At 45.3% G+C, this 66,427-nt stretch overlaps 3 protein-coding genes across 5 annotated transcripts; all 3 read right to left on the reverse strand.

Moving 5' to 3' along the window:
* Positions 1 to 2,378: 2,378 nt before the first annotated feature.
* On the reverse strand, positions 2,379 to 11,546 carry SF3B6 (splicing factor 3b subunit 6). Of its 2 annotated transcripts, none has more exons than XM_025353806.1 (4): positions 10,948 to 11,546; positions 8,860 to 8,978; positions 2,812 to 2,950; positions 2,379 to 2,648 (listed from the first exon to the last, which is right to left on the reverse strand). In XM_025353806.1, exons 1-4 carry the CDS (start codon positions 10,975 to 10,977, stop codon positions 2,559 to 2,561), a joined length of 378 nt encoding a protein of 125 aa, XP_025209591.1. In that variant the 5' UTR covers positions 10,978 to 11,546; the 3' UTR covers positions 2,379 to 2,558. The 2 variants fall into 2 exon arrangements, with proteins under 2 accessions (XP_025209591.1, XP_025209592.1); XM_025353807.1 differs by having other exon boundaries at positions 2,380 to 2,648; positions 8,905 to 8,978; positions 10,948 to 11,222.
* A 490-nt stretch (positions 11,547 to 12,036) lies between these two features.
* Positions 12,037 to 20,740, reverse strand: TP53I3 (tumor protein p53 inducible protein 3). 2 transcript variants are annotated; one of them, XM_025353800.1, is made up of 6 exons: positions 20,209 to 20,688; positions 19,708 to 19,850; positions 18,139 to 18,406; positions 16,096 to 16,308; positions 14,383 to 14,579; positions 12,037 to 12,364 (listed from the first exon to the last, which is right to left on the reverse strand). In XM_025353800.1, exons 2-6 carry the CDS (start codon positions 19,843 to 19,845, stop codon positions 12,182 to 12,184), a joined length of 999 nt encoding a protein of 332 aa, XP_025209585.1. In that variant the 5' UTR covers positions 19,846 to 19,850; positions 20,209 to 20,688; the 3' UTR covers positions 12,037 to 12,181. The 2 variants fall into 2 exon arrangements, with proteins under 2 accessions (XP_025209585.1, XP_025209586.1); XM_025353801.1 differs by having other exon boundaries at positions 19,708 to 20,740.
* A 14,680-nt stretch (positions 20,741 to 35,420) lies between these two features.
* On the reverse strand, positions 35,421 to 42,407 carry LOC112604625 (quinone oxidoreductase PIG3-like). The gene is given in 5 exon segments (XM_025353802.1): positions 35,421 to 35,600; positions 36,091 to 36,281; positions 38,483 to 38,710; positions 40,203 to 40,463; positions 42,263 to 42,407. Coding segments are annotated over 5 exon segments (1,005 nt in total).
* Between the last annotated feature and the right edge of the window lie 24,020 nt (positions 42,408 to 66,427).

The raw sequence follows: 66,427 nt of genomic DNA on the forward strand, positions 1-66,427 counted from the left end.
TCCGTCTCAAAAAAAAAAAAAAAAAAAAAAAAAAAAGATGATGCAGAAAATTATGATGCAGCATACTAATGAGTTTGGACATTGGCCTGTGAAAGCCACTAAAGTTGTTAAACAGAAGAGCAATAATAAGATCAAGGTCGCCGGGCGCGGTGGCTCAAGCCTGTAATCCCAGCACTTTGGGAGGCCGAGACGGGCGGATCACGAGGTCAGGAGATCGAGACCATCCTGGCTAAGAGGGTGAAACCCTGTCTCTACTAAAAAATACAAAAAACTAGTCGGGTGAGGTGGCGGGCGCCTGTAGTCCCAGCTACTCAGGAGGCTGAGGCAGGAGAGTGGCGTAAACCCGAGAGGCGGAGCTTGCAGTGAGCTGAGATCCGGCCACTGCACTCCAGCCTGGGGGACAGAGCGAGACTCCGTCTCCAAAAATAAAAAAAAAATAAAAAAATAAGATCAAGGTCACGTCAGTTGTTTTCAAACTTTCAGTCAATGAATTCTCTATTCATACAAATTTTTTCTTAGAAACTCAAAAATTTAACCTAGATGAAAGTCAAGGGCCGGGCGCGGTGGCTCAAGCCTGTAATCCCAGCACTTTGGGAGGCCGAGGCGGGTGGATCACGAGGTCAGGAGATCGAGACCATCCTGGCTAACATGGTGAAACCCTGTCTCTACTAAAAATACAAAAAACTAGCCGGGCGTGGTGGCGGGCGCCTGTAGTCCCAGCTACTCGGAGGCTGAGGCGGGAGAATGGCGTGAACCCGGGAGGTGGAGCTTGCAGTGAGCCGAGATCGCGCCACTGCACTCCAGCCTGGGCGACAGAGCGGGACTCCGTCTCAAAAAAAAAAAAAAAAAAGAAAGTCAAGCAGCTCTGGCACACATGTGTGCACATATAAACACAGTCATCTGTTGCACTCTTAAAAGCATTTGAAAAACTGAGCTTTGGATGCCTTGTGCAAAGGACTGATCGTAATTATATCCTCAGCATCTTGGTGCAGTACTGTGTGCAGAGTGGGGGGTCAGTGTTTGTCCACTGAGTGCAAGTTCTTGTAACTTAATTGGGACAGGATATGGAATTTCCAAATTAGAGGGAAGTTTTAAAAGTCTTAACTTTAGGTCACGAAATTCAGCTAACATATATCAATCCAAATGATGGACTGGTCATGATTGCTAATAGAAGGACTTTCTCCTTGTTATTAAAACAACTACACCAGAGGCAAGCTAGCCTGCCACTTAGACAAATCACACTCTAAGTTTTAAAGTCTAATTTCAGTTTTTCTCTTACAAGAAAGTCTTTTAGAAAATTCTTTTTACATTACCTAAAGGCACAACATGCATTACAAAAACCAATAATGCACTCATAAAAGCATTCAAAAGAAAATTACAGCTCTGGCTCCTTTCTTATCTGCCCACCCTTAGAAATGACTCTACTCTCTTACACTGCTTTCAAAAAACACTCAGATACAATTAAAAGCAGAATTGATGCTCTTTGTCCATTGAAATGATTCAGTGTATGTACCCTTCAAATTGATTTTAGGTTCCAATTACACACAAAACAATTAGTCCATGTTTTCCCATTTGGTCCATGCCTAAGCAATAAAAAGCAAATCATTGCTATATTCTCCTAAGCTGCCATGATGATGAATGGGGTAATAACCATACTATTTCCATGTCATGGGAACTTATGATAATAAGAATGAGCATTAAGTATTTTATTTATGGTAAAGATATATTATGAACTAAGGTCCAAAATATATACAGATGCTTAATAACTAAAGGAAAAGGCTACATAAATATAATCTTAGACATATAACAACCAACACCACTACCCAAGCAGCTTGCTCTCAAATTTCTACCAATGTGACAACCATTATGTACCCATAATAATTTTTTAAAAAATTTAAAGAGGCAAATCTAAGTTTCTAACAATGTACTATCATCTAAGTGACCATTTCTATAACAGACCTCTGTTCTAAAGACAAGGGTACCCATATTGACAAAGGTGTTTTGTTAACTATAAAGCAAGCATTATTCACATGTAAAGGCTTGGTTAATAACTGGTTGTTATCACACCAGCTTTGTATGTTAGCATTTTATTCATTCAACCAACATCATGAGCTTTGGTTTCCTCACCTGCAAAATGCAAATACCTATCTTCACTGAGTTGTTATGAAGGTTTAATTATTAATAGACATTCAATAAACAGCAAGTTCCTTTGATGGCTAAGCATTGCACTGGGCCCTGGAGGCATTAAGAATTTACATTAAGAGGTCCTGTTCTCAAGAAGCACAGAATCCCTAGGAGCACCTACAATTGTTGATAAGCTTCGACTGTTTTTTCCTGGTATCAAACAGGAAGGGAAAGTTCAAGAGAAAAGATTGAGGTGTTTCACAAAAAGCTGTAAGTTTATTAACACAATGTATTCTAATATGTATCAAAGTTTCAAGTAGATCATGATGAACCTCAAATTAGAAATCACAATATTTAGTATTAATTAAAAAGGAAAAAGAAGTGGAAAATTGTCATTCATGGGATTTAGTCCAAAATGAAAATGTAGAAAACATTTATTTTGGTGGATCTGTGTTGATGCCATATTTCTCCTTGAGAAGCTTCAACTGTTCCTCCTTTTTCTTTGTGTCCATCTTCTGAAATGCCTGGAAATGTGGTAAGCACCAAAATTAAATTACCAATCTATAGCCAAATGAATTTCATCAATAGCATTAGCCAAAAAACAAAGTCATAGTAGACATATATCATCACAGTACAGTTCTACACTAATTCTCAAATGAGATCACTACACAATGAGAACTTACTTACCCTGTTGGCATTATAGTACAAAACCACAAGGTATCTGTTACAAACATTGAATCCCGATAGGTGATCACAAGCATTCTTGGCATCAAAGATGTCCTCATAGACCACATAAGCTGTTCCTCTAGTTTCAGGTGTGTTCCCCCTGGAGAGTTAAATCAAATTTAATTAAGATATACATTTACCGAGCATTGATAGTTGACTTACAGAACTGTCTTTTAAAAACAGTAAATTGAAATATGTTTTTAGTTAAGTATTTTGAAATCAACCTGAAACCATTAGAGGAAATAAACACAGATAGATATACTGGATAAACCTGTAATTTCTTGAATTAGGTAATTTTGCTTTTCGCTTTTATCTTAAGTAAAATATCTATGGGTCAAGCTGACTGTCACATCAGGAATACTAAGAACACAGCTACTACACAGAACAGCCTCGCGAGTTGTGGGGACTACAAGTGCTCTTGCCACCCTGACTGGCTCTACGATGTCTTTGTTTTGTTTTGTTTTTGTTTTGTTTTAGATAGAATCTCACTCTGTTGCCTAGGCTAGAGTGCAAGTGGCACGATCTCAGCTCATTGCAACCTCTGCCTCTCAAGTGATTCTTGTGCCTCAGCCTCCCAAGTAGCTGGGACTGCAGGCATGTGCCACCAAGCCCAGCTAATTTTTGTATTTTTAGTAGAGACAGGGTTTTGTCATGTTCCCCAGGCTGGTCTCAAACTCCTGACCTCAAGTGATCCGCCTGCCTCACCCTCCCAAGGTGTTGGAATTACAGGTATGGGCCAACACAAACGGTCTACATTCATTTTTAATACAACTCAAATGCTAATGCATGATACAGCTGTGTGGCTAAGGAGAAGGGCTAGGCTTCTGCGAAGATGGGAGTGAAAGTGTGCTTGTGGATAGGGTTATCTGTGAGCCAGGGCAGAATGCTGGACAGTGGCCGGAAGTGGAAGCTGACCTTACTCATGGATATAGGGTTGCTGTTAGTGTAGGTATTCCTGGCTACTTCCTTCCTCCACCTCACCAACTTCCTCTGGGAGAGGTAGAGAGGTCTGAGGAGCAATGGAACACTAAACTGCAGGCAGCAGATGGCCATGTGACTGTTAGTGGAGACAACGGGTAGAGGTCTCACTCAGTTCAGGCTCTGGGTGACAAGATGGCCCCCTTGCCTCCATCTGTGTTCCAACTACCCAGTGCAACTGTGGAATGAGGTTTAAGACTGTGGGCTGACTCTCCATCTGCCACAGTCCCTACATAGGGTTGAGTAAAAGCAGTGGAGCCATGGGAAGAGGAGGTAGCTGCCTAGACTTGATCTAGGACAGGACTATAGTCTGGGCCCTGCTCAAGCTTGTGCTTCCTATAAAATTGAAAAGGTATAGGGTACTGCGGGTGATTGGAGGGTGCCACTGTCAATGACTGTGCTCACTTTGTCAGGTTGTGTGAGCCTGACAAGGGGTTTTAGAATGTTCTTTAGGCTCTGGGAAGTCTTAACAACTTTCAGACTTTTGACTTTTAAAAACTTAACAAGATTTTCAGTTCCTTAAGAGCAAAGGTGATCTTATGCGTACTTCATTCACTCCTTTAGTGCCATGCATAAGGCAGATGCTAATATGCCTTTGAAAAGTGGAGATCTACTTTCTCCTATCAATTCTCTCACACACACTTTGTCCAGGAAGCTCAAAACAAAACAAAGCAACTCTCTTTCTTCCTCTTATATCTTCTTAGGAACTAGAATAGGGATAGACACTAACCCCACTTTAAAGACTCTCCATCTTAAGTTTCCCAGCCCTAATTATCAACCTCACACCTTGAGAGCCATACTATAATTTGAACTTTTAAAGGCATGTATTTGTACCTACCACGTATTGGACACTGAGCTAACATTATTTTCTTATTTTTTTGAGACAGAGTCAAGCAATTCTCGTGCAGGCGTGCGCCACCATGCCCGACTAATTTTTGTATTTTTAGTAGAGATGGGGTTTTGCCATGTTGGCCAGGCAGGTCTCGAACTCCTGGCCTCAAGTGATCCACCCGCCTCAGCCTCCCAAAGTGCTGCAATTTTCTTGACTGGCATTAAAATCTTAGAGTAGGAATAAGAACACCTAAGCATGTAACTTAGCCTCTCTGAGCTTCGGCTGCTTCACCTGTCCAGTGCCATCAGGCTCTATCACGTGCCCTACCTTCCATGTGGGTTTAATAATCAACAGGTAAGAAGTATGAAAAAGTTTTAAAAAATACAAAGTACCAAGTGTCTGCTACATGCCAGGTAGAGTCAAACCAAATCATCCTGATTTGATTGGGACTGTCCAGGTTTTAGCACTGAAAAGTCCAGTGTCCCAGAAAATCTCTCAGTACTGGGAAAACTGGGAAGGCTGGTCACCCTAGTGCCAGGTGCCAGGTATACAATAAAGCATGATCATAGTAATGGAACAGAAAAACAGCTGTTTCTCAATCTATAATTTAGACCTAAGCTCCTGTACCCTAAACTTCTATTAACCTATTCAACACATATAGACTATGTTCTTTCTGTGACAGGCACTAGAAATACAATAGTGAAAAAGACAAGCATCATCCCTTCCTTCCTTCAAACTTATATTCAGGCAGTAGAAAGATATTACATAAATATGAAATCATTATAAATCTTTTTTGTTTGTTTGTTTTTGAGACAGAATCTCACTCTGTCACCCAGGCTGGAGTGCAGTGGCGCAATCTTGGCTCACTGCAACCTCCACCTCCTGGGTTCAAGCGATTCTCCTGCCTCAGCCTCCTGAGTAGCTGGGATTACAGACGCGCGCCACCATACCCAGCTAATTTTTGTGTTTTTAGTAGAGACGAGGTTTCACCATGTTGGTCAGGCTGGTCTCAAACTCCTGACCTTGTGATCTGCCCACTTTGGCCTCCCAAAGTGCTGGGATTACACATGTGAACCACCGCGCCCGGCCCTGAAATAATTATAAATCTTAGGAAATGTTTCGGCTTGGCACAGTGGCTCATGCTTGTAATCCCAGCACTTTAGGAAGCCGAGGTGGGAGGATCACCTGAGGTCAGGAGTTCAAGACCAGCCTGGCCAACATGGTGAAACCCCATCTCTACTAAAAGTACAAAAATTAGCCAGAAATGGTGGTGGGTACCTGTAATCCCAGTAACTCGGGAGGCTGAGGCTGGAGAACCACTTGAACCTGGGAGGCAGAGTTTGTAGTGAGCCAAGATAGTGCCATTGTACTCCAGCCTGGGCAACAAGAGCGAAACTCCATCTCAAAAAAAAAAAAAAAAAAAAAAAAAAAGAAGTGTTTCATAAAAGAAGTAGAAAGCTCTGTAACAGATAGGGAAACAGGGAGCTACTTCAGCTAGGGTGGTCAGGGAAAACCTCTCTGAAAAGGTGACATTGAAGCTGAGACCCGAAGAATAAGAAGGAGCCAGGCATGAGATGAGCTGGTGAAAACCATTCCAGAGACAAGGAAAATAGAAGCACAAACGTTCTGAGCTGCTCTGCACTCTTCTTAAGATGCCCCTGCTTTATTCCCTGTCCTTTCATTTTGGCTTTCTGAAACATTCTCTAACTTCACTGATTTAAGCATCCCTTAATTGAGTACTATCAATAAACTTTATAATGCCTTTATAAACCAATCACAACCACTTTTTATATTATTATTCTATTTTCTTTTCTTTTTTTTGAAACAGGGTCTCACTCTGTCACCCAGAATGGAGTGCAGTGGTGTGATCTCAGCTCACTCACTGCAGCCTCAGCCTCCCAGGTTTAAGCGATTCTCCCACTTGAGCCTCCTGAGTAACTGCATTACAGGCACGTGCCACCATGCCCAGCTAATTTTTGTATTTTTTTGGTAGAGATGGGGTTTTGCCATGTTGGCCAGGGTGGTTTTGAACTCCTAACCTCTGGTGATCTGCCTGTCTTGGCCTCCCAAAGTGCTGGGACTACAGGTGTGAGTCACCGCATCTGGCCTCTTCTACTATTTTCTATATTATTCATTTAGTATACATTGGGTGCTTACCATGTCTCGCACAAGGGCTATCAACACAAAACCAAAAATAATATATGATATGAGCCCTGGAGGAACTCACAGTCTGCCCAGGGTGACAGATGAGTATAGAGACAACAGCAAAACCACGTGTTAACCTAGGAGAGACACATGGAAATGCTACAGGAGCAGAGGAGTGGCTAATGTACACTGGGAAGGAAAACTGATAAAGTACCTTCACAGACACTGTCTAATTTCATCCAAACTAAAATTCTTTTAAGACAGTAGGTTAGGAAGACTATTTCATAGATAACTGAAGCCCAGATAAGGTTAAATATTTTCTCCAGTTTCACAAGAGTAGGCAAGCTAGTATTTTAACCCAGGCCTTAAAACCAATCCATGCTGTTTCCACATTAAAAGCTAAAAGGCCACCACCCAGATTATCTCATACATGAACAGAAAACCAAAAAATCTAGGCAACTAGTCACACACACGGCTAGTAACAAGGCCTGAAGTAGAATCTTGTCTCCTGATCCCCAAGTCAGGGATTCGCCATGTTGGCCAGGCAGGTCTTGAACTCCTGACCTTGTATACTATTCTTTATATATCTAGAGCAGGGTTTCTAAACCTAGAGTCCGTGTATCCCCTGAAATATATGCAACATGTGTGCGTTCTTCTGTGGAGTGGTCTAAAGCTTTTATCAGATGCTCAAAGGACTGAGACCTCCTAAAAAGGACAGCTGGTCTATAACACGTTCACTTTCATCCCCATCTGAGAACCAATGATCATGTATTTCCAGCTCTTGGTTTACTCTCTGGAGGGACCGTGTCATTCAAAAGGAGGGCCCTCAAGACCTAATAGTCCTAAAGCCAGGAAGGAGCTCTTAAGTCATACAACACAGATTCTGACTAGAAATAAAAACTTTATATGTAGTCATTACCGGGGTAAAATAATACTTTTTTAAAAATAAAAGCTTTAGAAATCCTTTCAGACGGACTCTTAAGTCACTAGCCTTTTCATATGAGTTAGGGTATCAGGGGCTATATATGGTACTGTGTTATGTAGAGGTTCAATTTAGAGTCAGAAGAATTTATCACTAAGCACTGTAAGACTAGAAAGGTACTTTATTCTCAGGGCTATAGTTTTGTTGATCCAAATAAAAGCACTTATTTTTTTTTTTGAGACGGAGTCTCGCTCTGTCGCCCAGGCTGGAGTGCTGTGGCCGGATCTCAGCTCACTGCAAGCTCCGCCTCCCGGGTTCCCGCCATTCTCCTGCCTCAGCCTCCCGAGTAGTTGGGACTACAGGCGCCCGCCACCTTGCCCGGCTAGTTTTTTGTATTTTTTTAGTAGAGACAGGGTTTCATCGTGTTAGCCAGGATGGTCTCGATCTCCTGACCTCGTGATCCGCCCGTCTCGGCCTCCCAAAGTGCTGGGATTACAGGCTTGAGCCACCGCGCCTGGCCCAATAAAAGCACTTATTATGGTTAATAGTATTCAGTAGATGTCCAGTAAATGTCACTTGAAGGTATGAGCCCCAATCTTTATATTAAAACATGAATGCTTGCAATTAGATGTTTTCCTCTATACTTTCAAATCTTCAATTGAAAGAGCCGTAGTTGAAAATATCATTTTTTTCTGTTACTTTTATACTTTTTTACTTATTCAGAAATTCTGGAGTTATTTAAAGAGACAGTGATGATTGTTGAGAAAATTACAGAGCTACTGCATACAAAAAACACAGTGTAACAGCTAGCTTTACAAATAATGGGTAGGCAATAAATGTTAGTTCTTTCCCTTCTCAACCAGTCTCCTCAAAGCATTCATTGCTACTTCAACGAATGCTTTGAGGAAACTCAAATCCTCTTCTTGGCTCTCACTGAGCTGGATCATTAGGGTCTCAGTAGGTTTTTACCCTCCTTCAAAAAGATCTCATCTCTTTGATCTCAATCTGTTAGTCTCTAGGCTCTTGGTAAGGGTTGCTGCATCGCACACAACACAGGGTGGCCTCATCGTCAGCTAAAATTCTGATTACAGATTATGCTATCATTTTCTTTAAATGACTCAGTAAGACTCACACTCTGATTTGACGAATAGGTCCATATTTCCCAAATATATCATACATTTCTTCAGCTGTGATTTTGTATGGCAAATTTCTTATATACAATATCCGATTTACTTCAGGTGGAAGTCGAATCTAAAATGAGAAATATGTATTGTTATTATAATTAGGGGCAGAAGTGCTACCATTTAAAAAAATTCTTAATGATACATAATAATAAGCCAAGAATAAGAGGTATAATTTGATGTTTCTGAAAATGGGAAGATCTTTGAAAAAGCAACAAGAGACTGGGTGCAGTGGCTCATGCCTATAATCCCAGCACTTTGGGAGGCCAAAGTGGGAGGATCACTTGAGCCCAGGAGTTTGAGACCAGCCTGGACAACATAGTGAGACCCCCATCTCTATAAAAAATTTTAAAAATTAGCCAGGCACAGTGGTAGGTACCTGTAGGCCTTCGCAAACCTTACCACCATCACTCCTGCTAACACCTGAGTTGGGCTGTAGCCTCTTCCCTGCCCATCCCAGGAGATGACCCTGATTCTTGCTTCCTGGAGAAAATAGACATGACCAATTGGTAAATACTTTTCATCTATATCCAACCCAACTACTTTTCCTCTATTACTACGCCAACCTTCATCTGCTAAAAACCTCCACTTCTGGACTTAACCTATCTTTCTTCCATATCATGTTTCTTACACCCTGCTGGATTGCTCCCATTGGCATAAAAACACGCCTATATCACACATCTTTTAAAAAGTCAACTATCTGGCTGGGTGCGGTGGCTCATGCCTGTAATCCCAGCATTTTGGGAGGCCAAGGCAGGTGGATCACTTGAGGTCAGGAGTTCGAGACCAGCCCGTCCAACATGGAGAAATCCTGTCTCTACTAAAAATACAAAAATTAGCCGGGTGTGGCAGTGGGTACCTGTAATCCCAGCTACTCAGGAGGCTGAGGCAGGAGAATTGCTTGAACTCAGGAGACAGGTTGCAGTGAGCCAAGACTGCGCCACTGCACTCCAGCCTGGGCGACAGAGTGAGAGTCTCTCTCTCAAAAAAAAAAGTCAACTATCATCCAATTTCCCTACTTCCTATTTACATGAGAACTCACAGACAGTGTCTTTGCTGTTTCCATTTTCTCAACTTTCACCATCTTTTCACCCCACTGCAATCAAGCTTTCATCCACTGAAATGATTCCTATCATCAAGGTCACCAAAAGTCTCCATTTACATATCCAATGGTCAACTGTCTGTCTTTTCTTTTTTCTTTTTTTTAAATTTTTTTTTTTGAGTCAGGGTCTTGTTCTGTCTCTTGGGCTGAAGTGCTGTGCAATGGTACAATCATGGCTCAAGGCAGCCTTGAATTCCTGGGCTCAAGCAATCCTCCCACCTCAGCCTCCCAAAGTGCAAGGATTACAGGCATGAGCCACCTCACATGGCCTACCTTCATCTTATACCTCTAAGCGTTTTACAGTTGACTAATCTCTCTTTTGAGTTTTTTTTTAAAGTTTCCATAACACTGCACTCTCAAACACTAGAATGTAAGCAGAAGGACTTGTTTTATTCACGACTGTATTCCCAATACGTAAGACTAGTGTCTGGCACATAGTAGCTGTTCAATAAATATAACTGATAAATTATGTCCCACATGGCAAGCAGAATACATAGTAGGTGCTCAAAAAATATTGTTTTAATTAATATATTAATGAAGGATCCGAAAAGCTCCATGATCTGAGGGGAATCCCAGGCCCCAATTGTTGGTGAACCATTAAGTTAGTTGAGAACTCTTCTGCGCTATCGAGTTTAAGCCAAGGAGATAATCCTAACGCCAGGTCCTGAGGTGCAGGTCAAGCAAAGAGGCTACAGGGGTAACACTATGACTGACACTAGGTTAGAGACTGAGGAACTCTCAAAAGGGGTGGGGGCGGAAATGTCGCTCAAGGAGCATATCTCCGAGGATGGGGCCAGGATAGTGTCTTCGCTGACAGGATAGGAATTCTGGAGTTCTCCGCTCTGGGGACGGAGGAGGGGCAAGAATGCTCCGATCCACGCGCTAATAAAGTCAAACCCGAAGTTCTCCCAACCTCTGCAGAACACCCGGTACTCACGTTGGCCCTCTTGGCCGCTTGCATCGCCATCTTGGCGGGCTGATAAGGTTACCGTAGCAGATACTGAAATTCCTCCGGACCCCTCCGGAGCTCGCTCGATTTCAGGCGTTACACCGCGTTAGACGCAGGACATCAACATCCAGGACCCGCGGGAAGCTGTTACAGCGGAATAGCGCTGTCTCACGCCGAGACGCGCTGACGTAGCAGCCCCCTTCGAATACACTCCCGGGTAAAACCGAGCCTGAGAGAGACGCGAGGCCGGAAGATGGAAACGCGAGTTCAAGACACTTCCGGGCTCCGTAGCGTAAAGGGCGGGGCGTAGCCTACAAAAGGCGGGATGTTCCGGTAGGGGAGGCCTTCCCTGAGCAAAGGGAGCAGGGTGGAGGGGGCGGGGCCTGAGGAGGGCGGTGAGCTGGGGCGGGGCCCAGGTGAGTAATTGGGGAGCGGAGGAGGCGGGGGTTGAGGAGGGTTATGACAAATAGGGAGGGGCCCAAGTGAGTAGCGGGAGGGGCGAGGCCTGAGGAGGGTGCTGAGAACTGGAGCTGGGCCGAAGTGAGTATCGGGGAGGAAGCGGGGCCTGAGGAGGGAGGTGAGCTGGGGCGGGACCCAAGTGAATAGCGGGAGGGGGCGGGGCCTGAGGAGGGCGGTGAGAGGTGGGGTGCGGCCCAGGTGAGTAGCGGCCCAGGTGAGTAGCGGAAGTGGTCGGGGCCTGAGGAGGGTGGTGGAGGTGCGGCGGGGCCCGGATGTGTAGCGGGAGGTGGTGGGGGCTGAGGAGGGCGGCAAGAGGTGGGGTGGGGGCCAGGTGAGTAGCCGGTAGGGCCGGGGCCTGCTGTGGTGCCCGTGCTGGGCGCGCGGGCAGGTGCGGGAGACGCGATGGTGGGCCTGAGCCTCTAGCCGTGCTCAAGGCGGAGTCTGCGGGGTTCTGGCGGCTTGTGTCACGGCTGACGCTGTAACTATACCCAGAACCTCCGACCCTGGAGGGGCGCTCAGGTCGAGCCTCAGCTGATCGGGCCTCTGAAATCCCCGCTGCGACGCCCGCCGGACTCCCTCCCCAACCCCGCCGCGGCGGCCGCAGTCCGCGTGCCACCCTTCCAGTCCACTCTTTATTTCCTTAGACCAACTTTAAACGGCTCTGGAGGAAGCACCGGGTTTCTTGCCTGTTTATTGTGAATCTTCTCCAGGTTTGCTCTAGAAAGGCCTGGGGTGGCCGCGTCCTGTCTTGCCCACTCCTCCTTCACTGGGGCAGTTCCAGGACGATCTTGCCTAGGTTTTTGTTGGCCTCCATGTACTTATGGGCCTCCTGGATTTCGGTCACTGGGTAGATTCTGTCCAGAACCGGCAGTAGACGTTGGGGGCCCTCCGTGGAGAAGTGAGGCAGAATTTGCTCCGTGAAAGCATTCACTAGCATTTGCTTGTACTAAGACAAGGGAAAGGAGAGCATCAGCCTGGGGAGAGAGCCTCACCCCGCCCTCCTCATCCTCCTCATCCTCCTTGCTGTCTCTGAAACCACATATCTGAAAAAGCACACGGGTACACTTAACCCCTCACTTCCTAGCATGTGTGTGCAATACCCCTGAAGGAGTGATGTGCCATCTCAGAATATGTCTGATAGGTATATTGTTTATTTTGAGGTGAAAACATTGGAGAAATTGTAGTTTCAGAAAAGGATAGCTGACCTGTCTCTTCTTGCATGTAGCAAGTCATAAAGATTCCTGTGGGAGGGGCACCCTCCCCATACTAGGGCAAGAAAATAGCCTTTATCACCGGAGACTGGAAACAGGGCTACAGTGGAACTGAATAAATAAACTTAAGGAAGTAACCCTTATCTTCCACTAGTTTTACACCCCCCACCCCCATATATCTCCTAGTGACTTCCCTAGAAATTTACTATCCCTAGCCCGATTTTGCCTTATTTCTTCTCAAATTTATTGTTCTTTGTCTAAAAATTACAAAAGCATCTTACTTTGGCCAGATCACTTGAGCCTGGGAGTTTGAGATCAGCCTGGGCAACATGGTGAAACCATCTCTATAAAAAATACAAGCCAGGCCTGGTGGTATGCCTTTGTCTTGGCTACCTAGGAGGCTGATTGTGCCACTGGACTTCAGCCTGGGTGACAGAGTAAGACCCTGTCTCCATTAAAAAAAAAAAAAAAGGACATGCTTTTCTCCTGTCAATCTGCTGTTATCAATTTGGTTTCTAGATCCAGCCGAAGAGACCACATAGGAGCTAAAGGGGGGTTACAGGTGATCTCTGGCTCCCCTGTACCTCCAAATGTGTAACTTCTGTTCTGTACCAGATAAAGACTGAAGCCTGAAGTAAAATGTTAGTATCACTGACAGCCTAAGAATTGTTTTTTTGTGTTTTTTTTGTTTGTTTGTTTGTTTTTCTTTTTTTGAGACGGAGTCTCGCTCTGCGGCCCAGGCTGGAGAGCAGTGGTGCGATCTCGGCTCTCGGCTCACTGCAAGCTCCGCTTCCCGGGTTCACGCCATTCTCCTGCCTCAGCCTCCCGAGTAGCTGGGACTATAGGCGCCCGCCACCACGCCCGGCTAATTTTTTTGTATTTTTAGTAGAGACGGAGTTTCACCGTGTTAATTCAGGATGGTCTCGATCTCCTGACCTCGTGATCCGCCCGCCTCAGCCTCCCAAAGTGCTGGGATTACAGGCATGAGCCACCGCGCCTGGCCAAGAATTGTTTTTAAATAAACGGTCTTCACCCAGGAGGCAGCCACAGATAGGACTCATATAGGCTCAGTGCAAAAAGGATGCTTAAGTTCTCCTGTCCCCTCAGCTGGTGCAAAACCCTATGGTGGAAACATTCCCAAAGCTGGTACCTGCTAGACTGCCAGATGGAATATTTCAGGAGCATATAATCTTTTTTTTTTTTTTTTTGAGATGTGTTTTTGCTGTGTTGCCCACGCTGGGGTACAGTGTCTATGCACAGGTGCAATCATAGCTCACTGCAGCCTTGAAACTCCTGGACTCAAGCAATCCTCCACCTCAGCCTTCCAAGTACCTGGGACTACAGGCAAGTGCCACTGTGCCCGGCATGGAACCTATAATCTGTTGAAGGCCAAGGCTTACTTATTTTTTACTCACTTAAGAGTCTTTCTTAACACACTGAGATGAATTCTGCCTTTGAAAACAAAGTCTTGGAACTACTCGAAATACTTCCTAATATGGTCAGTGCTTTGTTCATTCTATTAGAATGTTCAGATAGCGCATGAAGCACACTTCTTTTCATGATACTGAAGCCTCTATCGACCAATCTGAATCAGTTCTCTGAAATCGGGTTCCCTATTTATCTTCAGAGGGGGAGATTTCTTCATAGAAACTAACCTTCCTAACCTAAGGTAGAGCTTCCTTTCTCGGGGTAATGTAAATGAACCACACTTTTCTGGGTTAAATCACATGTTTTCTTTTCATTCATTACCCACCTTATTGTCCCTAGATCTCAGCAAACTGGTGATCAGACTTCCTCGCTTATGAAGTAGCTTTGAAAGCAGGGGCCCATTGATGTCAGCTCCTCCCATCAGACCATAGAGAACCCAGCGACCATCAAGAGCCAGGCAGTTGACGTTCTTCTCCCAGTAGGATCCGCCTATGCAGTCTAGAATAAGATTAACTCCAGCACCTTCCATAGGAAACAGATTTGTGATGCTAGTCAGATATAGAAAGCTTGGTACAAAATAAGATACCATGGTATATTTGTGGATTATAGACATAAATACAGATGCAAGTGGTAAATCTATAGGTTGGAATTAGAAACACTGCTTGAAGAACTGTTGTAAATGGAGTTTAGATAGTGGAACTCTATCATAGCATGTGTGAAGATCACCCTTTATGATGCCTAGCTATAGCAAGAGGGAAATGGGGCACCATGGCCTAGAGTCTCCTCTCATGCCAAAATAAGTACAGTCCCACTGACACCCAGACATGATTTAAAACAGAATACAGGAGGCCCAAACTAGGCTAGTTGTTCACATAGAAGTTAGGAAGTATCCGCACTGGGTTATTGGAATTATAGGCTTTCTAACTTTGGTTTCATCTCTCCTTTTCTTTCTTTCTCTTTTTTTTTTTTTTTTTTTTTTTTGAGACAGAGTCTTGCTCTGTCGCTCAGGCTGGAATGCAATGGCGCGATCTCAGCTCACTGCAAGCTCTGCCTCTTGGGTTCATGCCATTCTTCTGCCTCAGCCTCCCGAGTAGCTGGGACTACAGGCGCCTGCCACCATGCCCGGCTAATTTTTTGTATTTTTAGTAGAGACGGGGTTTTCACCATGTTAGCCAGGATGGTCTCGATCTCCTGACCTCGTGATCCACCCGCCTCAGCCTCCCAAAGTGCTGGGATTACAGGCGTGAGCCACAGTGCCCAGCCCTCCTTTTCTACTCACATGAAAAATGGAGGCCAGGCGCGGTGGCTCATGCCTGTAATCCCAGTACTTTGGGAGGCTGAGGCAGGCAGATCACCTGAGGTAAGGAGTTCAAGAACAGACTGGCCAACATAGTGAAACCCCATCTCTACTAAAAATACAAAAATTAGCTGGGTGTGGTGGTGCACCCATGATCCCAGCTGCTCAGGAGGCTAAGGCTGAAGAATTGCTTGAACCTGGGAGGCAGAGGTTGCAGTGAGCCGAGATCAAGCCACTGCACTCCATCCTCAGTGACAGAGCAAGACTCCATTTCAAAAAAAAAAGAAAGAAAAGAAAAATGGAAAGGGATGAGCCAAAAATAGACACATCTGGCTTTGGAATACAGCAGTGTGCACATCTACTCACTCATTTAGGGTGCTATCACCCAACCCTACCATGCCCGGCTCCAAACTTGTCTCTGCCTCCAAGCCTCCTATTAACTAAGTGTAGAATGGCTGGTTGGGAAGAAAAGGTGCTGGATAATTCTAGACCAAGTCTGCGTGGTCTAAAGTGTGGATGAATCTTATCTCTTGCAAGAATGCACATGGAAACTATCTTAGATATAAATATGACTGCCTGTCTCCAGTGGTCAAATACCATAGTACTAGAATTTGGCCAGGGCAGCTGTTGAGCACTTAGTAGAGGTAAGACTGATAGACAGCACTGGCAACTTTGAGACTGGTGGGGATTTTATTTAATCATCTCTTAAATTCCTGCTGAACTGTAGAAACAGTTGTTTACCTTTGGTGAATTTCAGTGTTGCTTCAGAGAAATCCTCTTCTTTGTAATTGAATCCAGCAGCTGCTCCAAGCTTTTCTGCCATTTGAAGCTTCTGCTGGGAGCCAGCTGTGACCAGAGGAATAGCTCCAGCCATCCGGGTGAGTTGGATAGCAGCTGTGCCCACACCACTCAGTCCTGCATGGATTAGCACATAGTCTCCAGCCTGAACGTTTCCTGTGACAGAAAGTACAGGGTTCTCTTCACTTTGCAACTACTACATATTCCCCACACAGGCATAGTTTATCAAGATCACCTGGCCGTTGCACCAAATGCCAAATCGATCTTTTGCTTTTCCTTTTTTATTTGGTGGGGTGGGGGTGGGACACTGTGACTCAAATACAAACTGTCTTGTTCTTTGGAGAAAGAAAAAGCATACTGACAGTCCTTTTTTGTCTTATTTCCTCTGGCTAAAGTGGAAAACAGCCTTTTGAAACAGGGCTATAAGCAGTCACATCCATAATCTCTATTTTATCTATGGTATAACACCAAAATGCACATCTCTGACCTACACCTGAATAAGTAAGAACAACTACCATTCCCATGGTCACCCACCACCCAAAGCCAGTCCTTGTAGAGTCTGAAATGCCTCCAGCTGGTCTTCCTGATCCAGGTAACAGATAACCACCAGGCTCTTCTTCCTAAGATGGCACTTTTATTACGTTATTCCTCCTCAAAATGTAAAGTGCTTCTCCATTGGCTTTTGCGTTGAGTCCAGACAGCTTGATATTCAAGGACACCGTGATCTGGCCCCAGCCTCATTTTTCACAAATCACAATAGTCATCCTTCACTACTGAGTGCAGTGGCTGGTCTCACCTTGATACTCTTTCCTTTTTTTTTTGAGACAGAGTCTCGCTTTGTCACCCAGGCTGGAGTACAGCGTCGTGATCTCAGCTCACTGCAAGCTCCACCCACCTGGGTTCACGCCATTCTCCTGCCTCAGCCTCCTGAATAGCTGGGACTATAGGCACCCGCCACCTTGCCCAGCTAATTTTTTGTATTTTTAGTAGCGACGAGGTTTCACTGTGTTAGCCAGGATGATCTCGTTCTCCTGACCTCGTGATCCGTCTGCCTTTGCCTCCCAAGGTGAGCCGAGGCCCGGCCTACTCTTACTTTTTCTTTGAGACAGAGTCTCACTCTACTGCCCAGGCTGGAGTACAGTGGCATGATCATGGCTCACTGCAGCCTTGACCTTCCTGGGCGCAGGTGATCCTCCCAACTCAGCCTCCTGAGTAACTGAGACAACAGGCGTGCACCATCATGCCTGGTTAATTTTTGTGTTTTGTGTAGAAACAGGGTTTTGCCATGTTGCCCAGGCTGGTCTCGAACTCCTGGGCTCAAGTGAGCTGTCTTCCAAACTGCTACTATTATAGGTGTGAGCCACCTTGCCTGGCCGATACTCTTTCTTAGGCCACCTTGGCATGCCTATGTCCTTCACAAGTCTACCCACCCTTCAAAGCCTTCTCTTCCAAAAAGCCTTCTGACTACCCTTGTCCACACCATCTTTTCCCATCTCCAGTTTCTATTGTAGTTAGAGACAGGGCTATCCTTCTAAACTCTATGGTCATCTGATCTTATGCATATGTTGCCTTCTCAGTCACACTGCACGGTCTAAAGGCAAGGACCAAGTCTTCTTAGATTCCCTTATGTGAGTTCTTGACTGTCCTTAATGGGATTGGGGAGGAATAAATGAGTCAATTGGCCCCTTCTGTTGCACTGGGACCCCAGAGAGAAGCTCAGCATGATTTTGAGAAGCTGGGACTGCCGCTGAGCCTCTGGTGTTAAGATGTACAGAGGTCTCCTATCTAGTGTTATCCATACCTTCTATCTGCTAACCATGATTCTCAGCCTCAACATTAAACCCTTCTAACATGGTCTGAGGACCTGACAGTACAGGTGGTACAGCAGGGCCTGGGAGTGCCCTGGAGGATTGCTGGGATTCAAGGTGGCTGATTTATGAAGGTGTTGAGCCACATTGTGTGGAGTAAGCATGGAGGCCTCCTCACCCACAAGATGTAACAGCTGGAATGCGGTGAGCCAGGCCTCCGGGATGGCCGCAGCCTGGGGCAGGGTCAGTCCCTCTGGGATAGGCATGAGGAGGCTTTCGGGGACAGTGACATACTGAGCCTGGCCCCCACCGGGGAGCAGAGCCATGGCTGCGTCCCCGATCTTCCAGTGTCCGTGGCAGCCAGGCCCCAGCTCTGCCACGTGTCCAGATGCCTCAAGTCCCAAAATGTTGCTGGCTCCTGGAGGTGGGTCATACTGGCCTTCTCTCTGCAGAAAAAGAAGTGCACTAAGTGGTGAGCATGATCAGAAATCTGTGTGTCACCACCCCTGGCCCCTCTTGCAATATCCCCTCTTTTTTTTTTTTTTTTGAGACCGAGTGTTGCTCGGTCGCCCAGGCTGGAGTGCAGTGGCGCAATCTTGGCTCACTGCAAGCTCCGCCTCCCGGGTTCCCGCAGGAGAGTAGCTGGGACTACAGGAGCCGCCACCACCACCGGCTAGTTTTTTGTATTTTTTAGTAGAGATGGGGTTTCACCGTGTTAGCCAGGATGGTCTCGATCTCCTGACCTTGTGATCCACCCGTATCGGCCTCCCAAAGTGCTGGGATTACAGGCTTGAGCCACCGCGCCCGGCCCCCTCTTTTTTTTTCAGAAATAAATTTCAGGATGAAGTCAGGAGAAGAGAAAGGAGAGGCCATTAGTTTTATGCAAATAAACTGGAGATCACATGATCAGTGGATGTTATAACTGGTAGAGTCCTTAGCTATTTACCTCATCTGAACCCCTTGCTCTACAGATGGAGAAACTGAGTCCCAGACAGGGGAAAAAATAGTCGTGGGATTAGGAACCTTGACGATGGTTCCCATGCATCAAGTGCTAGGCTCTGTGCTCACTCACCCCAGTCCTCAGAAGCCGTAGAGCAGAGGGACTTAACCAGGAGTGTGTGGCAGAACCACCTGAGGAGTATTTCAAAGTACATGTGCCTGGGCCCCCATCACGTTTCTTTTGTGCCCCAGGGGATTCTGATGCACATTTCTGAATGACCACAACCAATGCAGCGGGCCCAGGTCAGTAAATCAGTAGCAGACAGAAGAAAATTCTTATAGAGTACTGCCAGCTGTCAGCTCTGGGACTCTCAGAGTGGAAAGAGTTAAGAGGTCCTTAGAGCCACAAAGACCTCAGCCTGAATCCCAGCTCTTCTGCTTGCTAATGTCATGGCCTTAGGCATACTGCTTAACCTGGCTGACCTTCAGTTTCCTTATCTGTAGAATGAAGAGGATGAACAGGGTAGCCTGGGGAGTAAGTGTGCCCACACCCCACAACAATGTTAGTTCCGCCCTCCTTATCTGGAGGCCCGAGTGGCTACGGATTAGCTCGGGGTGGATTCTGCTTTGCAAATACTCCCCCTTGTTTTGTATGAACAAAAGGGGAGCCCTGGGTTTAGGTCTGGGAAGCCCCAGCGCATGTGCCTGTTGGGTGTGGGGCGGTGCACGCCTTCACGTCTCATCAATGTCCACTGAATGCTGTTGAGAGGTAGTCCCGCCCAACCCGGCACAGTTGAGCTCTGGGTACCTGGATTAAGTCCGCCCGGTTCAGGGCGCTGGCCGCCACCTTCAGGAGGACTTCACCCTCCCCAGGGCTTGGCTTGGCCACCTCCTTCACGTAGAGGTTTTCCGGTCCTCCCGGCTTGTCAAAGTGCACGGCTAACATGTTCTCTGAGGACACAGGGCAGAACAGGACAGGGCAGACAGAGCAGGGCAGGGGCCGCTGTATCCTCGCGGAGCAGCCCAGCCTCAGGCTGGCACCGCGGCGTCCCGTGCCGGCCAGCGCCTCACTGCCCTGGTCTCCCGCGGACCCGGCCTCTGCCCCGAGCTCCTGCCTGGGAAGTCGTCGACCGCCTCCAGACCGATCCCACTCGGAACACAGATGGGAACAGCGGGAAGTGGGATGGCGGTACAGGGCTGGATGCAGCAGAGCAGGACAACCCCGAAGAGGATCAGGCAAATCACACTCCCTCTGAGTTGGAATCCCCCAGCCCTACCCGGGTCCCCGGTGCCCGTATGAGGTACTTACTCCTGGCCCGGCTCCCCTCCCGTGCACCAGGCGGCGCCGAGCGGTTCTGGCTCCTGTGGGTCCCGGTGGCACAGCACGAGCCCCGGAGTCCCGGGACTGCCTCTGCCTCCACCGGAATGGACGGCAGGACTTGGGGCAGCCGGAGGGGTGGGGCTAAGCAGAACCACCCTCCCTCTTTTTCCTCCTCCCCCCTTTAAAACGCAAAGTTAGAAGCAAGCAAATCAGATTTTCTTGTCCTTTTAGTCTCTGGAAAAGAGTCTTTCTCTCAGCTTGGCAGAAAGTGCGATTCTAGCTCTCACTGCAAGGAGAGGAGACTTCCTTCTCTCTAGGGAACGAGACCCAACCTCTCGGCAGGCGAATCGGTCCATTTTCCAGGCAAGGCCAGGCTTTTGGCACATTTTTGTAGCAGGCTGGCATCCTGCCCATCTTGAGTATGGGTGGGCAAGCTGGGTGCTGCTAAGAGAAGAGAAAGGAGCCGTTGAGAGTGGGGGTGGGGAAGGAAGGCAAAACGCAGTCCTGGGATCCTTATCACGCCCCTTCCTCCTGACAGTCCCGGGGGAGAGGTTCAGCCCCAGGAGAAGGATACTGGCGATTTTGACCGGGTAAAAGCTGTATCCGTAAGCTACATGACGATTTCTTAACCTCAGTACTGTTGACATTTTGGACTAGCTAGTTCGTTGTTGTACGAGATTGTCCTGTGCATTGTAGGATGTTTAGCAGCATCCCTGGCCTCCTCCCCACTACATATCCATAGCACTCCTTGTAAATTCCTGTTTTAGTAAGAACCTCCATCCTTGACATCTGATCACCCTCAATATCTGATCAAGTTCCTCATCCTCCACCATCCCCCAAGTGATATCCGACCACCCTGGCCTGTCTTCAGTAAGAATCCTGTTAAGTCAGTTTAGATAGAATCCCCCTTACCCCTGATTGCTCTTCTTTTCCATCCACTGACCCCCGACACTGCCCCTTGGCTATACATTCCCACTTGTCCATGATGCATTCAGAGTTGATCCCGACCTGTCTCCTCCACTGCAATGGGTTGTTGCAGTGATGGTGCTAAATAAAGTCTTCCTTAATGCGCTTTAACAAGGATCATTGAATAATTATTTATTTAACACAACAGAGCAAAAGCCTATAGAGATGGAAATAATAAAATGATGGGACTTAAGGAAAGATTCAGGACACCCTGCTATAAGAATAACAGGAATTTTAGAAGGAGGAAGAGGAATGGATGAAGAAGATTCAATAGTTAAACAAATAAAAGAATACAGTTTTCCTAAATTCTACCACATTATTCAGATTGAAAACATTCACTAAAGGATGGATTCATGAGAACAAAAATGCATGCCTATATTTTATAAAATTTCAGGTTCTAACAAGTGTGGAAAGAATAAGTTACCCACAATTGGTTAAAAAATAAAAATGGCTTCCTCCCTCCCTCCCTTCCTTTCTTCCTTCCCCCCACCTTTCTCTCTCTCTCTTTTTTGTAGTGTAGGGGTCTCACTGTGTTGCTCAGGCTGGTCTCAAACTCTTATACTCAAGCAGTCCTCCTGCCTCGGCCTCCCAAAGTGCTAGGATTACAAGTATGAGCCACTGTGCCCAGCAAGTTTCTATCTGCAATCTGGAAACTAGAAGAGAGTAGACTAGCCTCTATTGACTAGAAGAAAAGGACTGTAACTCAATATACCCCATTAAGATATAATTCACGGCCGGGCGCGGTGGCTCAAGCCTGTAATCCCAGCACTTTGGGAGGCCGAGGCGGGTGGATCACGAGGTCAGGAGATCGAGACCATCCTGGCTAACACGGTGAAACCCCGTCTCTACTAAAAATACAAAAAACTAGCCGGGCGTGGTGGCGGGCGCCTGTAGTCTCAGCTACTTGGGAGGCTGAGGCGGGAGAATGGCGTGAACCCGGGAGGCGGAGCTTGCAGTGAGCCGAGATCACGCCACTGCACTCCAGCCTGGGAGCACAGCGAGACTCCGTCTCAAAAAAAAAAAAAAAAAGATATAATTCACTCGTTAGGGCAAAAAGCATGTTTGAGGATGTATAAGGATTCAGAGACATATCATCTGGATATGCATCTGTCCAAAATTGAGGAAAGGTTTGAACCAAATAATAAATGTCCTAGAACAGAGGCAGATGGAAAGGAAATAGTTGTAAATAATGAACTTTGCAAAAATCTACACTAAAACTGATTGGATTAAGAAAATGGAATGGATTAAGATAGATGGGGAATGTGTAATATAAGTGTTAAATAAGAACTTTTAAAATGCAAGGAATTACTTTAAAAAAAATTATAATAATACCAACCACTAAGTATACTAAAGTTTCCCAGTAAAACTAGGAGTTGAAAGTGCCTAAGATTTTATCTTGGTGAGCCCTTGGTTGATGTAATCTTGCAGTGTGTAATAAGAAACATATTTGGCCGGGCGCGGTGGCTCATGCCTGTAATCCCAGCACTTTGGGAGGCCGAGGCGGGTGGATCACGAGGTCAGGAGATCGAGACCATCCTGGCTAACACAATGAAACCCCATCTCTACCAAAAAATACAAAAAATTAGCCGGGTGCAGTGGCAGGTGCTGGTAGTCCCAGCTGCTCAGGAGGCTGAGGCAGGAGAATGGCGTGAACCCACGAGGCGGAGCTTGCAGTGAGCCAAGATCACGCCACTGCACTCCAGTCTGGGCCACAGAGCCAGACTCTGTCTCAAAAAAAAAAAAAAAAAAAAAACATATATTTTTGGTCTTTGTCCTGGGTTCCTGCAATAGCACTCCTAAAACCTCTGTTATTTTCTGGATAAACATCTCTTTCTTTCTTTTTTAATTTTCTTTTGTTTTTAACTAGATATAGGGTCTTGCTACGTTGACCAGGCTGGTCATGAACTCCTGGACTCAAGCAATTCTTCCACCTCAGCCTAAAGAACTGGAATTGCAGGCATGAGCCACTCTGCCTGGCCAATAAGCATCCTTTATCATAATATTTTGTTGTTGTCCAGAGCTCCTAAAACCCTTGGAATTTTGTATGTGATAGAAGTGACTTTTTTTTTTTTTTTTTTTGAGACGGAGTCTCGCTCTGCCGCCCAGGCTGGAGTGCAGTGGCCAGATCTCGGCTCACTGCAAGCTCCGCCTCCCGGGTTTACGCCATTCTCCTGCCTCAGCCTCCCGAGTAGCGGGGACTACAGGCGCCCGCCACCTCGCCCGGCTACTTTTTTGTATTTTTTAGTAGAGACGGGGTTTCACCGTGTTAGCCAGGATGGTCTCGATCTCCTGACCTCGTGATCCGCCCGTCTCGGCCTCCCAAAGTGCTGGGATTACAGGCTTGAGCCACCGCGCCCGGCCAAAGTGACTTTTTATATTAATAACAAACCCTTATGAGCACACTCGAGTTTATGCTAATAAAGTGACTTAGGGTGGGGGCCCTAGATAACTTCAGGATGAGCTTGTAACCAGAAAGACCCTGGGAAGGGGAAGCAGGGACTGGAGATTACGCACTATAAGAACTCTTTTTTGTTGTTGTTGAGACTGAGTCACTCTGTTGCCCATGCTGGAGTGCAGTGGCCTGATCTCAGTTCACTGCAACCTCCACCTCCCGGGTTCAAGCGAGACAGAGTCTCACTCTGTCACCCAGCCTGGAGTCCAATGGCGTGATCTCGGCTCATTGCAACCTCAGCCTCCCAGGTTCAAGCAATTCTCCTGCCTCAGCCTCCCAAGTAGCTGGGACTACAGGTGCATGCGGCCGCGCCCAGCTAATTTTTTGTATTTTAGTAGAGACAGGGTTTTACCAGCCCACGGTTTTACAACAGCCCAGGCTGTTCGTGAGCTCCTGAGCTCAGGCAGTCCGCTTGCCTTGGCCTTCCAAAGTGCTGGGATTACAGCTGTGAGCCACCAGGTCCGGCCAATTTTTGTGGTTTTAGTAGAGATGGGGTTTCTTCATGTTGGCAAAGCTGGTCTCGAACTCCTTACCTCAGGAGATCCATCTGCCTCGGCCTCCAAAAGTGCTGGGATTAGGGGTGTGAGCCACTGCGCCTGGCCCTAAAAACTCTGGAACAATGAAATTTGGTGAGCTTCCCAGCTGGTGAACACATCTACCATGGGAAGGTGGTGTGGTATACCCCAATGCCTTGGGGGCAGAGGCTCCTGTACTTGGGATCCTTCTGGACCTCATTCTGCATACCTCTTCACCCGGCTATTCATCACTTTATAATCTGTCTATCTATCTATCTATCTATCTATCTATCTATCTATCTATCTATCTATCTATCTATCTATCTATCTATCTACTTTCCTATATCTTTTTCTGAGGCAGAGTCTGGCTCTGTCGCCCAGGCTGGAATGAGATGGTGTGATCTCAGCTCACTGCAACCTCTGTCTCCCAGGTTTACGTGATTCTCCTGCTTCAGTCTCCCAAGTAGCTAGGATTACAGGTGTGCACCACCAAGCCCAACTAATTTTTGCATTTTTAGTAGAGACAGGGTTTCGACATGTTGGCCAGACTGGTCTTGAACTCCTGACCTCAAGTGATCTGCCCACCTTGGCCTCCCAAAGTGCTGGGATTACAGGGGTGAGCTGCCATGCCCAGCCTATAATATTATTTATAATAAACTAGTAAACATGTTTCCCTGAGTTTTGTGAACTATTCTAGCAAATTATCAAATCCAAGGAGGGAGACATGAGAATCCCTGATTTATACAGCCAGTTGGTCAGAAGTGTAGGAGGCTTGGATCTGCAGTTGGCATCTTTAATGGGGGCAACCTTGTGGGACTGAGCCCTTAATCTGTGAGATCTGACACTAACTCCAGGTAGAGAGTGTCAGAATTGAATTGTGGAAAACCCAGCCTGTGTCAGAGAATTGGTTGATGTGGGATAAAACCTGCATATCTAGTGTCAGAAACAAAGTGTTCTGTGTGAGAGCGTAGAAACAGAAACAGTGTGGTTTCCCAGATATGGGAAAAAATTATATTTAGTAGAAATGTATCCAATTATGAAAGTTGGGAAATGGACCGGCTGCGGTGGCTTACACCTGTAATCCCAGCACTTTGGGAGGCTGAGAGGGGTGGATCACTTGAGGTCAGGAGTTCAAGGCCAGCCTGGCCAACATGATGAAACCCCATCTCTACTAAAAATGCAAAAATTAGCTGGGTGTGGTGGTGGGCGCCTGTAGTCCCAGCTTGTTCTTTATAAAAAGCAGTAACATGAATGAAATGTATTGTGAGTTAGAGCTGGGGAACAAGAGATAGCCAAAGTCTGAGAGACTGGGAATGAGAAAGGAGATATAACCACAGATGTAGGAGTGATTAAAAGAAGAATAAATTAAATTACTTGAAACTCTGCAGCAACAAGTTGTAAAGTCTAGAAAAAAATGGAAGATTTTTCAGCAAGATTACTCCTTTCTACCCAATGGGTGGAGTATTTTCCTCTCATTCTGTTGATGTTGGGTTTGGCCCTGTCTCTTACTTTGGTCAGTGATGAGTGAGGAAGGCATGGTCAGTTTCCATCAGTCCCCTTACCCTCCTGCCACCCACAGGTAGTCTCTATTTCAGCTTGTCCCTGAGTGAGAAACACTCAGGGTAGCCCCGAATCCAACCTATTGTCTTGGGACCAGCCTAGCAGAGTCACAACCAAGGAAGAACTAAACATTTGTTGTTGTAAGCTGTTGCTGTTGTAAGCTGTTAAGATTTGGGGGTAGTTTATTTTTGCAGCAAAGGCTTGTTAATAAAGATGAACATTTCTTTAAAAAATTAGCAAGGATACAAAATTAGCCGGGTGTGGTGGCTCATGCCGAGGCAGGAGTATCGCTTGAGGCAGAGGTTGTGGTGAGCCGAGATTGTGCCATTGCACTCCAGCCTGGGGAACAAGAGCAAAACTCCGTCAAAAAAAAAAAAAAAAGGCCGGGCGTGGTGGCTCATGCCTGTAATTCTGGCATTTTGGGAGGCCAAGGTGGGTGGATCACGAGGTCAGAAGATTGAGACCATCCTGGCTAACACGGTGAAACCCCGTCTCTACTAAAAGTACAAAAAAACTAGCCAGGTGTAGCCAGGTGTGGTGGCGGGAGCCTGTAGTCCCAGCTACTCTGGAGGTTGCGGCAGGAGAATGGCGTGAACCCCGGAGGTGGAGCTTGCAGTGAGCCGAGATTGCCCCACTGCACTCCAACCTGGGTTACAGAGTGAGACGCCATCTCAAAAAAAAGAAAAAAAAAAAAGAAAAATTAGCAGGGGCGGCATGGTGGCTCAACCCTGTAATCCCAGCACTTTGAGAGGCCAAGGCAGGTGGATCAGTTGAGGTCAGGAGTTCAAGACCAGCCTGGCCAACATGGTGAAAACCCATCTCTACTAAAAATACAAAAATTAGCCGGGCGTGGTGGTACACACCTGTAGTCCCAAGTACTTGGGAGGCTGAGGCAGGAAGATTGCTTGAACCTGGGAAGTGGAGGTTGAGTGAGCTGTGATTGCACCACTGCACTCCAGCCTTGGTGACAGAGACAGACTCCCACCTCAAAAAAAAAAAAAAATTAGCAAATGGAATTCAGCAACTTACATTCCCTATGACTATACAAAATCAGTATTGGAAAGTCTATCAATACAACCCCAAAACATCAACAAATTAAAGGAGAAAGCACCATATGAGCCAATCAATAGAGGCCAAAAAGGCATTGATTAAACCTAGAAGCCATTCATTATAAAACTTCCAAGCAAAATAGGGATAAAAGGAAAGTATTTATAGTAGACTTTTTTTAAAAGACAAGGTCTCATTCCGTTGCCCATGCTGGAGTGCAGTGTTGTGATCATAGCTCACTGCAGCCTTGATATGGGTTCAATTGAACCTCCCACCTCAGCCACCCCAGTAGCTAGCACTACAGGCTTGAGCCACCACACCCAGATAGTTTTTGTTTGTTTGTTTGTTGTTTGTTTTGTAGATATGAGGTTATGCCATGTTGTCCAGGCTGACATTATTATTTAACATTACTCTGGAAGTTTTAGTCAATACAATAAGACAAAAAAGGAGGTAATAGATAAAAATACTAGAAAAGTGATAAACCAGTCTCCTTTTGTTGTTATGATTGTAGACTTAGAAAACACAAGAGATGCTAATTTTAAAAATGAAGCAAACATTTTTGTTTGAGATAATGAGATAGTTTGTAAGGCTGTCCAGATGCAAGCTACATACACCAGAATCAATGGCTTTATTCTACTTCAGCTAAGGAACTAGAAATATTAATAAAAATGAGGAAAATAACCTTTTTACAGTACAAGCTGTAAAAGGATAAGCAATGTGTTTAACAAGGAAGATACAAAAATTATATAATGAAGACTGTAAAACTATATCAAAGAACAGAAACAAGATCTGAACAAATGAAACAGTACCATGTTTTTAGATGAGAATACAGTACCCAAAATGTCAGTTTTACCAAATTAGTATACAAATTCATTATAAGTTTGGTTCTAATGCCAACAGTATATTTTTTGATTAGATAAAATGGTGTTAGAGTGTATGTGGAAGAACAAATTCCCCCAATGGCCAAGAAATATATGAAAAGGATAGTAGGGTTGGGAGTGGTGGCTCACATCTGTAATCCCAGCACTTTGGGAGGCCGAGGTGGGCAGATCACCCGAACTCAGGAGTTCAAGACCAGCCTGGGCAACATAGCAAAACCCCATCCCTACAAAAAAATTAGCCAGGCGTGGTAGCATGTGCCTGTAGTTCTAGCTACTTGGGAGGCTGGGAGATGGGAAGATCACATGAGCCTGGGAGGCAGAGCTTGCAGTGATCATGCCACTTTACTCCAGCCTGGGAGTGAGACACAGTAAGACTCTGTCTCAAAAAAAAAAAAAAAAAAAAAAAAAAGGAATAGTAGGGAAGACTTAAATTACCAGATGTCAGAAAATAAATTGGCTGAGCATGGTGGCTCATGGTTGTAATCTCACCACTTTGGGAGGGCAAGGTGTGTGGATTATTTGAGGTCAGAAGTTCTAGACCAGCCTGGCCAACATGGTGAAACCCTGTCTCTACTAAAAATACAAAAATGAGCTGGGCGGTGGTGGCACGTGCCTGTAATCCCAGCTATTCGCGAGGCTGAGGCAGGAGACTTGGTTGAGCCTGGGAGGTGGAGGTTGCAGTGAGCTGAGATCGCGCCACTGCACTCCAGCCTGGGTGACAGAGTAAGATCCTGTCTCAAAAAAAAAAAAAAAAAAAAAGGCTGGGTGCGGTGGCTCATGCCTGTAATCCCAGCACTTTGGGAGGCTGAGGCAGGCGGATCACGAGGTCAGGAGATTGAGACCATCCTGGCTAACACGGTGAAACCTTGTCTCTACTAAAAATACAAAAATTAGCCAGGCGCAGTGGCAGGCGCCTGTAGTCCCAGCTACGTGGGAGGCTGAGGCAGGAGAATGGCATGAACCCGGGAGGCGGAGCTTGCAGTGAGTGGAGATTGCGCCACTGCACTCCAGCCTGGGTGACAGACGACAGAGCAAGACTCCGTCTCAAAAAAAAAAGAAAAGAAAAAAATTTATTTTCTTTGTTATCACTATTTGTTCATTACTATAACAATGACAGTTTGAAACTTACTTCTAAGGAGTTTGTCCTGTAGAAATAAAACACACCAATTATACAGATGTATGTACAGAGATGTTTATTGCAGCATTGATCATAGTAACAAAAATTTAGAAACAAAGTAGATCCCATCACTAAGGGAATGGCTGGATAAATCGTGAATTCTATGCATCCACTTGAAAAATGAACTAGAGCTATAGCAGTTGACATCGAGGGATTTCTGTGAAGCGTTTGTTTAACCAGAAAAACATTGTGGTAGAACAATAATAAAACATCCCTATACACATATACATGATTTTATGCACACACACACACACACACCATGTACATACCCTGCCCCCCGCCACACTTATATGAGTGATATGAGCATGGAAAAAATATAGACTCTTTTTCTATGTAATTATATATAACTATATATGTATGTGTATATACTCGATAATTTTGGCTTACCTTGGAGAGGATACTGTCAGAGGAGGTAGAGAACAAAATAAAAAAGGAATAAAGGGAAAGAATATAACTTTTAAGCACTTTATATGGGGAACTATGTAAAATAAATTAAGTAATAATTTTAAATTAAGACAAAAATTGAGGTAGATTGCTACACTCATGGCCCCAAAGAATCACTCCTCCCTGTAACCACACCTGCACCCTTTTCTGGTCCCCTAACACGTTGACTTTGGACTTGACAATATGACTTGCTTCCACCAAGGGAACAATGAAAAGTTGGGCTTGCCCTCTCTTGCTGCTGGGAAATTTCTGACCATCATGTGAAGAAGCTTGAACTAGTCTGCCAGAGAATGAGACCAGGCAGAGAATCGCTTGAACCCAGGAGGCGGAGGTTGCAGTGAGCCAAGATCGTGCCACTGCACTACAGCCTGGGTGACAGAGCAGGACTCTGTCTAAAAAAAAAAAAAAGACATTATTGGGTTCAGGTATTGTCAATTGGCTTACTTCGGTATGGAGTTCCCCCATTAACTTTTCTGCCTAATTGTTTCATTAGCTATTGATAATCATTGTCTAGATCGGTGCCTCTCCAACTTTATTGTGCATTTGCAATATAGGTTTGGTCTGGGTCCCTGCCCAAATCTCATGTTGAATTACAATGCCCAATGTTGGAAGAGGAGCATAGCGGGAGGTGTTTTGATTGTGGGGATTACTGTTCTCATAATAGTGAGTTCTCAGGAGATCTGGTTGTTTATTAAAGTGTGTAGTACTTCCCCCTTCTCTCTGTTTCTCCTTCTCCAGCCATGTAAGACGTGCCTGCTTCCCCTTTGCCTTCCGCATGATTGTGGGTTTCCTGAGGCCTCCCTAGCCATGCTTCCTGTACAGCCTATGAAACTGTGAGTCAGTTAAACCTCTTTTATTTATAAATTACCCAATCTCAGGTAGTTCTTTATAGCAATGCAAGAACAGACTAATAAAATATGTATCACCGGGGGTCTTGTTAAAGTGTATGTTCTGATTCAGTAGGTCGGGAATGAGGCATGATATTTTGCATTTTTTTTCTCTCTTCAACAACACAAAATAATACATTTTGCCTTTCTTTCTTTCTTCCCTCCCTCCCTTCCTTTCTTCCCTCCCTCCCTTCCTTTCTTCTTTCTTTCTTTCTTTCTTTCCTTCCTTTTCTTTCCTTCCTTCCTTCCTTCCTTCCTTCCTTCCTTCCTTCTTTCTGTCTCTCTCTCTCTTTCTTTCTCTCTTTCTTTCTTTCTTTTTTTTTTTTCCCGAGTCTTGTTTTGTTTCCCAGGCTGGAGTGCAGTGGTGTGATCTCAGCTCACTGCAACCTCTACCTCCTGGGTTCAAGTCATTCTCCTGCCTCAGCCTCTGGTGTAGCTGAGACTACCGGCATGCACCACCACCATACCTGACCAATTTTTGTATTTTTAGTACAGATGGGGTTTTGTCATGTTGCCTAGGCTGGTCTTGAACTTCTGACCTTAAGTGATCCACCCACGTTGGCTTCCCAAAGTGCTGGGATTGCAAGCATGAGCCACTGTGCCTGGCCAAAATTTTGGATTTCTAACAAGCAAGGGTGTAGATTATTTCATTAGAGCTTTCTATTCTTTCATCAATTATTTGGTTATTCTGAGATATATAGCTTGAACATACAAAAAAGACATGATAAATGTTATTTGCCAAGCTTCAAAATAATAATCATCTTCCAAAGGTGATCAATGAATTTTTAAAAAATCAGTTATGTGCTCATAGACTTAAGTATAACTTGTGTGTTTCAAGCCATTCAAGTTATTCTTTTTAAGGCTCAAATTGTCTCGTATTTGGCCAGTGGGCCCTGCGTTTTGGTTAGACAGATGTTTCAGGCTCATCTTGTGCATTTCCTGCCTCAAATCTGGAATCAATCATTTCTCAACAGAGCCTGGGTTCCTGTGATTGGAAAATGGTATTTAGAGACTACAGTCTATATACAAGGGGTGCTCATTGCTGAGATAGATATTTTCTAGCTCTATCCATTGAGAAGAACTAGAAACAATAACAAGAGGTTTCTAGTCCTTCTCAATGGATAGAGCTAGAAAATATCTTTTTATTTTTTAAGAGAAAATGCATCAAGAATTATGATAATTTCAATTTACATGGAGGGCTATAGGGCTTTAACTTAACTTTTTTTTTTTTTCTTCTGTTTTGAGACAGAGTCTCACTCTGTTGCCCAGGCTAGAGAGCAGTGGCACGATCTTGGCTAACTGCAAACTCTGTCTTCCGGGTTTAAGTGATTTTCATGCCTCAGCCTCCCAAGTAGCTGGGATTACAGTCCTGCGCCACTATGCCCAGCTAATGTTTGTATTTTTTTTTTCTTTTTCTTTCTTTTTTTTTTTTGAGATAGAGTCTCACCCGTCGCCCATGCTGTAGTGCAATGGTGCAATCTCAGCTTACTGCAACCTCCACCTCCTGGGTTCAAACAATTCTCTTGCTTTAGCCTCCCGAGTAGCTGGGATTACAGGCGCCCGCCACCATACCCAGCTAATTTTTGTATTTTTAGTAAAGATGGCATTTCACCATACTGGCCAGGCTGGTCTCGAATTCCTGACCTCGTGATCTGCCCACCTCAGCCTCCCAAAGTGCTGGGATTACAGGCATGAGCCACTGCGCCCAGCCTAATTTTTGTATTTTTAGTAGAGACAGGGTTTCACCATGTTGGCCCGACAGGTCTTGAACTCCTGACCTCAAGTGATTCGCCTGCCTTGGCCTCCCAAGGAGTTGGGATTACAGGTGTGAGCCACTGCACCTGGCCTAACAACTTCTTTGAGTTTTTTCTCCTGAAAATCATAGCTTCTAATGATATAGGTATACTTATTTTTATTGTTGTTGAGATAGGGTTTTGTTCTCAACCCAAGCTGGAGTGCAGTAGTGTAATCATAGTTCACTGCAGCCTTTACCTCCTGGGCTCAACTGACTCTTCTGCCTCAGCCTCCTGACTAGCTGGGAACACAGGTGCATGCCACCACACCTGCCTTTTTTTTTTTTTTTTTTTCTGTAGAGATGAGGTCTTGCTATGTTGCCCAAGTTAGTCTCCAATTCTTGAGCTTGAGCAATCTTCCCACCTCAGCCTCCCAAAGTGCTGGGATTACAAGCATGAGCCACTGTGCCCTACCAGTATAGCCAGTATACTTATTTATAGTAACATAATTATTGAAAGTTTATAATTTTCTTCGTATCTTTTTGTTCGTAGGCTATATCCCCAAATAAGAACATACAGTCAAGTTCATTCAATTTATTTATTTATTTATTTATTTATTTATTTTCAGACAGAGTCTCACTCTGTCGCCCAGGCTAGAGTGCAACGGCATGATCTCAGCTCACTGCAACCTCTGCCTCCCAGGTTCAAGGGATTCTCCTGCCTCAGCCTCCTGAGTAGCTAGAGTTACAGGTGCCTGCCACCACGCCCAGCGAAGTTTTGTATTTTTAGTAGAGACAGGGTTTCGCCATGTTGGCCAGGCTGGTCTCAAACTCCTGACCTCAGATGATCCGCCCACCTCAACCTCCCAAAGTTCTGGGATTACAGGTGTGGGCCACTGCACCCAGCAAGTTATTGTGTTCTTAATTTCACAATAGTTGAAATTATTCCTTTCTGTGTGGCTAATCTATTAACTAGAAATACAATTCAGTATATTTCCTTTTTTTTTTTTTTGAGATGGAGTTTTGCTCTTGTTGCCCAGGCTGGAGTGCAATGGCGCGATCTCGGCTCACTGCAACTTCCACCTCCCAAGTTGAAGTGATTCTCCTGCCTCAGCCTCCCCAATAGGTGGGATTACAGGTGCCAGCTACCACGCCCAGCTAACTTTTTGTATTTTTATAGAGACGGGGTTTCACCATGTTGGCCAAGCTGAACCCCTGACTTCAGGTGATCCTCCCTCCTTGGCCTCCCAAAGTGCTGGGATTACAGGCATGAACCACCGTGCTCAGCCTCAGTATATTTCTTTAATTTTGATTTTAGGGATTCCTTTTTTACATTTTTAATTTTGTTTCATATTCATGTAGAACATTTATATGGTACCCAAATCAAATCTTCAAAACAAAGTAATTCAGAGGAGTCTAGCTCCTACACCCCTCCCTTCCATTCTGTCTCCTCCTCCTCATGAAGGTGAACATTGCTTTCCCTTAGGGGTTTTTTTTTTTTTTTTTTTTTTTTTTTGAGACAGAGTCTCACTCTGTTGCCTAGGCTGGAGTATGATCACAGCTCACTGCCTCTACCTCCTGAGCTCAAATGTTGCTCCCACCTCACCCTCCCAAATAGCTGGGACTACAGGTGTGTGGTACCACACCTGGCTAATTTTTAGATTTTTTTTTTTTTTTTGTAAAGATGGGATCTCCCTATGTTGCCCTAGTCTAGAACTCCTGCCCCAGCTTCCCAAAATGTTGGGATAATGGACATGAGCCGCTACACCTGGCCTTTTTTTCCCTTGAAATTTGTTTTCACCATTCTTGAACTTGGCTGAAACACCTTCGTTTTTTATTCTCCTGTGGGAAAACATAAGAAAATGTGTGTGTGTGTGTGTGTATATACACATACACACTTATGTTCATAAATTCCCTTTTCTAAGATAAAAGGTAGCAAATCATATTCTTTATTGTGTACCTTGCTTTTTTCACTTAACAACATATTCTGGAGATTACAGCAGTTCCCATGTCTTTATATAGTTACATAGTACTCTATCATGTGAATGTATCATAATTTATTAACTAAGTCCCCTCTTCATGGATATTTGGATTGTGGTAGAGAGATCTGAGATTAAAAATTATGTCTGAAGGGCCTATGGTGGGAGGGAGAGCCGTGGTAGAAAACGGGGCTGCAGAGACAGGCATGGGTCAGTCTATACAAAGACTTCTTGGCCTGTGAGGTTCTTATTACTGCTCTACCAAGAGTGGAAGGCTACGGAAGTATATTGAGCAAGGCTGTGACATGATTAAATTTGCATTTTGAAGAGATCACTTTTACTACTGCATAGAATATGGATTACAAGAGAAAAGAGTGGGTATAAGAAGATAAATTAGAGGCCGGGTGCAGTGGCTCACACCTGTAATCCCAGTACTTTGGGAGGCCGAGGCGGGCAGATCAGGAGGTCAAGAGATTAAGACCATCCTGGCCAACATGGTGAAACCCTGTCTCTACTAAAAATACAAAATTGGTGCGCACCTGTAGTCCCAGCTACTCGGGAGGCTGAGGCAGGAGAATCACTTGAACCCAGGAGGCGGAGGTTGCAGTAAGCTGAGATTGTGCCACTGCACTCCAGCCTGGTGACAGAGTGAGACTCTGTCTCAAAAAAAAAAAAAAGAAAGAAAGAAAATAAATTAGAAAACCATTGCAATATTGCAATAGCCCAGGTAAAAGACAGATAGCAGCTTGGATTGCGAGAGATAGTGAAATGGAGAGAAAGGAAAAGATAAAAGAGATTTAGAAAAGAAAATTGGCTACTTGGTGACCCATTGGACCTGAAGATGAGAGAGAGAAAGAGTATCAAGGATGACTTCTGGGTTTCTGGATTTTGCACCTGGATTGGTGGTTTGCTATTTATGGAGACAGGAAATCCTAGGAGAGGAGCAAGATAGTAGGTGATGATTATGTGTTAAATTTTGAACATGTTAAAGTAGAAGTACCTTTGAGATGTCTAAGTGTCAATGCATCTGGAACTCAGAGGAGGGGTTAGGGCCAGGGCTTTGTGTTAATTCAGGCTAGTCCTTTGGTGTTCAGAACTGGCCTGAATCCCTAGACCATTTCTGAAGATCAAAGGACTATCCTGAATCTGCGGGAAGATTGGATGTAGTTTATTCCCCCAAATATGAGAATTTTGGCTATGGGAATAGCCAAACAGGCCTAGGGTATAGCCATTGGAAAAAAAAAACAGCCCCCTCCCCTCACCAAAATCTGTCTTAATATATTTATAATATATGAACACTCTGCAGCTTACCTATTGTCTACAAAATTCCTACCTTGCCCGTTGCAATGTATTTGACAGCTCACGCAGTGCTCTTATCCCTGTGATCTCAGTTTAATTCTCTCAACATTGTTATGAGGTAGCCTGGCCCCAGTTCTCTCTAGCCCGCCCCCTGGCCCAACTCAGCCCAGCTCCAGGCCTCCCCACACTCCCACATCCCTGACCCTGTCCCTGACAGTTCTCCTCAGGCTGGTGTCACTCATGGGCCACACCGTGTTTGAGTCAGGGCATCTCCAGGATAATTCTCCCCACATTCTGGATGACCTCCATGTGAGAGTGGGCCTTCTGAATCTCAGCCATGGCAAAGACTTTATCGATGACAGGCTGCAGCTGCACAGCACTCCCAGGGGAGAAGTGGGCCAGGACTTGCTCCATGAAGGTCTTTACCAACATTTCCTTATGCTGAGGCAGAGAGAACAGCCCATTAACAGGATAAGGATGAGGTCTCCTTGGCCTCATACATCTTTGAGGGGAAAATCTTTGAGGGGAAAATGCCTGGTTGGCCCTGGTACTAGCCTTGACTCAAAGAGATCAGACCAAACCATGGATGAGGAAAGGTCATTTATCAGTCTAAATTCCCTTGGACACTGGAACCCCTGGAATATCAAGGGACCCTGCCACCCCCCAAATCTCTAAAAGCATGGGAGTCTCAATATGAATCCTGGACTTGCAAGAGAAGAGGAGTAAGTCCGAGTCAAATGAGGAAGTAGGTGGCGGAAATGAGACTTCTGAGGGAGGAAGGGTCAAGCTAACCCTTAGGTTCCCACCCAGAGGAAGGAGAGCTGGCAATGTCAGCAAAGCTTCATAAGCAGGAATTCTATAAGCCAGGGCAGGTCAGAGTCATAACTCAAGAGCAGTGCCCAGAACCTGCTCAGCTCTCTCTGTCACCTACCTTCTGATCCCTGGACCTCAGCAGACTGGCCCACAGACTTCCTCACTTACACAACAGCTTGGAAAGCAGGGGTCCATTGACTTCTGCTCCCCCCATGACACCATACAGAACCCATCGGCCATCTGCACAGTGGAGATTCTTCTCCCAGTAGGAGCCATCAATGCAGTCAAGGATCGCGTTGACACCCACACCTTGGATAGTAGGTAGAAATGGCTTAGATATCGTGGGAAGGCAGATGCCCAAACTCCTCCCCTCTGGATCTAGTTTTGCACATTCTCCTGGGCCCAGGAAACAAAGTGGGAAGCAAAAGCACTATCTAGGAGGCAAGGTGCACTTAGTTCTCCTGGAGAGCTGAGGGAGAAGTGCTAAGCCATGTGGCTTTCAGAAGACCTCAAGCTAAGGAGATATGTCTCATGATAGTTCCAGACATCGACTAACACAGCCTTGAGTACTTTCTCTGGAGAGCAAGAGTATTGTTCTCCTCTGAAAAGTCAATAGGCTTCCTCATTAATCACCTCCTTTTTTGGTAATTAAAGCTATGTAATCACCTTGGGTACTGGAGCCCCTGGAGCTTCAAGGAACTCCCCAAATCTTTTTTTTTTTTTTTTAGATAGTCTCAGTCTGTGGCCCAGGCTGGAGTGCAGTGGTGTGATCTCAGCTCACTGCAAGCTCTGCCTCCCAGGTTCAAGTGATTCTCATGCCTCAGTCTCTTGAGTAGCTGGGATTACAGGTGTGCACCACTACATCTGGCTAATATTTTATTTTTAGTACAGACAGGGTTTCACCATGTTGGCCAGGCTGGTCTTGAACTCCCAACCTCAGGTGATCTGCCCACTTCAGCCTCCCAAAGTGCTGGGATTACAGGTGTGAGCTACTGCGCCCAGCCACCCAAATATTTTTTTAACTCATCCTCACCATGGTTGAGATCCCTCAAATCTTTACAAGTATGAGAGTCCCAATCATTCTTCTTTCTCCTCCTCCACCTCCTCATTTTCCTTCTTCTTCCCCTTTCCCTTCTCCTTCTCTCCTACTGTTCCCCCTTTCTCCTCCTCTTTCTCCTCCTCCTCCTCCTCATTTTCCTTCTTCTTCCCCTTTCCCTTCTCTTTCTCTCCTACTGTTCCCCCTTTCTCCTCCTCTTTCTCCTCCTTCTCCTCTTTCTTTTTCTTCTCCTTCTTCTTCCTTCTCTTCCCCTTCTTCTTCTCTCTTCCTCCCCCTCCTTCACTGGGCATCCAGAAAGCTCAGAATCATGCATAATACTTGCTCACAGTTATTGTACTAACCTTAATGATGAACATGTTTTTTTCTTCTTTCCTTGGTACATATTTTCTAGTTCTAATTAATAATTTTGCTTCCATTGGTTAGACCATCTTCAGGCTTTGTGAAAGATGCAGTAGAGAGTGGGGATTGTAAAGGAGAAAGAAGAGAGGGTTGGGATGCAGAGGAGGAGAAGGAAGATGTGGCAGGCAGCCTCCAGAGTGGTCCCCTGATGACCCTCTACCTTCCAGTATTTACACCTTCCGGTCCCTCCCTTTGAGTGTGGATTGGACTTACAGGCATACCTCTAACAAGAAGGATGTGGCAGAAGTGATGGGATGTCACTTCCAAGATTAGGTCACCAAAAGGTGGTGGCTTCCCTAAGGGACATGGGATACTTTCTTTCACTCTTGCTTGCTCTCTCTGAAGGAAACCACTGGCCATGTTTCATGCTGCCCTACAGAGAGGGTCATATGTCAAGGAACTGATGTCTCTGGCTAACATCTGACAAGAACCTGAAGCCTGTGACAGCCATGAGAGTGAACTTGCAGGCCAGTTGCTTCCCAGGTGAGCCTGGCAATGACCACAGGCCTGGCTGATGCCTTGAGAGAGACCTGGAGCTGAAGGACCCAGCTGAATTGCTCCCAGATTCCTGACCCACAGAAATGGTGGGGATAATAATATGCATTGTTTTAAGCCACTAAGTTTTGGGTAATTTGTTATGCAGCAATAGATAGCTACTAATAGAGGAGAGAAAGGAGGAGGAAAGGTTATGAAGGGGAGAAGATAGGATAAGAGAGGGAGGTTAAGCCAGGGAGTCAGGATCAGCTTGGGCTCTCCTCCAAACACACAGGCCCGTGCACATGCACACACACACCCTCCTAACACACAGGCCCGCACACACACACACCCTCCAAACACACAGGCCCCCCTCACACCCTCCTAACACACAGGCCCGTGTACATGCACACATACACCCACCTTCCAAACACAGGCCCGAACACACACGCACACCCTGCAAACACACAGGCCCATACACACATACCCTCCAAAGAGACACACACACACACCCTCCAAACACATGGACAAAACCTCCAAACATACACACATACACACACACACACACACACATACACACACACCCCCTGTGTGGCCTTCAGAGCCCCCTCAGAGAAGCCCTGCTTCTTATAATCGAACCCAGCTGCAGCACCCAGCCTCTCAGCTTCTGCGCCATTTGAATGTTCTCCTTGGAGCTCATGGTCACCAGGGGGGACGGCGTTGAACAGCCTGGTCAGCTGGATGACAGCTGTGCCCACACCGCCCATGCTGGCATGGATAAGCATGGTCTCCCCCTCTTGCACTCCTCCTGTAGCAACAACACCAGAGCATCCTGAGCCAGTGAGGGCGTGGGGATGGGAGGGCGCAGGGTTGGCTTTGGAAACATAAACTCTCTGTGCCCTGAGGGTGTGAGGAGAGACCAGGTTGAAGGTCATGGGGCCTGAGTCATGGAGGGCGCTGAGCGTGAGGAGCCATCGGAGGTTTTATAGTAGCAGGGGCCTTGGCCAGGACTGGGCTTGGGCAAGATTAATCCATCGAACGGGGTGGGTTGAGTGTCACAACTGTCCTGAAGGCAGCTCCTGAGCCAGGGTTAGAAGTGTCCAGAGCTCCTGGGATAGGGTTAGAACTGTCCAGAGCTCCTGGGATAGGGTTAGAACTGTCCAGAGCTCCTGGGACAGGGTTAGAACTGTCCAGAGCTCCTGGGACAGGGTTAGAACTGTCCAGAGCTCCTGAGCCAGGGTTAGAACTGTCCAGAGCTCCTGGGACAGAGTTAGAACTGTCCAGAGCTCCTGAGCCAGGGTTAGAACTGTCCAGAGCTCCTGGGACAGAGTTAGAACTGTCCAGAGCTCCTGAGCCAGGGTTAGAAGTGTCCAGAGCTCCTGGGATAGGGTTAGAACTGTCCAGAGCTCCTGAGCCAGGGTTAGAACTGTCCAGAGCTCCTGAGCCACGGGTAGAACTGTCCTGAGCTCCTGGGACAGAGTTAGAACTGTCCAGAGCTCCTGGGACAGAGTTAGAACTGTCCAGAGCTCCTGAGCCAGGGTTAGAACTGTCCAGAGCTCCTGGGATAGGGTTAGAACTGTCCAGAGCTCTTGGGATAGGGAGGTCCCCAGGCCGCATGTCTGGTCTACTCTGATACCTTTTTGTGTGAGAAATTAACCAAGAGCATCTCCTCCACTGCCTGTGAGGGACCTAAGCAGAAGGACTGAAGGACAGTTTCCTCCCCTCTGGGGATAGGACAAGCAGCTGGAACTGCTCTGAGAACCTTGCTTTTGCCTCATATTGGTCATAAAACTGCCCATAGGCTGGGTGTGGTGGCTCACACCTAAAATCGCAGCACTTTGGGAGCCAAGGAAGGAGGATTGCTTGAGACCAGGAGTTTAAGACCAGCCTGGGCAATATAAGGAGACCACATCTCTACAAAAAATTAAAAAATTAGCTGACCATGGTGGTCCACATCTGCAGTCCTAGCTACTTGGGAGACTGAGGTGGGAGGATCACTTGAGCACAGGAGGTCAAGGCTACAGTGAGCCATGATCGCAACACTGCACTCTAGCCTGGGCAATAGAGTGAAATCGTGTCTCAAAAACAAAATGAAACAAATAAAAAACTGCCTGTAGTTGTCTCCATGGGGGTCATGTCTGGGCTAGCTCTGGGATTAGAGGCTAGGGCATGTCAGGGTGTTGATGAAAAGCTCACATTTTCAGGGCCAGCAGATGCAGGGTTTGGGGTCAGCAGTTGGCCTCAGGTGACAGGGCGGGACTAGTGGGAGGGGATCTCTACGGGGTAGGGGTCCTCCTCACCCACACAGTGCAGCAGCTGGAAGGCAGTCAGCCAGGCCTCCGGGATGGCTGCAGCTTGGGGCAGGGTCAGTCCCTCTGGGATAGGCATGAGGAGCCCTTCAGGGACAGTGACGTACTGAGCCTGGCCCCCACAGGGCAGCAGAGCCATGGCTGCGTCCCCAATCTTCCAGTGTCCCCGGCAGCCAGGCCCCAGTTTTGCCATGTGTCTAGATGCCCAAAATGTTGCTTTGTTGCTGGCTTCTGAGGGCGGGGAATACTGGCCTGTCTCTGTAGAGGGAGGGGCTCACAGTAAGTGAGTCTGATAAGAGGGGTTAAATGTCAGCCCTCCCTGTTGCTGGAGAGAGAAGGTGGATTTTGGCTTGGAGTCTACTGCAGGTGGGAGTAAATTCTAGGGTGGGAGAAAATTCAGATAGTCTCCAAATAACAGTAATTGCAGAAACAACTTCACCCCGGAGACAGCCCATCCGGGAGGTCTCCCCTGTCACTCCCCTAGCCTGGCAGACAGTGCTGTGAGTCAGGGGGCTGAGGCAGCTGGGAGGAGGCATGGAGTGCAGCTTGCTGAGGTCTGAGACCCTGAGAGGTGGGGCTGGCAAGGGGACATCCTGCCATCTCAGCCCTTGTTTCTCCTACTCTGAACTCAGCTTCCACAAGAAGGTGGGCTATCATGCCGTCTTTACCAGCTAGAAACTGGATCTGCAACAGGGACGTTATGCAAACTGACTCTCTGATTCTCTCTAGCCTGGATGAAGGGGAGTCAGGAAGGGTGCTGGCTTGGCTCTGGGGCACAGGGACTCAGACCACGGCTTGCGAGGGGCTGCATTCATTGCTGCCTGACCCAACCTGGGACTTGGATCAGAACAGGCTCCAAATAAAGGGGCCTGGGACCCTCTGCTCTCACACTTCCCAAGTGCACACTAATCTCTTTCTTCCTGAGAGCCAGCTGTCTGGACTTGGGAGCCAAATGGATCTGGGTTCAAATTCTGTCTCTGCCATTTATTCAGTCTTATATCAAATACTATACATGCTTACTATGTGTCAGGCCCTGTGGTAGGCAGAGCAGATTGCTTCTGTCCTGGTGGAACTTACAGTCTAGTGGGGGAAGACAGACTTTAAAGAAGTACACACACACACACACACGCACGTACACACACGCACATACACACGTGCACACACACAAACCAGATTTGTGGGAACTAACTGGCTGCTATGAGAGGAGAAGCCAGACATACAAAGAATGATTGAAGGGCATCCCAGGGAGAGGGAAGGGCAAGCTCAGGGCAGGCAGGCACGTGGAGTGCGGCTGGAGGGTGCTGAGCAAGGCACAGGAGCTACTGCTCAGGGGGAGGAGGTGTCAGCAGCCCAACCAGCAGGGCCCCATAGCGAGCAGACAGTTTCCATTTCGTCCTAAGTGCGTGGCCATCTCTCTGGGGGTCGCTCTGGCTGCCATGTGGAGAGGGGGCTAAAGGAAGCGCTGCGAGCACCCGGGTAAAATGGAACTGGTGTGGCCCTGGATGGAGCAGTGGGGATAAGAGGGCTGACTGGAGATCTTCTACAAGGGAGGCTCAGAGACCTAGGCTCATGAAGCGGATGAGGAGTGGAGAGACCTGGGGTCAATCCCAGGCTTCTGGCTTATGCAGTTTCCCGGGCGTCATTCACACTTTCCTCATTACTGGAATGGAGACACAAGGACCCATCTCCTTGGGTGGTTGTGAGGCTCAAATTAAAACATCCACTGAGCACAGTGCCCGGCACAGTGTGAGCACGAAACAACCCGCAGCACCTCTCCTTGCTGATGTCTGTGCCCACTCTCCCAGCATGGCCCCAGGGGTGGGGCTAGGTAAGGGGGTGTCCCCGGCCGGCTCTGAGGGCATGATGGCAGGTGCTGCAGTCCTGCTCCTGAATCTGACACAGACACCAAGAACCCATGCCACCCATCTAGCCATGCTGGCCCAGCTCCGCCCAGCTCCCTTCAAAACTGGCTGACGATCAGTCAGTTCCTGACCCAAGCATCTCTGCCCCAGGAGCAGGCCCTGGTCCCCAGTGCCCCACCCCACAGTGACTGGGTACCTGCAGTAAGTCCGCGCGGTTCAAGGCGCTGACCGCCACCTTTAGGAGGACTTCACCCTCCCCCAGGCTCGGCTTGGTCACCTCCTTCACGTAGAGGTTTTCCGGTCCTCCTAGCTTGTCAAAATGCACAGCCAACATTTTACATGAGGACACGGGAGTGGAGGGATGGAAGAAAGGCGTGAAAACTGGGACAGATTTGAAAGGAAACCCCTTCTCCAAATTAGGATCTCCAGAAATCACCCCTCTCCACCTCCCGTTCTGTCTGCCACCCCTCACCGTCCTCACTGCCCGTCTGGCTTCCCTAGCTACATCCCCAGCCATTGCTGCTCCCTGCGTCTTCTCTGGCTGTGAAGAGGGATTTGTGGAGCGGCTTTGGAATGAAAGAAATCGAGATTCACATCTTAGGCAAGAATGGGACTAAAATATTATTACATAATGCGCTGTCCCGGGCCCAGGCAGAGCAGGGCCCTCAGACAGTCCCTCTCCCAGGGAGTTAGCCCACCTTTCCGGGGCTGGTGGCTCTGAGAGCACGGGGATGCCCAGCCCAGGAGGACGGAAGCCCCACCTGGAGCCATCCCGCTGGGGTCTCCCTCCCTCCGTCAGCACTGGGGTGCCTGCGCCTCCTGTCTCGGTGCTGCCTGCCGCTGCAGGCCTGGCTCAGGGAGGGACTATTTTATGTCCTGGGCAGGAAGGATCGGCAGGCCCATTGCCTGGGATGTGGGTGTGCCCTGTTTGTTCATTTTAGAAATCTAATGATCAAAGTAATCTCAATATGTTACACAAGTTTGGTCCTCAGGGGCAATGACCTGCCCTGTATCCCTCAACCTGAGGCTGTGGTGGCCGTGTTCCTCCCTGCACCCCTCAAGCCGAGGCTGTGGTGACCGCGTCCCTCCCTGCAGGTGGTCTGACAGGCTGTCGTCCTCCTCTTGGGTAACTCTGGATGCTGCTTCTGTCCCAGGGCAGGAAGGTGGCTGAGTGCAGCTTTCCCTTAGGGGCAGATAACCCACATTTGGGGTGAAGGGGTGACCATCTTGTGTCCAGCTCTGTGCCAGCTGTGTGGTGGGCAGAGAAGGCGCAGTGCAGCCCTTGGGGGAGGGTGAAGAGGTGAAGGGATGGGCGCCCAAGGGACCTCTAAAGGCTATGGGTGTGTAAGAGGGGAGAGTGCCTCAGGCTGGGGAAAGATGCTTGGATGTGGCAGTGCCTACTTGAGACTCACAATGTCCCAAAGAGTCAGGTAGGTGATGAGCTCCATTTTCAGGTGGGAAAAGAGATTCAGAGAGGTAAAGGCCTCATCGAGGATCACAGAGCTTGTCCACAGCAGAGCAGCCACCAGAACCCAGGCTGTCTCATCACCCCTCCCACCTGAAGGCTGACAAGGAGAAGTGGAGGGTAGGAAGGGGACCATGGGTAGCTGGGCCTCACAGCAGGAGCGGAAAAGAGGGATTGCCACATATGGTGCGGAGCTTATGAGGTTTCCCTGTGTGCTGCGAAGGTGGTCTCCATCTCTGAGTGCCTGATTCCCCAAAAGGGGCAGCAATAGGTCTGTTGGAAACCCCACAAAAAAGTTTGCTTTTCTTGAAACCAAGCATCCCCTGTTGTAATCCCCTTTCTTTCAAGATCCAAATTTTCGGTTTGGGTGGTAATTTGCAGTGTCTGTTTCCACAGTCCCCCACTTTTCTGGCTTCAAAAGTCTCCCGAAAAGATCATGTTTTAGCAGAACAAACAATGTCTCTGTGTTAGGCATGGGTGGAGGCCTGTGCCCAGAAACCCAGCTGGTCTGAATGTGCAGTTGCTGCTGCTCATCCTGATAGTTAAATGGGTTTGGGGGGATAATCTCTCATCCAGTGGGCGCCCAGCTCCTCCAAAGGGTTCTGTGAAGTTCTGCTGAGTCACCTTGAGGCAGCAGCTTCTCTAATTCCAAGCCCAAGCTTGGGCAGCCCAACAGCTCGGGGGTGACTCATGGTCTGGAGCAGCACCAAGGTTGATACTTTTCCCACCAAGGAGCTGGAGTAGTTCAGCTCTGGGTACGGTGCCAGCTTCCGTGCCTGCAGGACCTTCCCTGGGCTCCTCCTCCCCTTCCTCGGAAGACGTCCCACCCTGACGCTGGTGGGCAAATCCCAGGACTGAAGACTTAGGAAGGCTCTGGGAGAGGGAAGGGCTTGGAATCTGCCCGATGGGCCCCTTGTTCGCCCTGACTTCTGGGGCTGTCTATTTGGCTACCTGCCTCTGCCATCTTCCTGGCCACCTGCCACCATGGCTCAGGGCTCAAGGCATTTCTCCTTACTCCAGGTGGTAGTCTGCACACAGTTTTATTCTGAAATAGGCAAAAAGCATGTCCCAAAACTATGCGTCCGCTTTCACTTTTTATTTTTATTTTATTTTACTTTAAATTCTGGGATACATGTGTTGAAGGTACATGTTTGTTACACAGGTATACATGTGCCATGGTGGTTTGCTGCACCTATAAGCCTGTCATCTAGGCTTTAAGCCCGGCATGCATTAGGTATTTGTCCTAATGCTCTCCCTCCCCTTGCCCCCCAGCCCCCAATAGGCCCCGGTGTGTGATGTTCCCCTCCCTGTGTCCATGTGTTCTCATTGTTCAACTCCCACTTATGAGTGAGAACATGCACTATTTGGTTTTCTGTTCCTGTGTTAGTTTGCTGAGGATGATGGTTTACAGCTTCATCCATGTCCCTACAAAGGACATTATCTCATTCTTTTTTATGGCTGCATAGTATTCCATGGTGTATATGTGTCACATTTTCTTTATCCAGTCTATCATTGATGGGCATTTGGGTTGGTTCAGTGTCTTTGCTATTGTAAATAGTGCTGCAATAAACATATGTGTGCATGTGTCTTTCTTTTTTTTTTTTTTTTTTTTGGAGACAGAATCTCGCTGTGTCACTCAGGCTGGAGTGCAGTGGCATGATCTCGGCTCACTGCAACCTCCACCTCCCGGGTTCAAGTGATTCTCCTCAGCCTCCCAAGTAGCTGGGACTACAGGTGCCCGCCACCAAGCTGGGCTAATTTTTTTTTGTATTTTTAATAGAGATGGGTTTCACTATATTGGCCAGGCTGGTCTTGAACTCCTGACTTTGTGATCTGCCCACCTCAGCCTCCCAAAGTGCTGGGATTACAGGTGTGAGCCACTGCTCCTGGCTGCATGTGTCTTTATAGTAGAATGATTTATAAACCTTTGGGTACATACCCAGTAATGGGATTGCTGGGTTAAATGGTATTTCTGGGTCTAGATCCTTGAGGAATCGCCCATACTCTTTTTTTTTTTTTTTTGAGACGGAGTCTCGCTCTGCCACCCAGGCTGGAGTGCAGTGGCCGGATCTCAGCTCACTGCAAGCTCCGCCTCCCGGGTTCACGCCATTCTCCTGCCTCAGCCTCCCGAGTAGTTGGGACTACAGGCGCCCGCCACCGCGCCCGGCTAGTTTTTTGTATTTTTTAGTAGAGACGGGGTTTCACCATGTTAGCCAGGATGGTCTCGATCTCCTGACCTCGTGATCCGCCCGTCTCGGCCTCCCAAAGTGCTGGGATTACAGGCTTGAGCCACCGCGCCCGGCCTTTTTTTTTTTTTTTTAAGACACAGTCTTGCTCTGTCACCCAGGCTGGAGTGCAGTGGCACCATCATAGCTTACTGCAGCCTTGACCTCTTGGATTCAAGTGATCCTCCTGCCTCAGCCTCCTGAATAACTGGGCCTTGGCCTCCTGAGTAGTCTCATGTGCCTGGGACTGCAGACACATGCCATCACACCTGGCTACTTTTTAAAGTTTTGGTAGAGACAAGATCTTTCATGTTGCTCAGGCTGGTCTTCAACTCTTGGGCTTAAGTGATCTTCCTGCCTCCATCTACCAAAGTGCAGGGATTACAGGTGTGAGCTACTGTTCCCAGCCTCCTCTCACATTTTTAAGTTGATATCTAAAATTATTCACCTGGAATATAAATAGTTCAAAAGATAAGGATTTCTTATTTCTTCAAATACTGACATTTTAAACTCTTACAACAGGCTTTTTCCCCCCAAGAGACAGAGTCTCATTCTGTTGCCCAGGCTGGAGTGCAATGGTGTGATCATAACTCACTGTAACCTCAAACTCCTGAGCTCAAGGAATCCTCCCACCTCAGCCTTCCTAGTAGCTAGGACTACAGGCACATGACACTATGCCTGGCTAATTTTTCTATTTTTCACAGAAGCAGTATCACTATGTTGCCTCAGCTTGTCTTGAACTCTTGGCCTCAAGGGATCCTCCTGCCTTGGCCTCTCAAAATGTTGTGTTTACAGCCTCTCAAAATGTGGCACACACCTGTAGTCCCAGCCTACATCAGGCTTTTAAATATATCTGTTGGGCCAGGTGCGGTGACTCATGCCTGTAATCCTGGCACTTTGGGAGGCCTAGGTGTGCAGATCACTTGAGTTCACGAGTTGGAGACCAGCCCGGCCAACATGGTGAAACCCCATCTCTACTAAAAGTACCAAAAAACAGCCTGGCACGGTGGCACACACCCAGCTACTCCCAAGGATGAGGAAGGAGAATCACTTGAACCTGGGAGGCAGAGGTTGCAGTGAGCCGAGATTGCGCCACTGCACTCCAGTCTTATATTAGAGCAATTTGATATTTATTAATATAATCATCCACTAAGAAAGACCCGAACTCTTCTTTAACAGTTAAACGTTTTACAACTGGAACAGCTCCGGTCTGCAGCTCCCAGTGTGATCAATGCAGAAGATGGGTGATTTCTGCATTTCCAACTGAGGTACCTGGTTCATCTCACTGGGACTGGTTGGACAGTGGATGCAGCCCATGGAGGGTGAGCTGAAGGAGGGTGGGGCATCACCTTTCCCTGGAAGCACAAGGGGCGAGGGATTTCCCTTTCCTAGCCAAGGGAAGCCATAACAGACTACCTGGAAAAATGGGACACTCCCACCCAAATACTATGCTTTTCCCAAGGTCTTAGCAACCGGCAGACAAGGAGATTCTCTCCCATGCCTGGCTCGGTGGGTCCCACACCCACGGAGCCTTGCTCATTGCTAGTGCAGCAGTCTGAGATTGAACTGTGAGGCAGCAGCCTGACTGGGGGAGGGGTGTCCGCCATTGCTAAGGCTTGAATAGGTAAACAAAGCAGCTGGGAAGTTTCAACTGGGTGGAGCCCACTGCAGCTGAATAACGCCTACTGCCTCTAGATTGTACCTCTGTGGGCAGGGCATAGCTGAACAAAAGGCAGCAGACAACTTCTGCAGACTTAAAAGTCCCTGTCTGACAGCTCTGAAAACAGCAATGGTTCTCCCATCACAGCGTTTAAGCTCTGAGAACGGACAGACTGCCTCCTCAAGTGGGTCCCTGACCCCCATGTAGCATAACTGGGAGACACCTCCTAGTAGGGGCCAACAGACACCTCATATAGGCGGCTGCCTCTCTGGGATGAAGTCTCCAGAGGAAGGATCAGGCAGCAATATTTGCTGTTTTGCAATATTTGCTGTTCTGCAGCCTCCGCTGGTGATACCCAGGAAAACAGGGTCTGGGATGAACCTCCAGCAAACTCCAACAGACCTGCAGCTGAGGGACCTGACTGTTAGAAGGAAAACAAACAAAGCAATAGCATCAACATCACCAAAAAGGTTATCTACACCAAAACCCCATCTGTAGGTCACCAACATCAAAGACCAAAGGTAGATAAAACCACAAAAATGAGGAGAAACCAGAGCAGAAAAGCTGAAAATTCTAAAAATCAGAGTGCCTCTTCTCCTCCAAAGGATCGTAGCTCCTTGCCAGCAAAGGAACAAAGCTGGATGGAGAATAACTTTGACGAGTTGACAGAAGTAGGCTTCAGATGGTCAGTAATAACAAACTTCTCCAAGCTAAAGGAGGATGTTCAAACCCATCTCAAGGAAGTAAAACCATTGAAAAAAGATGAGACGAATGGCTAACTGGAATAAACAGTGTAGAGAAGACCTTAAATGACCTGATAGAACAGAAAACCATGGCATGAGAACTTTGTGATGCATGCACAACCTTCAATAGCCGATTTGATCAAGTGGAAGAAAGGGTATCAGTGGTTGAAGATCAAATTAATGAAACAAAGTGATAAGACAAGGTCAGAGAAAAAAGAGTAAAAAGAAATGAACAAAACCTCCAGGCAATATGGGACTATGTGAAAAGACCATATCTATGTTTGATTGATTTCTGTACCTGAAAGTGATAAGGAGGATGGAACCAAGTTGGAAAACACTCTTCAGGATATTATGCAAGAGAACTTCCCCAACATAGCAAGGCAGGCCAACATTCAAATTCAGGAAATACAGAGAACACCACAAAGATACTCCTCGAGAAGAGCAACCCCAAAGCACATAATTGTCAGATTCACCAAGGTTGAAATGAAGGAAAAAGTGTTAGGGGCAACCAGAGAGAAAGGTTGAGTTACCCACAAAGGGAAGCCCATGATATTAACAGCAGATCTCTCGGCAGAAACCCACAAGAAGAGAGTGGGGGCCAATAGTCAACATTCTTAAAGAAAATAATTTTCAACCCAGAATTTCATACCCAGCCAAACTAAGCTGCATAAGTGAAGGAGAAATAAAATCCTTTACAGACAAGCAAATGCTGACAGATTTTGTCACCACTAGGCCTGCCTTATGAGAGCTCCTGAAGGAAGCACTAAACATGGAAAGGAGCAACTGGTACCAGCCACTGCAAAAACATGCCAAATTGTGAAGACCATTGATGCTATGAAGAAACTGCATGAATTAACGGGCAAAATAACCAGCAAACATCATAATGACAGGATCAAATTCACACATAACAATATTAACCTTAAATGTAAATGGGCTAAATGCCCCAATTAAAAGACACAGACTGGCACATTGGATAGAGTGAAGACCCATCAATGTGCTGTATTCAGGAGACCCATCTCACATGCAAAGACGCACATAGGCTCAAAATAAAGGGATGGAGGAAGATCTGCCAAGCAAATGGAAGGAAAAAAAAAAAAAAAGCAGGGGTTGCAATCCTAGTCTCTGATAAAATAGACTTTAAACCAAGAAAGATCAAGAGACAAAGAAGGCCATTACATAATGGTAAAGGGATCAATTCAACAAGAAGAGCTAACTATCCTAAATATATATGCACCCAATAAAGGAGCACCCAGATTCATAAAGCAAGTCCTTAGAGACCTACAAAAAGACTTAGACTCCCACACAATAATAATGGGAGACTTTAACACCCCACTGTCAATATTAGACAGATCAACGAGATAGAAGGTTAACAAGGATATCCAGGACTTGAACTCACCTCTGCAACAAGCAGACCTAATAGACATCTACAGAACTCTGCACCCCAGATCAACAGAATATACATTCTTCTCAGCACCACATTGCACTTATTCTAAAATTGACCACATAATTGGAAGTAAAGCACTCCTCAGCAAATGTAAAAGAACAGAAATCACAACAAACTGTCTCTCAGACCACAGTGCAATCAAATTAGAACTCAGGATTAAGAACTCATTCAAATCCACACAACTACATGGAAACTGAACAACTTGCTCCTGAATGACTGCTGGGTAAATAGCGACATAAAGGCAGAAATAAAGATGTTCTTTGAAACCAATGAGAAGAAAGACACAACATACCAGAATCTCTGGGACACATTTAAAGCAGTGTGTAGAGGGAAATTTATAGCACTAAATGCCCACAAGAGAAAGCAGTAAAGATCTAAAATCGACACCCTAACATCACAATTAAAAGAACTAGAGAAGCAAGAGCAAACAAATTCAAAAGCTAGCAGAAGGCAAGAAATAACTAATATCAGAGCAGAGCTGAAAGAGATAGAGACACAAAAACCCTTCAAAAAATCAATGAATCCAGGAGCTGGTTTTTCGAAAAGATCAACAAAATTGATAGACTGCTAGCTAGACTAATGAAGAAGAAAAGAGAGAAGAATCAAATAGACACAATAAAAAATGATAAAGGGGATATCACCACTGATCCCACAGAAATACAAACTACCATCAGAGAATACTATAAACCCTCTACGCAAATAAACTAGAAAATCTAGAAGAAATGGATAAATTCCTGGAAATATACACCCTCCCAAGACTAAACCAGGAAGAAGTCGAATCTCTGCATAGAGCAATAACAGGCTCTGAAATTGAGGCAATAATTAATAGCCTACCAACCAAAAAAAGTGCAGGACCAGACAGATTCACAGCCAAATTCTACCAGAGGTACAAAGAGGAGCTGGTACCATTCCTTCTGAAACTATTCCAATCAACAGAAAAAGAGGCAATCCTCCCTAACTCATTTTATGAGGCCACCATAATCCTGATACCAAAGCCTGACAGAGACACAACAAAAAAAAGAGAATTTTAGACCAATATGCCTGATGAACATTGATGCGAAAATCCTCAATAAAATACTGGCAAACCGAATCCAGCAGCACATCAAAAAGCTTATCCACCACGATCAAGTTGACTTCATCCCTGGGATGCAAGGCTGGTTCAGCATATGCATATCAATAAACATAATCCATCACATAAAGAGAACCAATGACAAAAAACCACATGATTATCTCAATAGATGCAGAAAAGGCCTTTGACAAAATTCAACAACCCTTCATGCTAAAAACTTTCAATAAACTAGGTATTGATGGAACATATCTCAAAATAATATGAGCTATTTATGACAAACCCACAGCCAATATAATACTGAATGGGGAAAAACTGGAAGCATTCCCTTTGAAAACTGGCACAAGACAAGGATGCCCTCTCTCACCACTCCTATTTAACATTGTGTTGGAAGTTCTGGCCAGGGCAATCAGGCAAGAGAGGGAAATAAAGGGTATTGAATTAGGAAATAAGGAAGTCAAATTTTCCCTGTTTGCAGATGACATGATTGTATATTTAGAAAATTCCATCGTCTCAGCCCCAAATCTCCTTAAGCTGATAAGCGACTTCAGCAAAGTCTCGGGATACAAAATCAGTGTGCAAAAATCACAAGCATTCCTATACACCATTAACAGATAAACAGAGAGCCAAATCATGAGTGAACTCCCATTTACAACTGTTACAAAGATAATAAAATACCTAGGAATCCAACTTACAAGGGATGTGAAGGACTTCTTCAAGGAAAACTACAAACCACTGCTCAACGAAATAAAAGAGGACACAAACAAATGGAAGAATATTTCATGCTTATGGATAGGAAGAATCAATATCATGAAAATAGCCATACTGCCCAAAGTGTTTATAGATTCAATGACATCCCCATCAAGCTACCAATGACTTTCTTCACAGAATTGGAAAAAACTGCTTTAAAGTTCATATGGAACCAAAAAAGAGCCCGCATTGCCAAGACAATCCTAAGTCAAAAGAACTAAGCTGGAGGCATCACGCTACCTGACTTCAAACTATGCTATAAGGCTGCAGTAACCAAAACAGCATGGTACTGGTACCAAAACAGAGATATAGACCAATGGAACAGAACAGGGGCCTCAGAAATAACACCACACATCTACAACCATCTGGTCTTTGACAAACCTGACAAAAACAAGAAATGGGGAAAGGATTCCCTATTTAATAAATGGTGCTGGGAAAACTGGTTAGCCATATGCAGAAAGCTGAAACTGGATCCCTTCCTTACACCTTATACAAAAATTAATTCAAGATGGATTAAAGACTTGAATGGTAGACCTAAAACCATAAAAACCCTAGAAGAAAACCTAGGCAATACCATTCAGGACATAGGCCTGGGCAAGGACTTCATGACTAAGACACCAAAAGCAATGGCAACAAAAGCCAAAATAGGCAAATGGGATCTAATTAAACTAAAGAGCTTCTGCATGGCAAAAGAAACTACCATTGGAGTGAACAGGCAACCTACAGAATGGGAGAAATTTTTTGCAATCTACCAATCTGACAAAGGTTAATATCCAGAATCTACAAAGAACTGAAACAAATTTACAAGAAGAAAACAAATAGCCCCATCAAAAAGTGGGCAAAGGATATGAACAGACATTTCTCAAAAGAAGACATCCATGCAGCCAACAGACACATGAAAAAAGCTTATCATCACTGGTCATCAGAGAATTGCAAATCAAAACCTCAATGAGATACCATCTCGTGCCAGTTAAAATGGCAGTCATTAAAAAGTTATGAAACAACAGATGCTGGAGAGAATGTGGAGAAATAGGAATGCTTTTACACTGTTGGCGGAAGCGTAAATTAGTTTAACCATTGTGGAAGACAGTGTGGCGATTCCTCAAGGATCTAGAACTAGAATTACCATTTGACTCAGCAATCCCATTACTGGGTATATACCTAAAGGATCATAAATCATGCTACTATAAAGACACATGCACATGTATGTTTATTGTGGCACTATTCACAATAGCAAAGACTTGGAACCAACCCAAATGTCCATCAATGACAGACTGGATTAAGAAAATGCGGCACATATACACCATGGAATACTATGCAGCCATAAAAAAGGATGAGTTCATGTCCTTTGCAAGGACATGGATGAAGCTGGAAATCATTATTCTCAGCGAACCATCACAAGGACAGAAAACCAAATAGCACATGTTTTCACTCATAGGTGGGAATTCAACAATGAGATCACTTGGACACAGGGTGGGGAACATCACACACCAGGGCCTGTCAGGTGGGGGCTGGTGGAGGGATAGCATCAGGAGAAATACCTAATGTGAATGAGTCGATGGGTGCAGCAAACCACCGTGGCACATGTATACCTACATATCAAACCTGCACGTTGTGTACATGTACCCTAGAACTTAAAGTATAATAATAAAAAAAGTTTTACAACCTTATTTTTCTTCTACTACTCATATTTTCATTCCACTTTTTTCATTGAATCATATTCTGCTATATTTTATGCTTTACTGATCATTCTTATCTGCAACAAAAATACATATGTAAATTGACATTAATTTAAAAAATTATTTTCTGTGACCACAGGACTACTATAAGTATTAAATTTCTTTTGGATTTATTATTATGATATTATTAGTCCACAATTGATCAAAACAATATGTATTATTTTAAATAATAATTATCAAACATAAAACGCAATTGGAAATACATTCTTTTTTTTTTGTTTTTAGGGACGGAGTCTTGCTCTGTGGCCCAGGCTGGAGTGCAGTGGCGCGATTTTGGCTCACTGCAAGCTCCGCATCCCGGTTTCACGCCATTCTCCTGCCTCAGCCTCCCGAGTTGCTGGGACTACAGGCGCCTGCCACCACGCCCGGCTAAATTTTGTATTTTTAGTAGAGATGGGGTTTCACCGTGTTAGCCAAGATGGTCTCGATCTCCTGACCTCATGATCCGCCCCTCTCAGCCTCCCAAAGTGCTGGGATTACAGGCGTGAGTCACCGTGCCCAGCCTGGAAATACATTCTTAATGGTAGTTGGTAGGGCTGAATTTTTCCCAATAGTTGTATATGTGGATGAATACTACTTATTGCTGGAATGGAACTGAGTTCGAAATTAATTATCTTCCTATTTTTTATTTTTAAATTTAATTTAATTTATTTTTTTTTAAGACAGAATCTCACACTGTCACCCAGGATGGAGCGCCGTGGTGCCATCTTGGCTCACTGCAAGCTCCGCCTCCCGGATTTACACCATTCTCCTGCCTCAGCCTCTCGAGTAGCTGGGACTACAAGGGCCCGCCACCATGCCCGGCTTATTTTTGTGTATTTTTAGTAGAGATGGGGTTTCACAGTGTTAGCCAGGATGGTCTCTTATCTCCTGACCTCGTGATCTGCCCGCCTTGCCCTCCCAAAGTACTGGGATTGCAGACGTGAGCCACCGCATCCGGCCCCTATTTTTTATTTTGCTAGACAAGCTCTGAGAAATCTAGTTTGCATAAATTAGATGGGAAAGAAATTTCGTTATAGGAATGCCAACCGATTCTTTGAATACCTCTGAATTATATAATAAAAACCATAGAATGATCTATCATCAAAAGTTATTTTCAATGCTCTATGAGGTGACAACTTAATTAGATCTTGCTTCAGTTTTGTTGAAAGTAAAGACTTGGAAACCACCCAATCTGTTACTCAGTCATAAGTGTCATTCAAGTTCTCAGTTTCTGGAATTATACCAACAAAACTTTCTGAAGACTTATCAAATGCTTATTAATTATATCTGCTATTTTTTCACTTAGAGGCACCTTGTTTAAATTGATATGCTCAGGAAAGATTTAGGAAGTAAAAATGTTAATTTCAATACATTTTTGCTAAAGTTTTTGGATCAAATTCTTTTACCCTATCACACGCTTTAAATGTATTTTCAGGCCGGGAGTGGTGGCTCATGCCTGTAATCCCAGCACTTTGGAAGCCTGAGGCGGGTGGATCAGCTGAGGTCAGGAGTTTAAGACCAGCCTGGCCAACACGGCGAAACCTGTCTCTATTAGAAATACAAAAATTAGCTGAGTGTGGTGGCAGGTGCCTGTAGTCCCAGCTACTCAGGAGGCTGAGGCAGGAGAATTGCTTGAACCTTGGAGGTGGAGGTTGCAATGAGCCGAGATCACATCATTGCATGCCAGCCTGAGCAACAGAGTGAGACTCTGTCTAAAACAAAAAAAAAAAAAAAAAAAAAAAGGTATTTCATTAACATATTGGAGCTGCAGACTTAACTCATTTATGGAAAACATCTGTGACATTCTTACTGGCAAAGGCAGTCCTCACTGTTAAACTAATCAGCCAAATCAAATTACTTTCTATCAGAAAAAGTTTCTCATTTTTTAATTCAAGTAATCATGTTAATATGCGCCTTATAAAAATCATTTTGCTTCTGAATCTTAAGAAATATAGATGGACAAGGCATGCAGCCGTCCTTTCCTGGATGAATTACGATACAAAAGTGTTCACTGTTTCTCACTGATACTTTTTTTGCTTTATTCTCACAGGACTCTCTTTCACATATGGTGCATTTTTGAACAATAGAGGATGAAAGAGATCATGCAATTTAAAAATATTTAGAATTTTATCTTCCTTTGGCACCTTACAGTTCTTTTGCTCCAAGCCAGGCTCAAAGGCTCAAAGGGCTGTGTGAGCATGAGCCCTTTTGTATACTGGGTGAAGGGAGGCTGGGGAGGGAGGCCGGAAAGTAGCTTTGACATGAGTCCTCAACTACAGCAGATCCTTTTCAGGAAAGTACATATGGATTGAGAACCTGGGAAAAAGGAACCCTTTAAATCCATTCATGCCTGGGTGCCCCTTCTAATGGTTGTGTGAACCATCAGGACACAAAGTTCTCTCGTTTGGAGACCGCTATTACAAAAGATCACCTGCTCCCTGGGCACCTCCACAGGTGCTGTATAGCTATCACCAAAGCGTCACTTGTGTGGGTCTCTCTGCATAGCTGGACCCAACTGGAAGTTTGTAATGAGAATTACAGGAGGCAACTGGAATGCCCTACAGAGGAGGCTCCAGGCAGTTATTGCCTTGAGGAGGTTTATGAAAAAGGCTCCCACTAGGCACCCAGCAATGCAGCGGGTATGTTTAGGAAAGGCTGACTGGCCAGGGGGTGAGCTGCCGAGAGGCTTCACCAGGCCCGCAGAACTTCAGAGAATCCCCGTAGTCCAGGTCAGACTCCCTGCCTGTCGGCATGTGGAGCACGGGTCTACAGCTCACAGAACCGAGTTCTCAAATCCAGATGTCAGTGTGCTGATTTGTAAGGAGAAATTATTGGCATGGGGGCTGAACCCCAAAATCTACAGGCAAATCTATGTGGAATGTCAAATGGTAAGCCAGGACTCAGGACAAGATGGAATGATTGAGATGAATTGGGGGTGGAGCCAAGATGGTGGACTAGAGGCAGCTCATGTGTGCTGCTGTTATGGAGAAGAAACAAAAGGACTAGCAAACATTGAGCTACAGGACAATATCTGAGAAACCACGTTGGGACCCATTAGGGCAGTAGAGGAACACAGAGTGCAGAAAGGAGTGAAGCCAGGCACCAGCTGCCTGGGTTCAGCATGGAGCCTGGAGAACCTCTCCAACACAGGACAGGGTGAGTGAGTGAGAGCCCCCAGGGGGATTCATGCTCTCCACAGGGACCTGGGCAAGACTGGGAATAGGAGAATCCCACTGGGCCCCACACCTACCCATCGCGTTTCTAGACTGAGGCAGAGAACCACTTAGACGTTTTCCGGGGCCAACTCTCGAGTCCAAGGGGACCTCTATAATAAGCCTTGGGCCTTGGCGCAGACCAGCCAGTGCCATAGCCCCAGTAGAGGCTGTAGTTGCCATGCCTGGGAGCCGTAAGGTTGCTCCACCCACCCATGCTGGGCAGGCCTCAACACCAACCTCTAGCCCAGCAGTCTCACTTCAGCCTGAACTCCGTCAGCCATTCCACCCACTCCTACCACTGGTAGCCAGGTGGGCAACACCTGCTAGAGCTTCCCGCCCAGTGGCTCTGCTTCTGTGTGAACTCAGCTAGAGGGTGCAGCTTTCTGTTGTCCTGGGAAACACCCGAACAGCAGAGTGAGTGACTCTACCCACCCCCGCCACTGGTAGCCGGGTGGGTAACAACTGCTAGAGCTCCTGGCCCAGCAGCTCTGCTTCTGTGTGAATTCAGCTGGTGGGTGCAGCCTCCTATTGTCCCAGGAAGCACCCAGATGGCAAGGCACATGACCACACCCACCCTTGCCACTGACAGCCAAGTGGACAACACCTGCTAGAGCTTCTGGCTCAGCAGTACTGTTTCTGTGTGAACTCAGCCAACAAATGCAGCCTTCTGTTGTCCCAGGAAGCACACAGACACCAGAGCAGGCATTCCCACCAGCCCCAGCCACTGGTAGCCTGACAAGTCACACCTGCCAGAGCTTTTGGCCCCTTGACTCTACTTCTACCTGAATTTGTCAAGGGACGCAGCCTCCTGTTGCACTGGAAACACCCAGACAGCAGGGCAGTCAACAGCACCCACCCCCGCTTCCTGTAGCCAGATGGGCCACACCCAGTAGTTTCCAATCCAGTGGTCCTGCTTCTGCCTGAACTCTGCAGGCAGGTGCAACCTCGTGTTTCACCAGGAAGCATACAGACAGCAGATTGGAGCTGACCTGGCAAGGTTACAGCTTGTCTGCCAACTGTGGCCCTTGCCTAAGGGAGCTCCATGGACCAGAACATCCAAAAAAGAAATGCAAGTAGAGAGACAGTAATTGGAAGGGGCTCCTCCAAGACCTAGGAGTGGACTAGAATTGAAAGCAGTTAACCAAACCCACCTTATACCATAATCAAACCCCCAAGGGCATCAAAGAAGAAAAAAGAAAAAAAAAAATTTCATCCAAAGGACAGCAACTTCAAAGATTGAAGGAACATCAGCCCACACAAATGAGAAAGAACTAGCACAAAAACTCTGGCAAGTCAAAAAGCCAGAGTGTCTTCTTTCCTCCAAATGACCACACTAGTTCCCCAGCAAGGGTTCTTAACTGGTCTGGAATGACTGAAATGACAGAAATAGAATTCAGAAGATGGTTAGGAATGAAGATCATCAAGATTCAGGGGAATTCAAAACCCAATCCAAGGAAGCTAACAATCAAAATAAAACAATACAGGAGCTGACAGATGAAATAGCCTCTATGTGAAAGAACCCAACTGATCTGATATAGCTGAAAAACACACTACAAGAATTGCACATTGCAACTGTAAGTATTAACAGCAGAATAGACCAAGCTGAGTAAAGAATCTCAGAGCTCAAAGACTAGCTTTCTGAAATAACCCATTCAGATAAGAATAAAGAAAAAAGAATAAAAAAAAATGAACAAAACCTCAGAGAAATATGGGATGGTGTGATTAGATCAAATCTATGACTCATGGGCATCCCTAAAAGAGACAGGGAGAAAGCAAGCAACTTAGAAGACATATTTTAGGATAATGTTCATGAAAATTTCTTGAACCTTGTTAGAGAGGCCAACATTCAAATCCAGGAAATGCAGAGAACCCCTAAGAGATATTACTCGAGACCATCCCCATACTCAAGACATATAATCATCAGATTCTCCAAGGTTTACATGAAAGAAAATATGTCAAAGGCAGCTAGAGAGAAAGGGCAGGTTACCTACAAAGTGAACTCCATCAGGCTAACAGCAGATCTTTCAGAAGAAAACCTAAAAGTCAGAAGCGATTGGGGGCCTATATTTAGCATTCTTTTTTTTTTTTTTTTTTTTTTTTTGAGACAGAGTCTTGCTCTGTTGCCCAGGCTGGAGTGCAGTGGCACGATCTCAGCTCACTACAACCTCTACCTCCTGGGTTCAAGCAATTCTCCTGTCTTAGCCTCCCAAGTAGCAGGGATTACAGGCACCCGCCACCACAACCAGCTAATTTTTGTATTTTTAGTAGAGACAGGGTTTGTTGTGTTAGCCAGGCTGGTCTCAAACTCTTGACCTCAGGTGATCTGCCTGCCTCAGCCTCCCAAAGTGCTGGGATTACAGGTATGAGCCACCTCACCTGGCCTCATTTCATTCTTAAGGAAGAAAATTTCCAACCAAGAATTTCATATCTGGCCAAACTAAGCTTCATATGTGAAGGAAAAATAAGATGATTTTCAGACAAGCAAATGCTGAGGGGATTTTTTTTTTCCCGCCAGACCTGCCTTATAAGCAGTCCTGAGAGGAGCACCAAATATGGAAGGGAAAGACCATGACTAGCCACTACAAAAACACACTTAAGTAGACAGACTTAAGTATAAATCAGTCACACAAACAAGTCTGCATAATAACCAGCTAACAACATGATGACAGGATCAAATCTGCACTTATCAATAATAACCTTGAATGTAAATGGGCTAAATATCTCAATCAAAAGACACAGAGTAGCAAGCTGGATAAAAAAGCAAGTCCAATGGTATGCTGTCTTCAAGAGACCCATCTCACATGCAATGACATCTGTAGGCTCAAAATAAAAGGATGGAGAAAAATCTACAAAGAAAACAGAAAAAAACAGGGGCTGCAATCATAACTTTAGACAAAATTGACTTTAACCTAACAAAGATAAAAAAAGATAAAGAAGGGCATTATATAATAGTAAAGAGTGCAATTCAACAAGAAGACCTAACTATCCTAAATATATACACACTCAACACAGGAGCACCCAGATTCATAAAGCAAGATCTTAGAGACCTATGAAGAGATTTAGATTCCCACACAATAATAATGGGAGACTTCAACACCCCACTGACAGTATTAGATCACTGAGGCAGAAAATTAACAAAGCTGTTCAGGACCTGAACTCAACACTTGATCAAAGTAACCTGATATCTACAGAACGCTCCACCCAAAAACAACAGAATATACATTCTTCTCGTCACCACATGGCACATACTACAAAATCAACCAGACAATCAGACATAAAACAATACTCAGCAAAATAAAAAAACCTGAAATCATACCAACCACATTCTCAGACCACAGTGCAATAAAATAGAAATCAATACTAAGAAAATCATTAAAACCATATGATTACATGGAAATTAAATAACCTGCTCCTAAATGACTTTTGGGTAAATAATGAAATTAAGGCAGAAATAAAAAAAATTCTTTGAAACTAATGAGAACAAAAATATGACACACAAGAATCTCTGGGACACAGCTAAGGCAGTGTTAATAGGGAAGTTTATAGCACTAAATGCCCATATCAAACAGATAGATCCCAAATTAACAACCTAATATTACAACTAGAAGACCTAGGGAAGCATGAGCAAACCAACCCCAATGCTATTGGAAGATAAGAAATAATCAAAATCAGAGCTGAGCTAAAGGAAATTGAGACACAAAAACCATACAAAAGGTCAATAAATCCAGAAATTGGTTCTTTGAAAGAAATTAATCAGACAGATAGATCACTAGCTAGACTAATAAAGAAAAAACGAGAGAAGATACAAATAAACACAATTACAAATTACAAAGAGGAGGTTACCACTGGCCCCACAAAAATACAAAAAACCTTCAGAGACTACTTTGAATACCTCTGTGCATACAAACTAGAAAATCTAGAAGTGGATAAATTCCTGGAAACAAACAACTTCCTAAGACTGAACCAGAAGAAACTGAATCCCTGAACAAACCAATAATGAGTTCTGAAATTGAATTAGTAATAAAAAGCCCACCAACCAAAACAAACAAACAAACAAACAAGAAAAGTCTAGGACCAGAGGAATTCACAGCCAAATTCTACCTGAGGTATAAAGAAAAGCTGGTACCATTCCAACAGAAACTATTACAAAAAATTGAGGAGGAGGGACTCCTCCCCAACTCATTTTATGAGGCCAGCATCATTCTGATACCAAAACCTGGCAGAGACACAACAACAACAACAACAAAAAAAAAAAAAAAAAGAAAAATTCAGGCTGATATTTTTGATGAACATAGATGCACAGATCCTCAACAAAATGCCAGCAAATTGAATCCAACAGCACATGCAAGATTGGTTCAACATATGCAAATCAATAAATGTGATTAGTCACTTAAACAGAACTAAAAATAAAACCATATGATTATCTCAATAGATACAGACCTTTCTGATGATTTTCAATAAAATTCAACATCCCTTCATGTTAAAAACCCTCAATAAACTAGCCATTGAAGGAGTATACTTCAAAATAATAAGATCCATCAATAACAAACTCACAGCGAACATCATACTGAACGGACAAAAGTTGGAAGCATGCTTCCTGAAACCAGCACAAGAGAAGGCTGCCCTCTCTCACCACTCCTACTCAACATAGTATTGGAAGTCCTGGACAGAGCAATCAGGCAAGAAATAGAAATAAAAGATATCCAAATAGAAAGAGAGGAAGTCAACTATTCCTCTTTGCTTAGACATGATTCTCTATCTAGAAAATGTCATAGTCTCTGCCCAAAAGCTCCTTAATCTGATAAATAACTTAAGCAAAGTTTTAGGATACAAAATCAATATACAAAAATCAGTAGTATTCTTATGCACCAACAACATCCAAGCTGAGAGCCACATCAGGAATGCAATCATTCACAATAGCCACAAAAAGAATAAAATACCTAGGAATACAGCTAACCAGGGGGGTGAAAGATCTCTACAATGAGAATTACAAAACACTGCTCAAAGAAATCAGAGATGATATAAACAAATGGAAAAATATTCAATGCTCATAGATAGGAGGAATCAATATTGTTAAAATGGCCATATTGCCAAAAGCAATTTACAGATTTGATGCTACTCCTATCAAACTGCCAATGACATTTTTCAGAGATTTAGAAAAAGCTATTTTAAAATTCATATGGAACCAAAAAAGAGCTCAAATAGCTAAGGCAACCCTAAGCAAAGCTGGAGGCATCACCTTACCCAACTTCAAACTATATACCACAGGACTACAGTAACCAAAACAGCATAGTACTGGTACAAAAATAGACATATAGACCACTGGAACAGTAGAGAGAGCCCAGAAATAATGCCATACCCCTATAACCATCTGATCTTCAACAAAGTTGACCAAACAAAAGCAATGGCAAAAAAAAAAAAAAAAAAAAGCAATGGAAAAGCCTCTTTATTCAATAAATGGCACTAGAATAAATGGCTAGCCACATGCAGAAGATTGAACTTGACCTCTTCGTTACACCACATACAAAATCAACTCAAGATGGATTAAAGACTGATGTGTAAAAACTCAAACTATAAAAACCCTGGAAGATAACCTAGGAAATGCCATTCCGGACATAGGACTTGGTAAAAATTTCATAATGAAGACACTAAAAGCAATTGCAACAAAACAAAAATTGACAAATGGGATGTAATCAAATTAAAGAGCTTCTGCACAGCAAAATAAACTATCAACAGAGTAAACAGACAACCTACTGAGAGAAAATATTTGCAAACTGTACATCTGACAAAGGTCTAATATCCAGAATCGATAAGGAACTGAAACAAATTTACAAGTAAAAACAACCCCATCAAAAAGTGGGCAAAGGACATGAACACACACTTTTCAAAAGAAGACCTATATGCAGTCAAAAAGTATATGAAAAATGCTAAACATCACTAACCATTAGAGAAATGCAAATCAAAACTACAAGATACCATCTCACACCATTCAGAATGGCTATTACTAAAAAGTCAAAAAATAATAGATGTTGGCGAGGTTGTGGAGAAAAAGGAATGCTTATACAGTGCTAGTGGGAGTATAAATTAATTCAGCCATTGTAGAAATAAGTGTGGCAATTCCTCACTGAACTTAAAACAGAATTACCATTTGACCCAGCAATCCCATTACCGGGTATGTACCCAAAAGAATATAAATCATTCCACCATAAAGACACATGCATGTATATATTCACTGTAGCCTATTCACAATAGTAAAGACATGTAATCAACCTAAATGCCCATCAATGGTAGACAGGATAAAGAAAATGTGGTATATATACATCATGGAATACTATGGAGCCATAAAAATAATGAGATTATGTCCTTTACAGCAAACATGGATAGAGGTGGAGGCATTATCCTTAGCAAACTAACACAGGGACAGAAAACCAAATACCACCTGTTCTCACTTGTAAGTGGGAGCTAAACAAGGAGAACACGTGGATACTAGGAGGGAAACAATAAACACTGGGGCCTACTTGAGATTGGAGGGTGGGAGGAGGGAGGGGATCAGAAAAAACACCTATCAGTCACTATGCATATTGCCCGGGTGATGAAATTATCTGTATACCAAACAAACCCCTGTGACACACAGTTTACCTATGTAACAAACCTGTACGTGTACCCCTGAACCTAAAACAGAAGTTAAAAAAGTAAAAAGAGATGAATTGAATGCTTAATAATCTGGCAAAGATATCAAGATGTATCAGTCTTGCCATTGAGACGAGGTGTGGTGTAGCAAAAATATATTTGGTCTTTGTTCCTGGTTCCTGGTTCCTGGCAGAGAGCTCCTAAAACTCTTGGAATTTACTAAGGGATCTGAGTGTCTTTTTTACTCATGCTAATGAGATGACTCATTTCTGGGATGGGGGGTAGGTACTAGATAGCTTCAGGGCAGGGGCTGATCACCAGAAGAACCAACCCTGTGATTAGAGGGTTGGAACTTTTAGCCTCATCCTCTGACTTCTGGGAAGGGAAAGTGAGTGGGGATTGAGTTCAGTCATATAACCAGTGATTCAATCAATTATGCCTACATAACGGAAGCCTGTATAAAAACCCTGAAACAACAAGGTTTGGAGAGCTTCTGGACTGGTGAACACATCCACGTGCTGGGTGCGACATGTGTCTGGAGAGGTGTGGAAGTTCTGTGCCTCCGCCCCATACATCTCCATTTGGCTATTCCTGACTTGCATCCTTTATAAGAAAACTGCCATCGTAAGTGCAGTATAGCCCTTTCATGAGTTCTGTAGTCATTCCAGCAAATTACCATGAATCATGGGACTCCCCAGCAAATCTGTAGCCAGGTCAGACAGAAGTGTGGGTAGTGCGGGTAGTCTGGGGACCTGAGACTTGTGTTTGGCATCCGTAGTGGGAACAGGCTTGTGGGAACTGAGCTCCTTAACCTGTGGGGTCTGCACTAACTCCAGTTAGCTAGTGTCAAATTGAATCGTGGGACACTTGGTCAAAGAATTATTGTTGGGGCTGGGCGCAGTGGCTCAAGCCTGTAATCCCAGCACTTTGGGAGGCCGAGACGGGCGGATCGCAAGGTCAGGAGATCGAGAACATCCTGGCTAACACGGTGAAACCCTGTCTCTACTAAAAAATACGAAAAACTAGCCGGGCGAGGTGGCAGGCGCCTGTAGTCCCAGCTACTCGGGAGGCTGAGGCAGGAGAATGGCGTGAACCTGGGAGGCGGAGCTTGCAGTGAGCTGAGATCCGGCCACTGCACTCCAGCCTGGGCGACAGAGCCAGACTCTGTCTCAAAAAAAAAAAAAAAAAAAAAAAAGAATTATTGTTGGAAAGTACCAGGATACTTAAATTGTTTGCTCAAAGACCCTCCCACTTTGAATAGACCCAACCAACACTTACTCCAGTGACTCTTATGTGAGCTTCCTGGCTGATCTTTTTTTTTTTTTTTTCTTTTTTTAAGACAGAGTCTCGCTGTGTCACCCAGGCTAGATTACAGTGGCATGATCATAGCTCAGTGTAACCTTAAACTCTTGGGCTCAAGCAACCCTTCTGCCTCAGCCTCCTGAGTAGTTGGGACTACAGGTGTGTACCACTATGCCCAGCTATTTTTGCATTTTTTGTAGAGACAAGATCTTGCTATATTGCCCAGACTGATTTCGAACTCCTGGGTTCAGGCAATCCTCCTGCTTTGGCCTCCCAAGTGCTGGGATTATAGGCATGAGTCACTGCACCTGGCCCCACTTCCACTTTTTTTTTGTGGTTACACATTCCTTCTACACACATGTCAATATGTTCACATGGTCAAGTCTTGCAGGTGTGAGAGCCATTCTTTGCATGTCTCTGCTCCTGTCCATTCTGTTTTGATGACACAGCTTAACTTTAGCCTGCAGTATTGATAGCTCAGTCTTTGTTTAGCTCTGGGCCTTGGCACCCCTGGCCTCTTTTGGAGTTGTGGCTAGAAGTCCTCAAATGCTTCCTGGCTTGTCGTGCAAACCTCATAAGTATCTTTATATTGTACATCTCTGGACTGCAGAGGTGTGACTGTCCAACGTCACCATGATTTAGCACTATCTGGAATAACCTGCTTCTCCAGTCTCTGACTCAGCTAGTTCAAATGTCTGCAGTATTTCCTCTCATTCTCACCCACTGGGACACTAAGACCCACTCCACTAGCAGAAGGGACTGATAAATTAGAGCTGAATTACATACAACTCCTACCCGCCAAAAAAGCCCCTTAACTGCATGTTACAAGCTATGGTGTAAAAGTCCTTCCTTGTAAGAGACAAAACAAAAATTCCAGAGAGCCATAAAGTTGCTCAAATTCTGACCCTGAAATTCTACTTCCAGACCTAAGGAAACAATCAGAGATACAAAGAATTATGTAAAAGTTATAAACTGTAATATTATTTATGAAGTGGAAAAACTAGAAATAATCTAAATATCTAACAAAGAACAATATTATGTTTAAATTATATGATATGCAGTGATTTAAAATGTTTTTGAAGAAATTTAAAGACAAGCAAGGTCTCATAGCATCATGCTAAATGAACATAGTGGAATGTCAACTCTATACATTAAGGATCTAGGTAAGGTTAAGACGTATATATTATGTGCATCAAAAAAGATCTGAAGAAAATCTCAAAACCATCACCAGAAGCTTTATTTTATTTTATTTTTGAGGTGGAGTTTCACTCTTGTTGCCCAGGATGGAGTGTCGTGGTGTGATCTTGGCTCACTGCAACCTCTGCCTCCCAGGTTCAAGCGATTCTTGTGCCTCAGCCTCCTGAGTAGCTAGGATTACAGGTGCCCACTATGACGCCCAGCTCATTTTTGTATTTTTTAGTAGAGATGGGGTTTTGCCATGTTGGCGAGGCTGGTCTCAAACTCCTGACCTCAGCTGATCCGCCCACCTCAGCCTCCCAAAGTGCTGGGATTACGGACATGAGCCACCATGCCTGGTCTAGAAATTTTCATTTAATGTGAAATTATGACTAATTTATTTTCCCAAGTTATCAAAGTGAGTATATATTACTTTTGTAATCCGAATTTAGTAGTTTTCTAAAAGTACTGTCTACCCCACAGCACTGCTTGATGTCTTTTGAGTGACTCCAAGGAGAGTAGTCTTTTCTATTTTGGCTCTATCCATCTTTCCATTTTCATCGATCACTGTCTCCCACATACTGCTTTCCAGCCACATGGAACCTCTCACCATTCTTTCCACACAACAGGCCTTTTCATCACTCTGTGCCTTGGCGTTTGGTGCTCCTTCAGCCTGGAATGCTCCTTACTTTCTTCCATACTCACTTTTCTTCCAAATGCACTTCAAATGCTAGTTTCAGGTTCCTGAAGACACAATTAGTCACTCCAGGTTCTGTGCTCTGTAGTTGTTTTACACCCGCTCCAGCATTTATCATGTGGTCATGTGACTCATTTACAACTTGCCTTCCCCACTAAATTGTGAGCCTGTCTTAGGGTAGGTGTCTTATTTACTGTTGTATCACAAAGCCGACTATGTGCTAGGTAATGGAGATACAACAGTAAACAATACATCTAAAT

Source organism: Theropithecus gelada, chromosome 13, assembly GCF_003255815.1.
Source record: "Theropithecus gelada isolate Dixy chromosome 13, Tgel_1.0, whole genome shotgun sequence".
NCBI lineage: Eukaryota > Metazoa > Chordata > Mammalia > Primates > Cercopithecidae > Theropithecus > Theropithecus gelada.

Bases quoted from the DNA above. Each gene is read 5' to 3' on its own strand.
- SF3B6 (XM_025353806.1), bottom strand. From the start codon at position 10,977: ATGGCGATGCAAGCGGCCAAGAGGGCCAAC. The intron at 2,951-8,859 runs GTGAGTCTTACT...TTAACTCTCCAG, and splicing joins CCTATTCGTCAAATCAGAGT to GGGGAACACACCTGAAACTA. The intron at 2,649-2,811 runs GTAAGTAAGTTC...CCACATTTCCAG, and splicing joins TGTACTATAATGCCAACAGG to GCATTTCAGAAGATGGACAC.
- TP53I3 (XM_025353801.1), bottom strand. From the start codon at position 19,845: ATGTTAGCCGTGCACTTTGACAAGCCGGGAGGACCGGAAAACCTCTAC. The intron at 18,407-19,707 runs GTACCCAGAGCT...CTTTTTCTGCAG, and splicing joins ACCGGGCGGACTTAATCCAG to AGAGAAGGCCAGTATGACCC. The intron at 16,309-18,138 runs GTGAGGAGGCCT...TTTCTGTCACAG, and splicing joins CCAGCTGTTACATCTTGTGG to GAAACGTTCAGGCTGGAGAC.